Source organism: Anabrus simplex, chromosome 4 (assembly GCF_040414725.1).
Source record: "Anabrus simplex isolate iqAnaSimp1 chromosome 4, ASM4041472v1, whole genome shotgun sequence".
Taxonomy (NCBI): Eukaryota; Metazoa; Arthropoda; class Insecta; order Orthoptera; family Tettigoniidae; genus Anabrus; species Anabrus simplex.
In genome coordinates, this window is record NC_090268.1 from 235804027 (window position 1) to 235876115 (window position 72089).

Here is a 72089-nt window from a genome sequence, read left to right on the forward strand (position 1 = left end):
GGACCTGGTCGATCTGCGCCGTAGTATTAACCTTCCGAGTACTATCTCCCTTATCTTGCGCGATGACGAGCAGTCAGCAGACCTCGTCATCCGCTTTATGAGGGATAGCGGTCTGTTTTATCGTGTGTGATGATGTCCTTTGTCCTAGTGTTGTTTTTGTCAGTTGCGCTTTTATCTCATTGACTCCATTTTAGTTTGTGTTGCGCATTTTAATGTGTTATTTTAACGTCTAACGTACATTATGTGTTAATATCTGTATTACTGGGCGATGCCTTATTCCTTCGATTTCCTGCACTTTCTCTTATTTTAATAGAATATAAGGCATTGCGTATTAGATCCACTGACTGTTTTAATCTCACCCTCATTTTTCTTCATTACCATTCCGTTTTAACTCTAGTCAGTGGATACCTTTTAAAATTTTAACTTCATATCTCATGTCCTTCATTTCGTTCCATTAGGGGCCGATGACCTTCGATGTTAGGCCCCTTAAAACAACAAGCATCATCATCATCATCATGTTGCTGACTGCCCAATTCGAGCTTTCAGAGGAACACTAATGGACATTCACCGCACATCGGATAAACCAGTTGATTGGGTCAAAATACTAGACCTAGAGTTGTAGTATTGCACGGACTTGTGACTACGCACATTTATCTTGAAACTATATGATGAACCCGCGTGACTTAGGCCCAAAGTCAATCATGATTTGATTTATGAATGGAAATAGTACATTTATTGAAATACAGAAGTGTAGTTGAAAATATTTCATCTGTGTAGTGTTGAAATATGAGCTAAGGAACACGACAGACTGGAGCCTGGCGGATTAGCTCGACACAACAACACTTAGCTGCTTTACAGCAGGGGAGCCCATTAGTTGGCGACCAGAAAAATACAAGTCCACAAATAAGTCTTGGTCAGAAGGAGAAGGGGGTAGTTTGACACAAAGGAAGCTTGCAACATGAGTAGTGCGCTGGGATATTTTTGGCGGACGGAAACTTCCGCGACGTCATGAATTCCAGGAAAGGTTGAATGGAAAAGTACAGTGGTTGCGAGGACATTCGATAGCCTAGGTTATCGCAGGTGGAAATTTAAATCACGTGACCACTTGCAGGCCAATCACGAAAATTTAGATGGAGACTCAGGGATACCATCTTAAGGAATGATGGATGAGATTTTCTCGTAACTTCAAAAGTAGTAATAAATTATTGTGAGTACACGGAGCAATGTAATGAATTTATTAGATGTCACGCATGGAAAAATAATCAATAATTATTGGCGAACTAAATAAATTGAAGGCTGGATTTCTTGGAAACCAGACAGCTTGAATGTCATTGGCTGGACGAAAACCACGTTGTAAGGGACGCTCCCAAAGGCGCGAAATGTGAGGAGCTAAATCCACCCGTATCTCCTAAATCTATGATCGCCAGGAGTTCATATTTAATCCAGCAAATAAGCTAGAGGAGTGGATTAATTTGATATAAATTTTAACGTCCAATTCGGAGTGCAAGCGCCGATATTAAAAATCCACCCCTCCCTCATGGGTATGACGTCAATGAATCCGCGAGGTATAGCTTCGTCCATATATACGGGCGCAAGGGATACTCGCCACCACACTTGAAATGAATCTCTGGAGCTGAACCGTCGTTCGCAGCTGACTTCAAATCCGTCGGGCGTACAGTAACTCAACATTTAATGGCGCGAGCATCCGCCAGTACTTATAAAATGTGATCGCGCTCAAGCAACATGAACTGGAAGTAGTTAACTTAGGACAGTGTTTGCCAGTTATAAATATCATAGTGAAGTCAATTATTTGCATTGTAAGAGTGAGTAATATAAATTGCACCGCAATAAGTACGTAAATAACATACTGTGTGACGAACAGTACTTTGAGGGAATAATAGCCTGTACTTAGGAGGATCGAACCGCTATCATGAACACTTCAAGAGGGCCGTATGAAACAGGCGTATCGCGTCGGACGACATAAATCGCGACGGGCGTAAAATTCGACACACCGTCGTACGTGTCCATGTCCATGTGTGCGGTAATTGGACGAAGCTTAAAACAGTATAAATATTAAATTTTTGGGTCTAGGGTATTAATTTGTTTTATAAAAGTAAAGTTTTCAGTGTTAACATGGTCAATGGTGAAGTATTGTGATAATTAAGGTATTAGTGTAAAATTGGTAATGTGCCAGGAAATCATTTGTGGAACTACGCCATCAAGAATGGAGGAGTAATACGGTGGATAGGGGCCGAAAGGAGCCTCTCATCTGCCAAGCTGCAATGGATTACCAATAACTAAGATGAGTACTAAAATGTAGATAATATTTGGGAAATGTTAGCGTGATTGTAAAAATGGGAATAATTTGATTAGACTTGGTTACCTTCTGTAACAAGATGAGTCGCTTAACGACCCCATCCTAAATGTGTAGCACGGACAGTATTAAATAATAACAATGTAAATAATCGGGTCTTTTTATGTATTCAGTTTGTTGTAGATGTAAATTTTGTAGATATAGGGTAGTACGTTAAGTCATGCATGCATTCATATTTTCTTTGTAGTCAAGAATGATTTTTTTACATTTGATTTTGTTATCATAGTCAAATAGACCCGATATATGCTTTTCTGTTTGTCATTTTAACGAGTTATGTAATGACATTGAAGGAAAGTCCAGCCTTGTCATACCAGTTGTGTTTTGTTGTTGATTAGTGTGTTCATATTTTCAAAGTGAAGTTGTTAAATTTGTGAGAAGCGATATTAATAATAATAATAATTCATGAGGTATTGGAATTTTAGTGAGCAGTGCGTAATAATAAAATTTAAGTGGTCAGGTGTTGAGTTTATCGGGAATCATTTAATGACGGGATGTCGTTTTTAATTCGGAATTAAAGTGTGTGGTAATTTAACTTGATAAATTAATAATATTGAAATGTAGATAGGTGCTAATAATCCGTACATGTTAATGAACGTGTGGTTTAAATTACGGTCCAATATTTTTTTACAAATAAATGTCGTGTCTTAAATTTGGAATTCATTAGCCGGAACACGTAGGACTAATATTACGAAACCATGATTGTCAAATTTTGGTAAATATAATTTCAGAATGTTACGATTATTTGTGGAGAACGAACTAAGGCGTAGATCAAAATGAGATAGAAAAATGTTAAAGAACCTGCAGTCAGATAATAAAAGGTCGTACGATGTCAGAAGTGGAATAAATAAGTCAGTTGATAATTCTGTGAGAAATAAATGAATCAAGGAATATTGAGATAGAAAGGGATATAAATTCCGTACGAGAGACACTTAGGATATTGAAATGAGTGTAAAATGTACGGGCAGTGTCACAGAGAAATACTGAGTTACGTAGCGGGTAGAATTCGAACCCGTGACAGCATGTACGAAATAAATAGACTGCGTAGCTATTCGTTGAGATACAACGGATCTAAGGATAATGAGAGTTCAGAGTCCACATAAATGATCGTCTATTGTAATCATTGTAATGACGAGTGATGACAATCATGATGGCGTGATGATAATAATAAATATTGCAGATAAAGGATTGGACCGCCTTGATTACATGAGCGTTGATAAAGATGTTAAACGGGAATCTAAATGATAATATGCAACCGATAATAATAGTAACAATGTAAGGACGATGTTAAATCATCGCGGTCAGATTAATAATAATTGTCATAATAATAATAGTAAAGACGTCTTTTGGTTGATCATTGAATAATTGTAATCGCGACCGATATCCTAATGCATTTTTGGCGGAAGTGACCGGTTCAGTAATAATGATAAAATCTTGAGTGATATTAATAATAATAATAATAATAATAATAATAATAATAATAATAATAATAATAATAATAATAATAATAATAATATCTTGAGTCACCTATTCAATAATAATAATAATAATAATAATAATCACAAGAGGGATATTATAATAATAATAATAATAATAATAATAATAATAATAATAATAATAACAGTAATAACCATTTGTGTTTGCGTCCCGCATAATAATGACGATATTAATCAAACGTGACAGTGTCAGGAACCGTTGAATAATAATAATAATAATAATAATAATAATAATAATAATAATAATAATAATAATTGTACCGGGCGGTACACCTCTACACCGTTTATTTAAAAGTTGCGCCAGTTGAAACTCCTCTTCTGGAGGAAGGTTGAACTTTATCTATTCTATTAATTCTCTACTTTCTCGGAAGATGTCACCACGTGGAAAATTTTGAGTTTTTGAACTGTGTCACTTTTGATGTGTTTTTGTTTCGCTTGAAGTAAGAAGTGTGAACTTTCTCTTCTAGAGGACACTACTGAAGAATTACAATAGTGCAACCTAGTGCGAAATCAAAGAACTATTTTGTTGGAGAAATTTTTATTTCAAGAGTTTGTTCTTTGTTAAATTTTTTTCTGTCATGGTTTAAGTTGGCTGCATACCCCTCTTTCTCCCCTTATTTTGGATCTAGCCAATCCCGAATTTCTTTAATTAATTTTCCACCAATAATGTGTTTCTTCTTCCTCTATGTAGGGGTTTCTTTTCCCTAGCCAATAAAAATTTTGTGGGAGGGTGTTTTCTTTCCCCTAACGCCTAGAATCTTCCGCGAGAGGATATAAACTGCTGATTTTAGGGTCTCGGGGCCACTTCTGTTCCATCTTTCAGTGTATTAAGTACATAGCAGGAGGCGGGAAGCGCCTCTTTCTTCTTCAGCCGTTCAACACCAGGTAATGGCCTATTAATATCTTCTTTTCTTGCTAGGTCGGCAGTTTAACTCTCGCGGCGGGTTTGAAGCGTTTTCCATCATGTAACCTTTTCCTAAAATGTAACTACTCTTTTCTTCTATTCTCTTGTAAAGCTACATTATGGGATAGAGAGTGCTAACCCTCTCGAGTTCCCACTCACATCGTCTTGAGGTGAACTTATTTTTCTCAACCAATTCTCCCGTAATGTAATGTAAATTGCCTTTAAGTCACCTCTGTAGTATGGGATTAGCCCTTGTATTAACGGCCTAGTGCCAAGTAGGTCTTAAGCAAAGTGTATTAGGAGCGCAAGTTCGCCTCCTCTCAAGTTGTATTTTAGAGGTCATGTATTAATCTTTTCTCACCTAATAGACCTCAGTAGGTTGGGTATTTTACCCCTGTGTATATGTCCTTTGAGGACAACTTGAAAGTTGAGTTTGGTGTGGCCTGGGTGAGGCTTAACTTTAAGAGCGAGTGGCTCTTTTCTAAAACTGAGAGTTGTATGCCTCGAGGAGGCTTTGCTGTGTAATTTGGAGCAAGGGCTCCAGGGTTTGAGTGGGGTCTTCTGCCCCTTTTGTTGAAATTGGTATATCGTAAAGTTGAGCTAGTTGCTCAAGAATTGTGTTTTCAGGGCTCGAAGCCCAAATTCTTTAATCCCTGTAATTGTACATTTCAAGTTGTATTTCGGCTACTAAGTACCTGTTCTATTTGTTGTTACCTAATTTTGAAAAGAAAATATAACCTTGTTAAATTTTAAAATTTAATTTCTCTTTAGTAGCTTGAGACCTATTCACCACCCAGCACCTTCTTTCATGCTTAACTACCACAAAAACACGGTAACAAGTGGTAGCAGAGCGTGGTTGAATGGGTCTCAATTTAGCCCCTTTTGACGGCTAAACATTGCTTTAATTCGAACTCTAACAATTTTCTCAGTTGCTGGAATTTTTTGAGTTTTTCAAAATTGTTCTGTCATCATGCCCGGCCCTCGCGATGTTCTCCTCCTTAACTACTTGCGCAAAGAGGAGTTGATATACGAGTTAACTATCAGAAACGTTCAATCTGGAGGCACGGTTGCAATCGACACCAACAAGCTTAGAGAGTCCCTTGATTTGCCCATTTCCATCCCCAATTTGGGAGAGAAAGAAATTGATGACTCTCTTTCCACGATCGTCGAGAATATTACTGGGCTAGCATCTGTAGTCAGCTTTTTTGATGAAAACGATCCGTCTCCTAATCAAATTAAGCGTGTGCAAGGCAGGCTGTATCACTTTGCAAATAGAGTTAATGATCTGTTGTCTCTAAAGGTGAATGACGTTCAGAGGAAGGACGCTAATACGCTCCTTGAAACTATTTCTGAATTGTCTAATAAGGTCACTCAATTGCTAACCGGCGAAGTTCCTCCCAAAACTGATCAACCCGCCACAGTGAACGTAGGTAGTGATGAAGAGCCTCCTCAGGGAGAAGTCAATAGGATAACCGTTGCTGCTCAAACTATCTCTGCCCCATCGAACAACGAATCTGAACGCCGTGCGTCATTGGGTAACATCCGCTCGGAACTAACTTCTTTGCCATTGAAACCTTTAACGACTATGTCACCTGGGTTCAGTAGCTTGCCTCATCCATTGGCAATGTTGCTTAGAGGTATCTCTAAGTTTTCCGTCAACACCACCAGTGATGTAATTTCATTTTTAAGATTTCTAGTGGAATTTCAGGATCATGCTCTGGTTTTTTCTCTTTCGCCATGTCAAATTTTGCAAATTATCTATCCTTATGCTATTGGGGTTCTCTCAGATAAAATAGTAAGAGCCATAGCTGAACAGTCATCTATCGAAGATTTCCATGCACATCTGCTTGCAAATTTTATTCCTGCCCGCGCGAGGTCATCTCTTATTCAGAAATACTATTATCGGGTACAGCGCTTGGATGAAAACCTGGCAGACTTCATCCAAGATATTAAGTTTTATACTAGGGTGTTTGCTCTCCACTTCCCTGAGGATCAGATCGTGCAAGCTATTATCGAAGGGATTTCACCACCCTACAGGTCATATTTGTGTTTCGCGGCGTGCCCGCAAACCTTCTCTGAACTGGAAGCATTAGCCGTCTCTGCGGAAGGAGTTAGGTATGCCGATTCCTTGCGTGTGGCAAAAGAACCCCCGCCTTCCTTTAGTAATACTCGGCTTCCACCTCGCCGATCAGTCACCCCTCGTAAATGTTATGCTTGCGGGTCGCCTGACCATCTGCGCAATAAGTGTCCTCTGATCAAGTCTAGTAGGGCAAATAATGGAGCTGGTTCATCACAAGGCTGTTTTAAGTGTGGGGCCTTCTCACATATCGCCAAAAATTGCCCAAACTCAAATAGCACCCCCTCCTGCTCAACTTCTGGTGCCAATTCCACCTATGCCAATAATAAAAAGTGACTAGTGGCATCGGTTGAGTCGACTAATCCATCTTCCCGAGACTCAGCCCCTAGTAAACAGGTTGTAAATGCAGAGAACGACCAGCCTTCAAATTCATCTTTTGAATGCCCTAAAGAGTGTCTTAGGATTGCGGCGGATACCCCCGCACCTGTTCCTTTTCTTAAGATTGAGTTAAATAACGAGCCTATAACAGCTCTCTTAGATTCAGGCAGTGTTTGTTCCATTATTTCGGCTGATTGGTATTCTAAATTGAAATCTGTTTGTAAACTCCCTGACTATGACTCATCTCCTGTTAAATATGTTTCGGCTAATTCATCTCCATTAGAAATTCTAGGTTCCTTACATGTCAAAATTCGGGTTTTTAAGTTTACATGGAAAATTAAATTGTTTGTGGCCAAGCAATTGTCTTGCCCCATTATATTGGGAGCTGACTTTATTTCTCACACTGGTCTTGTGCTCGATCTCCAGAGTAGGTCGTGCACATTCAAATTTGCGTCCAATTGTAGAATTCCCTTGTTAAAGTGTAATTCTGTATCCTGTTCATCTATTTCGCCTACCCAGGATGAGATGTTGTTAGACCTTAGACATCTACCTGAGGAGCAGGCTGATAGTATTCGCAAACTGTGTCAGTCGTTCCCCGAGGTGTTCTCTGATACTCTTGGTGTTACTGACCTTATTGAATACAAAATTGAGGTCACGGATTCGATTCCTGTCCGTTTTCCACCGTATAGGCTATCTCCACCTAAAATGAAGGCTCTGAAAGAAATCATCGATCAAATGTTGAAGGATGGTATTATTAGGCCCTCTAAGTCAGCGTATTCTTCGCCTATTTTTCTAGTCCCGAAACCCCAAGGAGGCTTTAGGCCTGTCATTGATTACAGGGCTCTCAATCGGAAGGTGGTGTTGCAATCTGTGCCCCTTCCCGACCTTCATTCTTGCTTTTCATGGTTTCGTAAGGCCAAGTTCTTCACTATCTTGGACTTGAATCAGGCCTATAATCAAATTCCCCTTGCCGAAGAGTCTAAACACCTTACAGCGTTTGCCACGGACTGGAATTTATATGAATACAACCGCGTGCCTTTCGGGCTCCCCACGGGGGCAGCTGTGCTCACTAGGCTACTAGATAGGGTCTTTTCCGACATCAAATTTGAGTACTTATATCACTACTTGGATGATGTCGTCGTATTTTCCGAAACCTTTGAAGAACATCTAGATCATTTGCGAGAAGTTCTCAATCGCCTTCGTAAGGCTGGGTTAACTGTTAAGTTGTCCAAGGTTGCCTTTGCTAAGCCCTCTATGTCATTCCTAGGGCATATTGTGTCACCTGATGGTGTAGCAGTCGATCATTCTAGAACACAGGCCATCCGTGATTTTAAACCTCCCAAGGACATTAAAGGTATCGCCAGATTCATTGGTATGGTGAATTTCTTCAGAAAGTTCATTCCTAACTTTGCTAATAGAGCGGCGCCCTTAAACCTTCTTCGTAGGAAAGGCATCAAATTCGAGTGGGGACCTTCTCAACAAGCCGCTTTTGAAGACCTTAAATTAGCTCTTTGTAATGCCCCTGTTCTTGCTATGCCTGATTTCTCGAAGAAATTCATCGTCCAAACCGACGCGTCGTCGTCAGCGGTAGCTGCAGTCCTTCTTCAAGAGACTGAACTAGGGAGGCGCCCCATCGCCTATGCATCTAGGACTTTGTCGGCTCAAGAAGCCAAGTATTCCATCTATGAGCTCGAAGGTTTGGCAGTTTTATTTGCCTTAGAAAAGTTCCGTCTCTATCTGGAACATGTCAAATTCGACCTGGAGACAGATAACCAAGCCTTAAGCTGGGTCTTAGGTAGGCCGCGTCGTACTGGTCGTATAGCCCGTTGGGCTATCCGTATTTCTGCCTTCCAATTCGATGTCAGGCATATCAGAGGTACTGAAAATGTGGTTGCTGATGGACTCAGCCGTATGTTTTCAAACGACGTTGAGAACCATGAACCGGTCGACCGTTCATCACCTCCCGAGTCCACACTATTTGATGTTAATGCCATTTTAACTGATGCCCCCATGCTCTTTAGGGATATCGAGAAATACCAACGTGAAGATCCGACGCTGGCTCCGATAATGGAAACCCTTTCTTCTGGGGAGCATGTCGTCCCTTATGTTCTGAGGAATGGTGTTTTATGTTGCCCTTCGAGGCATGACAAGATGATGAAAGTTGTCGTTCCAGCTGTTCTCGTGCCTATGATCTTCAAATACTATCATGAGACCCCATTGGGGGGGCATCTTGGAATCTTTAAAACCCGTGAAAAGATTCGTGAAAGGTTCATCTGGAAAGGTATGGACGGTGAAATTCGGGAACTTGTAAAAGCTTGTAAATCTTGTTTGATCAGTAAACCCACCATGTCCACTAAAGTAGGCCTTTTGTCTTCTCATCAAGCGTCGCGCCCCATGGAACGCCTGTATATTGATTATGTGGGACCCTTCCCCCAGTCAAAGGGTAATGCCAACAAGTTCATCTTTGTGTGTGTAGATGGTTTTACAAGATTTTCCTGGTTATTTCCGACTAAGCTGGCTACCGCTCAGTCAACCATTACTTGCTTAAATTCTATTTTCGCTTCTTTTGGTCCGTGCCAATACATTGTATCTGATAATGCTAAGGCTTTTACATCTAATTTATTTCGTAAATTCTGTTTTGACTTGTCCATCTCTCATGTAACTACTTCCGCTTATTACCCTCAACCATCTCTGGCTGAACGGGTTAACCGTAATCTCAGGTCCGCACTTATTGCCTATCATCATGAAGATTATTCTAGGTGGGACACGTCCCTGCATTGGTTAGCTTTTGCTTTGAATTCGGCGGTTCATGAATCTCACAAATTTACTCCAGCTTCTTTGATGTTTAAGTTCGTTCCCAACACGCCGCTCTCTAACCTCTGGTCTCTGAATGACATTCTGCCCGAGACAATAGATCCGGACAACATTAAAGATCTTTGGAAGAAGGCTAAAGCTAATCTTAAAGTGTCTCATGAAAAGGTTAGGGAAAGGTATGATCGTGGACGGAGACCCACCCCTTTGAAGGTAGGTGACCAGGTTATGGTCAAAAATTTTGTTCCCGCGGGCAAGCTTGCCCCCAGATTTCATGGGCCTTGTATCATTCTCGATTTTCTTACGCCGGTTACTTTATTGTTAAGTAATCCAGCCACCGAGAGGATATTTAGAGTTCACCTGTCCCAGGTGAAACCGGTGTAATTTCTGTGTTAACTTGCTTCATAGTATTTTGAAAGGATATGAAGGTTATATTTTTTTTTGAGTTTCACTTTTAAGGCATTCTGCCCCTTCTGTAATATTTTGGTTTTAGATGTAAGCCTTATGTAAAACCTGCCCCGACCCGTTAAACTGCCATCCTGTTCTTGCCACGGCCATTACCACGCTCCCGTCTCCTGCTCCACCTTACACTGTGGCTTCATAATAGTAAATGCCATGGATATCTACACGCCGCTGGCCCCTCAACCTCTCCACAAGCCTGTACCCTCAAAGGAAATGATTGTCCAACACTATTCTGCCGCCTAGCTTTAATGTTTCAGCGCCCCCGCAGCCGCGCAGCGCCGTGCAGCGACTGGGGAGGGGGATGGGCCCCCTCCTCTCCAGCGAGGACGACATGTGCACGGCGAGCCGGAACTCTCCCCCCGGCCAAGGCTGATGTGCGGCGCACGTCCTGCTACATGCCCGCAGCCTGTATCTGTTCACCGCGGGCGCGGCGTACTTCAACACCTCTGCTCCCCTCATAGTGCGGGCGAGCGGTATCTCAGGGTACTTGAGGGGTCCGAGCGGCCTCCGTTGGACGCAAGCTGCAACGGCCGGTCCGGCCATTCGACTCAATCTACATCAACTACATGGACAGTCACCATAAGCAATAACTACACTTGGGAATTCAACTACAATATTTGGTGGACATTGCAAAATTTTTCTTCACCTTTAAGTATTAAAAGTTTATCTTCAGAAATTCAAATTCTACAAACATAAAGACTTTCATTCACCTGCAACAACAACATTTTGAAACTGAATTAAGAAATCTTGTAAATGCTTCTGCTATCTATCTTCGTATCAACATCATTTCTTGGACTTTGTTTCAAACTGATTTCATGTGTCACCCCTGGAGGAACTTTTGGGGGGGGAGGTCTGTACCGGGCGGTACACCTCTACACCGTTTATTTAAAAGTTGCGCCAGTTGAAACTCCTCTTCTGGAGGAAGGTTGAACTTTATCTATTCTATTAATTCTCTACTTTCTCGGAAGATGTCACCACGTGGAAAATTTTGAGTTTTTGAACTGTGTCACTTTTGATGTGTTTTTGTTTCGCTTGAAGTAAGAAGTGTGAACTTTCTCTTCTAGAGGACACTACTGAAGAATTACAATAGTGCAACCTAGTGCGAAATCAAAGAACTATTTTGTTGGAGAAATTTTTATTTCAAGAGTTTGTTCTTTGTTAAATTTTTTTCTGTCATGGTTTAAGTTGGCTGCATACCCCTCTTTCTCCCCTTATTTTGGATCTAGCCAATCCCGAATTTCTTTAATTAATTTTCCACCAATAATGTGTTTCTTCTTCCTCTATGTAGGGGTTTCTTTTCCCTAGCCAATAAAAATTTTGTGGGAGGGTGTTTTCTTTCCCCTAACGCCTAGAATCTTCCGCGAGAGGATATAAACTGCTGATTTTAGGGTCTCGGGGCCACTTCTGTTCCATCTTTCAGTGTATTAAGTACATAGCAGGAGGCGGGAAGCGCCTCTTTCTTCTTCAGCCGTTCAACACCAGGTAATGGCCTATTAATATCTTCTTTTCTTGCTAGGTCGGCAGTTTAACTCTCGCGGCGGGTTTGAAGCGTTTTCCATCATGTAACCTTTTCCTAAAATGTAACTACTCTTTTCTTCTATTCTCTTGTAAAGCTACATTATGGGATAGAGAGTGCTAACCCTCTCGAGTTCCCACTCACATCGTCTTGAGGTGAACTTATTTTTCTCAACCAATTCTCCCGTAATGTAATGTAAATTGCCTTTAAGTCACCTCTGTAGTATGGGATTAGCCCTTGTATTAACGGCCTAGTGCCAAGTAGGTCTTAAGCAAAGTGTATTAGGAGCGCAAGTTCGCCTCCTCTCAAGTTGTATTTTAGAGGTCATGTATTAATCTTTTCTCACCTAATAGACCTCAGTAGGTTGGGTATTTTACCCCTGTGTATATGTCCTTTGAGGACAACTTGAAAGTTGAGTTTGGTGTGGCCTGGGTGAGGCTTAACTTTAAGAGCGAGTGGCTCTTTTCTAAAACTGAGAGTTGTATGCCTCGAGGAGGCTTTGCTGTGTAATTTGGAGCAAGGGCTCCAGGGTTTGAGTGGGGTCTTCTGCCCCTTTTGTTGAAATTGGTATATCGTAAAGTTGAGCTAGTTGCTCAAGAATTGTGTTTTCAGGGCTCGAAGCCCAAATTCTTTAATCCCTGTAATTGTACATTTCAAGTTGTATTTCGGCTACTAAGTACCTGTTCTATTTGTTGTTACCTAATTTTGAAAAGAAAATATAACCTTGTTAAATTTTAAAATTTAATTTCTCTTTAGTAGCTTGAGACCTATTCACCACCCAGCACCTTCTTTCATGCTTAACTACCACAAAAACACGGTAACAATAATAATAATAATAATAATAATAATAATAATAATAATAATTTCAAGGATGGCAATTTCGTGGATAAATAAATATTCTGACGATAGTGGATTAAATAAGTGGTGACAACATCCCTCTATTCGTGTATTTTGAATAATAAGAATAATACATATTATAGTCATTTGTTACCTCGTTATCGTACGGTTTCCGCACGGGACGAGTTACAGTAATACTTTGTGTGTTTGTTTACTTCGCTGGCGATGCGAGGGGAGGTCATCGGCACGGTATTTCCCACCGCTTCTCGTTATCTCATCTGTGGCAGTAGTCTACTGAGGCTACTTTGTAACATTTCAGATCATGTGTAAATAAAATATAAATGCTAATTCAGTGGTATGGCATCAGCTGGACATCGTAAGATAGGAACTGTCCGTGTAATCCATTTTTCGTAATTCACGAGAAACATTACCCAGTCCGAGTACCGGTCTCGGAAAAATGTATATAGCCGGGGTACGTCATCTTAGTTAAATCGAGAAGCCGACCGTAACATGGGTTATGCTCGTGCTCCCGATAGAAGGAAGCTATATCCTTGAACAACGGTTCGATTCAAATGGAATCGATCCGTAAGTTATACTCTACTTGTAATTTCTTTCAGAAGCAACCCAGCAACATATTGATACCACTTGCGGTATAGCAAGTGATTTGTTTATGTAACATGTGTGGAAATTTAAATATCATTGCCAAATGTATCAAAGTTTCGTACATCGGATGGCGTAATAAACTGCTCCTTCTGGCAATTATTTCAAAGGAAACCATTCTCATAATCTTTTTATTGTAGTTAGATGATACCCTTTTTAAAGTTAACTGCAACTTCCTAGTCCTATCATGGAGTCCTTAAATTCAAGTTTACAATCGAGCTTTCCCCATTTTAATTTTAATTGCTCCGTTCATTCCCGTGTTCTATTATGCCTCTATATTTATATATTCGTGGACTTAAAATAATGAACCGACACCCCTGAGATAAATGCTAGTCTGGGACTCGGGAGGTGGACGGGTGCAATATATATACATAGATTCATCATACGATAAGTAAATTACCCTTAATATAACATTTGCCATGAAGTCATTACTTTCACTACCAACTGACACTAAACGCGAAAGAAAGCGTACCAAAATAACATAAAATCTGGAATCCGTATACCCGTGATCAGAATCAATCACCATCCATGGGATTTCAGGTGTGAGAACTGAATATATCAAACTGGGCCATGTAATGTGAGCTCGAGAGGCATATCCAACTGACTGCTCAACCCATCATCCTAACTAAAAACCCTCGTGGACCGGTCGAAACTAGCTAGAGACTACCAGGAACTGAATTCAGGCCTATTAAACTAAAGAATAGCAGTAAAAAGGCATGGACCCAACACAGAACGATTAGGAGGATAAAATAATGTTTATTGACATAACTTGGTACATAGAAGAAAATGAGAGCACACACAAAACAATTAGGGGAATACAAAGGGAAAAAGGATACTCACATTCATAATCTTTTAGGGTATTTTGAACACAGTCGAGTCATTTGAATCATAAAACCCAATCTTATGAATTTCCGTATACGCGTCACAGGAGCGTAGCGAAAGGTGATTACAATAATATTCAGTTCTTTCTTTTCTTGACAGAAATAACTAAGATTTGATGACGAGCATTTCTTTCGTCAGAACAAAACGTTAATGATAAGTGAAAGAAACAACGTTTCACGTCAAAAGAATACTACCATAGCATCGGAATGGACAACACTAGAAATCAGTTCATTCCTGATACTGTAAAGGCTTTTGGGCTTATGCCGTATGATGACGCAGAGTACAGTTCTCTGCGAAACGTAAAGAATTTCACCTTATTTTCTTGACACGGCATAAGACCAAAAGCATATACAGTATCATGTCTATAAGTACGAGCTGTGAAAGCATCAATGGCAACAATTCACTCCTATTTGAAAAAAAATATAGCAACAATCTTCAAGGAGACTGAACCACCCCAGAAAAAAGTCCGAAAAGTAAACCTGGCAGAAAATGAATGAACAAGGAACACAAAGAGATTAAGGGAGTTGCCATAGTTACGAAGGTAAATAAACATGTCTTAAATTAAATAGAAAGAAAAATTCCGAAAATGGACAAATAAACAGGCAGATACAGCCGAGAACAGGTGTAAGATAAATTAACAAGTAATAGAAATAAAGCAACATCCGTAAGACACGAAAAATAACATGGATCCAGCAATCATATGATATCAATACACACACACAGACCAAAACAAGCAAGGAAGAATAAATTATACATTATTAAGACACGTTACGACGAGACTCGTAACAGCATGACAAAAGTAATCATAGGCTCGTGAGCTTGATCCGAATGCATAGATCAGAATCTTGGATTGCAGAAATATAGGCAAGGCTCACCCAGTCGTCAACATAACCAAATCTCAGCACACACGCTGTGTGTGACGAACATGAAATGCACAGCATTAGCGTTAAACCATATAGACAGAATATAAGGTCGAGCCAGACGTCGAAACCGAAGAGTATGTTAAAAGGTCTCTAACAGAATAATAAACTACGCATGAAGTTACATCATTAAAGATGAAATACAAGGGGCATAACATAATCTTCCCATAAACCCATAAATTCGAATTAGTGAGGCTACAAAACAATCCACTTCAACATGTCACTTAGACATCAAAATGAGCAATATCCCACAGAACCACGTCTTACGTGAAATCCGAACCAATGGCACAATTCACAAAAATCCACTTCAGAGCCTCACAATTATTATGTGCGCATTCGGGCTAAACACGGACCGAAACTCGTGTACAAACAATCTCTGATAGAAGGGGTTACTATAACTACACTCTGTCCCAACATCGCATACACACACATAACATCCACAGGGGTTAAGCAACGCCCTTGATGCGTTCCACACATCGGAACAAAAATACATATGAGTTTGAATTCAAATGGTTCTACCACGTAAACTTCGCCAAAACATTTCTACAGACCCACACGCTGTTTGAATCCTCGTAAAAAGATCTACTTTGACACAAAGAAAATTGACTCGGCCACACTTAGCCGCAAACTAATACTAACATAAAGGAACATTATAATTACAATATCTACATTTCGCTAATTTTTCGATGTCATTTTTCTTCCGACTTTCATATCGCTGGCTTCACACTTCTGCCAAATGAACACTGTGCTCGAAATTTTAGTCACAGTTACATCAAAATATACGAGCTTCGTGGAAACAGATGATAAACCACAGCATTTTACACTCACAAAAATCTACACAGAATTTAAGTAACTAGACGTCGCACAAATATATCTTTGAAATTTATGACACATATGTTATTATTATTATTATTATTATTATTATTATTATTATTATTATTATTATTATTATTATTATTATTATTATTACGGGGTTCGCGTGGTTCACAGAGGGATAAGAAGTCCGACTCCATGGCAAAATGGTTAGCGTGCTGGTCTTTGGTCACAGAGTTCCCGAGTTCGATTCCCGGCAGGGTCTGGAATTTTAACCATCATTGTTTAATTTTGTTGGCACGGGGGCTGCGTGTATGTGTGTCTTCATCATCATTTCATCCTCATCGCGACGCGCAGGTCGCCTACGGACGTCAAATCAAAAGACCTGCACCTGGTGAGCCGAACATTTCCTCGGACATTCCCGGCACTAAAAGCCACACGCCATTTTTCAGAGGGGTGGGAAGCCCCTGGGTGGAATGGCTGGACAAGAAATTAACTAGAGCAGGAATTAAGACAACAAATTTGGGAATATTATTTCTTCCATTTTCTTTTTTCTAGTTTAACATTTGATAGATATAAATCTGAATGAATAACAAGCGAATAGAACAGATTATTAATGAGCTCGTCAGCTCCAACAATGAAGCGGACTTAGAAGTTCGAAAGTCAGGTACAAAACTTGAGATAATTATCAATTTGTTGATTTACTTAGATTTCGTCGCCCGAGACCATCTGTGTCGGTGCCACGTAAATCCGCTAGCAAAAAAGAGATTTACATAGAAAGAGCATTATTTCTCTTGACAGGTACAAATACTTTGTAAGAGCAGGATTTGCTTCAAGAAGGTACATTAATTAGGAGTCTGAACTCTGAAGAACTATAGTCTAGCCTCGCGGAGACAATGTTTCCTTTGATACATTGAAATTGCACTAGATCACACCGAGTGACCTTACTGTTAAAATGTTCAGCAGTTTATCCACACTAGTATTGAACACTGTTCCAGAAAGGGAACCTAAATCGAAGAAACAGATGCCCTGAGAATAATACAGGAAACACAGAGACGTAATTACCCATACTACTTCCCTTGAAAGTAAAAAGAAAATATTCATAACCGGTCGTAAACAAATATGCAAAGAGGCGAAGCACCTGCACTCCTTCTAGAAATTATTAAAACCCTAAGTGGGCTTACGACCCGAAGATACAGAGGCTAATCCTATGCTACGCTGGGGTGACTAAAGGGGAAACATTAATTCCAAAACAAAACTGCGAAATTTATAGGTTGAAAGTTTTAGTCACCCAATGCAAGGTTGAATGGGAATGACAGAGGTTCATTACTCTTTGTTCACTTACATTACATATTTCCCGGTAGGGAGTAGAACTATAGTCTTCAGACTTGCCGCAAATTCTACATTTAAAACCACTCGTATATAAAATTATATTAAATGAAAAGAGGATGAGACCTTTACCTCAAACTATCCGCAGAAGTATCGCATGTCTAGATAAATTCTGCCATTACCATGAGTCGCTGGATCTCCCTCACGCAGGCCTCTCCTCCGCCCCTTGGCCCACGTTAAGTCGTACTCCTCAGCATTAGAGCAATTCAGACAATACGGCCCTAAAGTGCCCTGCTTTTATAGTACCATAAGGGGAAGCTTCCAGAACTCTTTACTGACTGTCTGGATTCCTGAACACACCCCCAGTTTTAATTGGCTAGAGAACATATTTTCAATAATCTGACAGGTTGATTACAATCGAGCAGGAACCAGCTGAAGTGTTGACAACTTCGGTACAAAGAAACAATCCTCAGAACCATGTTTACAAACTTCAAAGTGTAGCGTTATTACAGTAACAAAATATTCCTCGGGACCAGACTCTACTCGGGAGGCAGTACATGTTAAATTACGTATCTGTATGGCACGGCTAACCTTAAATGCTAATATGCATTGGACATTGTCAACGTTTCCTTCTGCTTATTTTAAATGAGCCTAATTTAGCATATTGTAATCAAGTTTATTGTGAAAAATTCCTTCGTTGTCCACGGCTGAGTGGACTCTGACGCCATCTGTCTGTGAACTCGATTACTAGTTATGTGTACGGAGTCTATCACCAGAACGCACAACTATTGCCAGACACTAACACTAGGGCGGTCTACTTAGCAATGCGACTGTCTGTCGTTGAGACTGATCGAGGATAGACGCTGGAAGCCATGTTTCCGCTTTCATCTTGTAAGATGAGAATCAACCCGACAGAAGTCGGATAGAAACGAATTCAACATCCCACTTAGGTATTATTCTTGTATTTAATTATTTGTTTTTAAAATTTTGTAGAATGTGAAATTTTTGAAGTATTAAATTTTGTTTGGTGACGGTGATTAAAAACGCATATGTCAGCATGGGTAAAATGTTATCGTCTCTTCACTCCTGTAAGTACCTTATTTTAATATTTTGGTGGGGTCTTATTATTCTTTTATTATGTGCCATTTTGATTATTACTGTGGAAATTATGGTGAGAATTTTGGTTCGTGTTCTACTTATATTCGCCGATTGTGCGCCATGTTGGCGATATTTAAATGTGATGTGCATTCTTTGACTGGTAACTGTGAAATTCTTTTGCTTTTCCAAATTTTATTTTCCCTTTGTGATTAATATTTATTCTGCTCGTTTATCGTGATTCCTTGTATTATTTCGTTTAGTGCGTGTGTTATTGCTATTTAATTTTCTTGTGTTTGTTGATATGATTATCCTTGCCCCGTGTTCTTGCGGGTCTTCATTTTGTCATTCCGTTATAGTTTATTCATATTAATTGCGTTTGTTTTGATTCCGTAACGATCGTGTGTTGACCTATAGGCTGTGTAATAATTTTTGTCACCTTTTTTCTCCTTAGTTAATATCCTATTATTATTACTTATTTATTTTAGTTCAATAAATTTTATTTCACCCTTTTATGTTAATATCTTTCATTTCTTTAAACTTCATATTAAGTACAAATATTGGTGTTCCCATATTTATAAGTAAATTTTAAGGTATGTATCTACGTATTATTCATTTATCACTGGGGCGTACTAAAATTTTTAACCAGGTTTTATTTCAAGCTTATATTTTTAAAATGTAATATTCTAAAGAAGAAATTCAATTAATAATATATTATTTCGTGGGGGTTTTATGCCTTGCTTAGTGGAATATCTCATACGTTTAATACCGGGCGAGTTGGCCGTGCGGATAGGAGCGCGCAGCTGTGAGCTAGCATCCGGGAGATAGTGGGTTAGAACCCCACTGTCGGCAGCCCTGAAGATGGTTTTCCGTTGTTTACCATTTTCACACCAGGCAAATGCTGGGGCTGTACCTTAATTAAGGCCACGGCAGCTTCCTTCCCATTCCTAAGCCTTTCCTCTACCATCGTCGCCATAAGACTTATCTGTGTCGGTGCGACGTAAAGCAAAATAGCAAAAAAAAAAGCATACGCTTAATATCCTTATCTTAATTTTTCGCATTATTGCATGATCTTGTCTCCGTTTTGCCCAATTACGTAAGTGTGCCATTGTTGTTCTTATCTTGGGCATTCATCCTTTGTTGTAGTGTGGCATCGCTAATGATGTTTTTGTTTTGATCATGGCGTGAGATCGTGTTAGACTCTTCCTGTGTGTGGACGCCTTGGGTTACCGAACCTGCCTTGATTTCTATTTTATTGTACATGGGATTTAATTGAGTTGATATACTCATCCATGTAATTTTATTCGTGATTTATGTTGAATTACCTGTGTTATTTTTAATTTAAAACCTATTATGTGTTAATATATTTTGTGTTGAAAAGGTCATTACGCTTTAATTTCATGTGACGAGGCCTTAACATATCTCCGCTGTGTAATACATCTACTGAGGATTGTCATAAACCTCTCTCGTTAATTTCAGCTTAGCTAATTGTTGTGTGTGTTCTCCGCGCCTACAAGCTCCGCAGCTTGCCGCATCACCGATGTTTCCAGAGACTACGAGGTGACTGCACTGCGCCTGGCATGCTCGTCTGTGACGTCAGCCAGCGCTATATAAGGAGCAACGTTCCTCGCATCTCCAGGACTACCCCAGTGTACAATGACCAGACCACACCGCAAGTCAGACACGGAGGCATCCTCTTTAAAATATGTTTGAACAGGTGGACTGATTTCTGGCCGTGAGGTCTCACCTCTGGACATTGCTTCACTTTCCCTGTTCCCCGTAGCCACGTAGAGCCACGAGTCAAGCATTCTGCTACTCCCTCAAGTCCTCCCAGTGCTCCGACGTCAATCTACAATTCTGCCAATTAAGAATATTAATGCAAGTTCCTTGCAAGTCTAAGCCTAATACTAGCTTCCTGTTAATACGAACTCTCGCTATGAGTTACATTCGTTATTACTCAGCAGATAGTTTTCGACTATCCAAGGACATTATCATTGGAACAGACTATCTCATCAAGATAGGATTGAATGTGTATATAGGACTCTCACTCTGTATAAATGTATATACGCCACAGACCTTCAGTCTACCTTTCAATATCAGCATTAACTGCGTGCAATTAATCAAGCTTCGAGAAAAGTTTAGTTATATTTCTTGTAAATACTGTATAAAACTATTGAAGCAATAAATTTATGTTGTGTTACTGTATACCAAGATCCTTGTATACAACACTTATCGTCCTCAATTTAATTTTATTAAATTTAATGTTAAAATATTATGGATAGAAAAGGTAAAAGTTCATGGTGCACCATACGTAAGTTTTGTTTATAAAAGATTTATTTTAAAACCTTGTATTTATGATAGAATCATTATTTTATTTATTTATTTACAGAAAGTGACAGTTACCTCATGTTTTCAATTTATTTATTTATTTACAAAGAAATATTTAAAAATTTTCTTTGTGTAATCCGTCCCAATTTCAATTATAATTTTATTTTGAAAGAGTACTGATGTTCTCCTTTGTTGCGCTGCCCAGTATTTCCCGGGGATCTAAGCCTCTTTTTTTAAAGGGTGGGTTTTCAGTGCAGATTTCTTTGCCTCCACTTGTGGCTGGGTAGGTTAATTATTTTGATTTGTGCTTCCCTACTTTGTTGTTTACGTAGCCCTATGGCGTTTGTTGAACGTAACGTCATTCCTTCTCATCTCGGGGTTGCGTTGCAGAAGTAAACATTAATCTATCCAGGAATTACAAATCAATGGTCTAGCCATCTAACGGTGGACGACAACATCTCTGGAAGTTTACCAGCTCAAGTCCGTTGGCATAGATGGCCTTAGAGAAGACGTGCAGTTTAACTAGACGGGGAAAGTGTTCCCCTGGTACAATTATTATTATTATTATTATTATTATTATTATTATTATTATTATTATTATTATTGTTACGGACTTTTCCGTGGTAGGTAGAGGTGAAAGAAGGTGCGGGTGTGAATGGGTTTCAAGCTACGAAATTATAGTGCAATGTAAAATTAATTTAAAAGTTAACAAGGTTATATTTTCTTTTCGAAAACAAAGAAATAACAAGCATGGCAGGTACAAAGTAGCAATTCAAAAGGGGTTAGTTACAATATTTACAGAATTTGGGCTTCGCGCCCTGACTTCACAATGCTTGGGCAATCAGCTCAGTTTTACCTCAAACACAAGTTTTAACAGAGGGGGAGAAAACCCCATTCATACCTAGGAGCCCTTGCTCCAAATTACACTGAAAAACCTCCATGAGGCATACAACCCAGAATTTTCAAACGAGCCACTTGCTCTCAAAATTTAAGCCTCTCCCAGGCCACACCAAACTCCACCTTCAAGTTGTCCTCAACGGACATAAACACAGGGGTAAAATACCCAATCTACTGAGGTCTATTAAAAGAAAAGCAGGTTAATTAAATGACCTCTAAAATAACAATTTGAGAGGAGGCGAACTTGCACTCCTAATACACTTTGATTAAGACCTACTTGGCACTAGGCCGTTAATACAAGGGCTAATCCCATGCTAAAGAGGTGACTTAAGAAAAGAACAATTTGTTTTACATTAACGAAAAATAGGTCGAGAAAATAAGTTCACCTCAAGACAATGTGAGTGGGAGCTCGAGAGGGTTAGCACTCTCTATCCCAATATGTCGTTTTACAAGAGAATAGATGAAAAGGGAAGTTACATTTTAGGAAAAGGTTACATGGTTGAACGCTTAGAACCCGCCCCGAAAGTTAAACTGCTGAGCTAGCAAAGAAAGAAGTTATTAATCGGCCATTACCTTGTGTTGAACGGCTGGAGAAGAAAGAGGCGCTTCCCGCCCCCTGCTATGTACTTAACACACTGAAAGATGGAACAGAAGTGGCCTAGAGACCCAAAAATCAGCAGTTTAAATACTCTCGCGGAAGTTTCTAGGCGTTAGGGGAAAGAAAACACCCTCCCACAAACTCTTTATTGGATAGGACCCCGCAACAGATTCAAGTTGGGGGAAGATACATCTGATTGGATAGAAATTAATTTAAGAAATTCGGGATTGGTTAGGTTCAACACAAGGGGAAGAAAGGGGTAAATATTGCCAACTTAAACAATGATAGAAAGAAATTTAACAAAGAACAAACTCTTGAAATAAAATTTTCTCCAAAAAAATAGTTCTTTGACTCCGCACTAGGTTGCACTATTGTAGATCTTCAGTAGTGTCCTCTAGAAGAGAAAGTTCACACTTCTTACTTCAAGCGAAACAAAAACACATCAAAAATGACACAGTTCAAAAACTCAAAATTTTCCACGTGGTGACATCTTCTGAGAAGGTAAAGAAGTAACAGCGTAGATAAAGTTCAGACTTCCTCCAGCAGAGGAGTTTCAACAGGCGCACATTTTAAATTAGCGGAGTGGAGGTGTACCGCCCGGTACAGACCTCCCCCCCCAAAAGTTCCTCCAGGGATGACACATGAAATCAGTTTGAAACAAGGTCCAAGTTATGCTGTGGGTATGAAGATTGATTGCCAAAAAAAATTTATAAGATTTTCTTAATTTGGGTTGATTTGGTTTCAAAATTTGTTGTTGCAGATGAAGTAAAGTCTTTATATTTGTAGAAGTTGAATTTCTGAAGATAACTTTTTATACTTGAAAGTGAAGAGAAAAAAAAAATTTTCAAAGTCCACCAAATATTGCAGTTGAATTCCCAAGTGTAGTCATTACTTATAGTATCTATTCATGTAGTAGATGGAGATGAAGTGGGATGGCCAGACCGGCCGTTGCTGCTTGCGTCCAAAGGAGGTCGCTCGGACCCCTCAAGTACCCTGAGATACCGCTCGCCCGCACTATGAGGGGAGCAGAGGTGTTGAAGCACGCCGCGCCCGCGGTGAACATATACAGGCTGCGGGCAAGTAGCAGGTCGTGCGCCGCACATCAGCCTTGGCCGGGAGGAGAGCTCCGGCTCGCCGTGCACACGTCTTCCTCGCTGGGGCCGAGGGGGCCCGTCCTCAGCTCCAGTTGCTGCACGGCGCCGCGCGGCTGCGGGGGCACTGAAACATTAAAGCTTGGCGGCAGAATTGTGTTGGACCATCATCTTTTTTGAGGGTACAGGCTTGTGGAGAGGTTGAGGGGCCAGCGGCGTGCAAATATCCATGGCATAAGTCAAGCCACTGTGTGTATTGACGCAGGAGACGGGAGCGTGGTAATGGCCGAGGTAAGGACAGGAAGGCAGTTTAACAATCGGGGAGGTTTACAAGAAATGCTTACATATAAAATAAAATAGAAGGAGCAGAATGCCTTAAGAGTGGAACTCAAAAAAAAATATAACCTTCATATTCCTATCAAATTATATGAAGCAAGTTGACACAAAATTTACACTGGTTTCACCTGTGACAGGTGAACCCTAAATATCCTCTCGGTGGCTGGATTGCTTACTAACAAGGTAACCGGCGTAAGAAAATCGAGAATGATGCATGGCCCATGAAATCTGGGGGCAAGCTTGCCCGCGGGAACAAAATTTTTGACCATCACCTGGTCACCTACCTTCAAAGTGGTGGGTCTCCGTCCACGATCATACCTTTCCCTAACCTTTTCATGAGACACTTTAAGATTAGCTTTAGCCTTCTTCCAAAGATCTTTAATGTTATCCGGATCTATTGTCTCGGGTAGAATGTCATTCAGAGACCAGAGGTTAGAGAGCGGCGAGTTGGGAACAAACTTGAACATCAAAGAAGCTGGAGTAAACTTGTGAGATTCATGAACCGCCGAATTCAAAGCAAAAGCTATCCAATGCAGGGACGTGTCCCACCTGGAATGATCTTCATGATGATAGGCAATAAGTGCGGACCTGAGATTACGGTTAACCCGTTCAGCCAGAGATGGTTGAGGGTAATAAGCAGTAGTAGTTACATGAGAGATTGATAAGTCAAAACAGAATTTACGAAATAAATTAGACGTAAAAGCCTTAGCATTATCAGATACAATATATTGACACGGACCAAAAGAAGCAAAAATAGAATTTAAGCAGGTAATGGTAGACTGAGCGGTAGCCAGCTTAGTCGGAAATAACCAAGAAAATCTGGTAAAACCATCTACGCACACAAAGATGAACTTGTTAGCATTACCCTTTGACTGGGGGAAGGGTCCTACATAATCGATATACAGACGTTCCATGGGGCGCGACGCTTGATGCGAAGACAAAAGGCCTACCTTGGTGGACATGGTGGGTTTACTGAGCAAACAAGATTTACAAGCTTTTACAAGTTCCCGGATTTCACCGTCCATACCTTTCCAGATGAACATTTCACGAATCTTCTCACGAGTTTTAAAGATTCCAAGATGCCCTCCTAATGGGGTCTCATGATAATACTTGAAGATCATAGGTACAAGAACAGCTGGAACAACAACTTTCATCATCCTATCATGCCTCGATGGGAAACATAGAACACCATTCCTCAGAACATAAGGGACAACATGTTCCCCAGAAGAAAGGGTTCCCATTATCGGAGCCAGCGTCGGATCTTCACGTTGGTATTTCTCAATATCCCTAAAAAGCATGGGAGCATCTGTTAAGATGGCATTAACACCAGATAGTATGGACTCGGGAGGTGATGAACTGTCGACCGGTTCGTGGGTCTCGACGTCGTTATGAAACATACGGCTGAGTCCATCAGCAACAACATTTTCGGTACCTCTGATATGTCTAACATCAAACTGGAAGGCGGAAATACGAATAGCCCAGCGGGCTATACGACCAGTACGACGCGGCCTACCTAAGACCCAGCTTAATGCTTGATTATCTGTCTCCAGGTCGAATTTGACGTGTTCCAGATAGAGACGGAACTTTTCTAAGGCGAATAAGACTGCCAAACCTTCGAGCTCATAGATGGAATACTTGGCTTCTTGAGCCGACAATGTCCTAGACGCATAGGCGATGGGTCGCCTCCCTAGTTCAGTCTCTTGAAGAAGGACTGCAGCTACCGCTGACGACGACGCGTCGGTTTGGACGATGAATTTCTTCGAGAAATCAGGCATAGCAAGTACAGGGGCATTACAAAGCGCTAATTTAAGATCTTCAAAAGCGGCTTGTTGAGAAGGTCCCCACTCGAATTTGATGCCTTTCCTACGAAGAAGGTTTAAGGGCGCCGCTCTATTAGCAAAGTTAGGAATGAACTTCCTGAAGAAATTCACCATACCAATGAACCTGGCGATACCTTTAATGTCCTTGGGAGGTTTAAAATCACGGATGGCCTGTGTTCTAGAATGATCGACTGCTACACCATCGGGTGACACAATATGCCCTAGGAATGACATAGAGGGCTTAGCAAAGGCAACCTTGGACAACTTAACAGTTAACCCAGCCTTACGAAGGCGATCGAGAACTTCTCGCAAATGATCTAGATGTTCTTCAAAAGTCTCTGAAAATACGACGACATCATCTAAATAGTGATATAAGTACTCGAATTTGATGTCGGAGAAGACCCTGTCTAGTAGCCTAGTGAGCACAGCTGCCCCCGTGGGGAGCCCGAAAGGCACGCGGTTGTATTCGTATAAATTCCAGTCCGTGGCAAACGCTGTAAGGTGTTTAGACTCTTCGGCAAGGGGAATTTGATTATAGGCCTGATTCAAGTCCAAGATAGTGAAGAACTTGGCCTTACGAAACCATGAAAAGCAAGAATGAAGGTCAGGAAGGGGCACAGATTGCAACACCACCTTCCGATTGAGAGCCCTGTAATCAATGACAGGCCTGAAGCCTCCTTGGGGTTTCGGGACTAGAAAAATAGGCGATGAATACGCCGACTTAGAGGGCCTAATAATACCATCCTTCAACATCTGATCGATAATTTCTTTCAGAGCCTTCATTTTAGGTGGAGATGGCCTATAAGGTGGAAAACGGACAGGAATCGAATCCGTGACCTCAATTTTGTATTCAATAAGGTCAGTAACACCAAGAGTATCAGAGAACACCTCGGGAAACGACTAACACAGTTTGCGAATACTATCAGCCTGCTCCTCAGGTAGATGTCTAAGGTCTAACAACATCTCATCCTGGGTAGGCGAAATAGAAGAACATGACACAGAATTACACTTTAATAGTGGTATTTTACAACTAGAAGCAAATTTGAATGTGCACGACCTAGACTGGAGATCGAGCACAAGACCAGTGTGAGAAATAAAGTCAGCTCCCAATATAATGGGGCAAGACAGGTGCTTAGCCACAAACAATTTAATTTTCCAAGTAAACTTAAAAATACGAATTTTGACCAGTACGGAACCTAGAATTTCTAATGGAGATGAATTAGCCGAAACATATTGAATAGAAGATGAAACATAGTCAGGAAGTTTACAAACCGATTTCAATTTAGAATACCATTCAGCCGAAATAATCGAACAAACACTGCCTGAATCTAAGAGAGCTGTTATAGGCTCGTTATTTAACTCAATCTTAAGAAAAGGAACAGGTGCGGGGGTATCCGCCGCAATCCTAAGGCACTCTTTGGGGCATTCAAAAGATGTATTCGAAGACTTATCGTTCCCTGAATTCTCGACCTTTTTGCCAGGGGCTGAGCCTTGGGAAGCAGAATTAGTTGACTCAGCCGCAGCCACTAGTCACTTTTGATTGTTGTTGGAAGTTACACCAGAAGTTGAGCAGGAGGGGGTGCTATTCGAATTGGGACAATTCTTTGCGATATGTGAGAAAGCCCCACATTTAAAACAGCCTTGTGATGAACCAGCTCCATTATTTGCCCTACTAGTTTTGATCAGAGGACACTTATTGCGCAGATGGTCAGTCGACCCGCAAGCATAACATTTACGGGGGGTGACTGATCGGCGAGGTGGAGGCCGAGTATTACTAATGGAAGGCGGGGGTTCTTTCGCGACATGCAAAGAATCGGCGTATCTAACTCCTTCCGCTGAGACGGCCAATGCTTCAAGTTCCGAGAAAGTTTGCGGGCACGCCGCGAAACACAAATATGACCTATAGGGAGGTGAAATTCCCTCTACAATAGCCTGTACAATCTGATCTTCAGGAAAATGAAGGGCAAACACCCTAGTATAAAACTTAATGTCCTGTATGAAATCAGCCAAGTTTTCATCCAAGCGCTGTACACGATAATAGTACTTCTGAATAAGGGAGGACCTGGCCCTAGCAGGGATGAAGTTAGCTAGCAAATGGGCATGGAAATCCTCAATAGATGATTGCTCGGCAATGGCTCTTACGATTTTATCAGAGAGAATACCAATAGCATACGGATAGATAATTTGCAAGATTTGACATGGAGAAAGAGAAAAAACAAGGGCATGATCCTGGAATTCCACTAGAAATCTTAAAAATGAAATTACGTCACTGGTGGTATTAACGGAAAACTTAGATATACCTCTGAGCAACATTGCCAATGGATGAGGCAAGCTACTAAACCCGGGTGACATAGTAGGTAAAGGTTTCAATGGCAAGGAAGTTAATTCAGAACGGATGTTACTCAGCGATGCACGGCGTTCAGACTCGTTGTCCAATGGGGCAGGGATAGTTTGAGCAGCAACGGTTATTCTATTAACTTCTCCCTTGGGAGGCGCTTCCTCACTACCTGCATTTACTATGGTGGGTTGATCAGATTTGGGAGGAACTTCCCCAGTTAACAATTGAGTGACCTTACTAGATAATTCGGAAATATTTTCCAGGAGCGTACTAGCTTCCTTCCTCTGAACATCATTCAGTTTTAGAGACAACAGATCGTTAACCCTATTCGAAAAATGATATAGCCTGCCTTGCACACGCTTAATTTGATTAGGAGACGGATCATTTTCATCAAAAAAACTAACTACAGAAGCTAGCCCAGTAATATTCTCCGTGATCGTGGGAAGAGAGTCGTCAATTTCTTTCTCTCCCAAATTGGGGATGGAAATGGGCAAATCAAGGGACTCTCTAAGCTTGTTAGTGTCTATTGCAACCGTGCCTCCAGATTGCACATTTCTGATAGTTAATTCATAGATCAACTCCTCCTTACGCAAATAGTTAAGAAGGAGAACATCGCGAGGGCCGGGCATGATGACAGACCAATTTTGAAAAACTCAAAAAATTCCAGCAACTGGGAAAATAGTTAGAGTTCGGAACAAACAATATTTAGCCGTCAAAAGGGGCTAAATTGAGACCCATTCAACCACGCTCTGCTACCACTTGTTACGGACTTTTCCGTGGTAGGTAGAGGTGAAAGAAGGTGCGGGTGTGAATGGGTTTCAAGCTACGAAATTATAGTGCAATGTAAAATTAATTTAAAAGTTAACAAGGTTATATTTTCTTTTCGAAAACAAAGAAATAACAAGCATGGCAGGTACAAAGTAGCAATTCAAAAGGGGTTAGTTACAATATTTACAGAATTTGGGCTTCGCGCCCTGACTTCACAATGCTTGGGCAATCAGCTCAGTTTTACCTCAAACACAAGTTTTAACAGAGGGGGAGAAAACCCCATTCATACCTAGGAGCCCTTGCTCCAAATTACACTGAAAAACCTCCATGAGGCATACAACCCAGAATTTTCAAACGAGCCACTTGCTCTCAAAATTTAAGCCTCTCCCAGGCCACACCAAACTCCACCTTCAAGTTGTCCTCAACGGACATAAACACAGGGGTAAAATACCCAATCTACTGAGGTCTATTAAAAGAAAAGCAGGTTAATTAAATGACCTCTAAAATAACAATTTGAGAGGAGGCGAACTTGCACTCCTAATACACTTTGATTAAGGCCTACTTGGCACTAGGCCGTTAATACAAGGGCTAATCCCATGCTAAAGAGGTGACTTAAGAAAAGAACAATTTGTTTTACATTAACGAAAAATAGGTCGAGAAAATAAGTTCACCTCAAGACAATGTGAGTGGGAGCTCGAGAGGGTTAGCACTCTCTATCCCAATATGTCGTTTTACAAGAGAATAGATGAAAAGGGAAGTTACATTTTAGGAAAAGGTTACATGGTTGAACGCTTAGAACCCGCCCCGAAAGTTAAACTGCTGAGCTAGCAAAGAAAGAAGTTATTAATCGGCCATTACCTTGTGTTGAACGGCTGGAGAAGAAAGAGGCGCTTCCCGCCCCCTGCTATGTACTTAACACACTGAAAGATGGAACAGAAGTGGCCTAGAGACCCAAAAATCAGCAGTTTAAATACTCTCGCGGAAGTTTCTAGGCGTTAGGGGAAAGAAAACACCCTCCCACAAACTCTTTATTGGATAGGACCCCGCAACAGATTCAAGTTGGGGGAAGATACATCTGATTGGATAGAAATTAATTTAAGAAATTCGGGATTGGTTAGGTTCAACACAAGGGGAAGAAAGGGGTAAATATTGCCAACTTAAACAATGATAGAAAGAAATTTAACAAAGAACAAACTCTTGAAATTAAATTTTCTCCAAAAAAATAGTTCTTTGACTCCGAACTAGGTTGCACTATTGTAGATCTTCAGTAGTGTCCTCTAGAAGAGAAAGTTCACACTTCTTACTTCAAGCGAAACAAAAACGCATCAAAAATGACACAGTTCAAAAACTCAAAATTTTCCACGTGGTGACATCTTCTGAGAAGGTAAAGAAGTAACAGCGTAGATAAAGTTCAAACTTCCTCCAGCAGAGGAGTTTCAACAGGCGCACATTTTAAATTAGCGGAGTGGAGGTGTACCGCCCGGTACAATTATTATTACACGGAAAAATCTCTCCCAGGGGCAGATTCCCTACTGTTATTTTCCTAGCCTTTTCTTAAATGATGGCAAAGAAATTGGAAATTTATTGAACATCTCCCTTGGTAAGTTATTCCAATCCCTAACTCCCCTTCCTATAAACGAATATTTGCCCCAATTTGTCCTCTTGAATTCCAACTTTATCTTCATATTGTGATCTTTCTTACTTTTAAAGACACCATCCAAACTTATTCATCTACTGATGTCCTCCCACGCCATCTCTCCACTGACAGCTCGGAACATACCACTTAGCAGCTCGTCTCCTTTATCCCAAGTCTTCCCAGCCCAAACTTTGCAAAATCTTTGTAACGCTACCCTTTTGTCGGAAATCACTCAGAACAAATCGGGCTGCTTTTCTTTGGATTTTTATCAGTTCCTGAATCAAGTAATCCTGGTAAGGGTCCCATACACTGGAACCATACTCTAGTTGGGTCTCACCAGAGACAAATAAGCTCTCTCCTTTACATCCTTACTACAACCCCTAAATACTCTCATAACCATGTGCAGAGATCTGTACCCTTTATTTACAATCATATTTATGTGATTACCCCAATGAAGATCTTTCCTTATATTAATACCCAGGTATTTACAATCATGCCCAAAGGGAACTTTCACCCCATCAACGCAGTAATTAAATTTGAGAGGACTTTTCCTATTTGTCAAACTCACAACCTGACTTTTATCCCCGTTTATCATCATACCATTGCCTACCGTCCATCTCACAACACTATCGAGGTCACCCTGCAGCCGCTCACAATCTTGTAACTTATTTATTATTCTGTACAGAATAACATCATCTGCGAAAAGCCTTATCTCTGATTCCACTTCTGTACATATATCATTGATATATATATAACAAAACATAAAGGTCCAATAATACTGCCTTGAGGAATTCTCCTCTTAATTTTTTACAGGAACAGATAAAGCTTCACCTACTCTAATTATCTGAGTTCTATTTTCTAGAAACAGAGCCACCCATTCAGTCACTCTTTTGTCAAGTCCAATAGCACTCATTTTTGCCAGTAGTCTCCCATAACACAACCCAGCATTTTCAAACTTTCCTATTGCGGCAAGATGTGTGATAGGTGATCTTAACTAAGTTTAGGTCGCTGAACACGAATCCTTTGTCCGTTTCAACGTATCACGTCACGTTTTCTCGCAATAGGTATATTAATATAAGAGATAGATATGAAAATTGCATATAAAAAGTACTGACAAATGTTGATAATTTTGGAAATATTTCTAATTTTTGTATTATTATATATATTTTGAAATAGTTGAATATTGTCTTGAATTATTATATACAATGAATAATTATTGAGTATAAAATTACATTGAAGTATTTAGCATTTATTGTAATATAATACTGATTTACACAAAGCACATAAACAAGCAACTCTGAGGCAATGAAAGCAATTTATTTTGACAATTAAACGTGATTTACAAGCAAACAATGTCACTTTTATGCAGTATCTTTATGAATTCATAAATGTGAACAAAATAAACTTTAACAGTCCTAGATGTCCCCTTGGAATGAACGCCTGGCTGCCCTGCGTATGACTGCATCAAGTTTGTCTTCTCTTTTCAAACACCAACCGTAGTCGGCCATCCTTGGTTCATCCCACCTCCCCTGGTATCTTAATTCTGCCTCCTTGATGACCTGGTGAAACCTCTCTCCCATCTCTTAACTAACAGCCCCAAGATTTTCCGGAAAGTGATCAAGATGAGAATGAAGAAAGTGCAGCTTCAGACTCATTCTACACCCCAACTCTTTCGTATCATCCAACATCGTTTTCACTATTGTTTTGTGTTGTTCATCCTTTACATTTCATAGGAACTTCATTATGACGTCTCTTATTGAATTCCATGCAGCAAGTTCCATGACATTCATCGTCTGTTCGAAGTTTCTGCCTTTCAGAAGCTTTCTAATTTGTGGTCCATTAAAAATGCCTTCCTTTACTTTTGCATCAGACAAATGTGGAAATTAGCTTGCAGTGTACTTGAAACAGGGGCTACTTTTGTCCAAAGCCTTAACGAACTAGTTCAGGATTTCCAGTTTGATGTGTCGTAGTGGCAAAATAAGTTTTTGTGGCTCAACTAAGGCATCATTTGTAACATTTTTCACACCAGGTGTCAAAACTTGTTTCTTGGACCAATAAGTTGTAGACCAGTGTTTGTTCCTAGCTCTGCTGTCCCATTCACATAAATAACAAGGGAATTTAGTGTAGCGTGCTTGTTGTCCTAATAGAATACCACATATCCTCAAGTCACTACACACATTCCACCGGTGCTCATGATATTTGATTTTATCTAAAACAGTTTGCATTGTGATCGAATTTTCTTTTAGTGAAACGGAATGTGCCACAGGAATCGAAGCTAGAATGTTTCTCTTATGAAGTAGTACAGCCTTTAAGCAAACCACGACCACTCTAACAACAGCCGATTCGCTGTTATCACAAAGCAGCACTGTGCCGCAATGACACATTTTCAGGCAGTAAATGGCAAATAATACGAAAACTAGATGTGATACAATAGCACCAATGACATTTCTGAAATCAGGAGACCTTATTTAGTTGATATCACGTACCAGATGCTTTGCCGCAAAAATCATGCTGGGTAGTGTAATCTACCCTATCAAATGCCTTAGACAGGTCAATCGCGATACAGTTCAAATGACATCCTGAATCCAGGATATCTGCTATATCTTGCTGGAATCCTACAAGTTGGGCTCCAGTGGAATAACATTTCTTAAACCAAAACTGCCTTCTATCAAACCAGTTATTAATTTTGCAAATATGTCTTATATAATCGGAAAGAATGCTTTCCCAAAGCTTACGTACAATGCATGTCAAACTGACTGGCCTGTAATTTTCAGCTTTATGTCTATCACTCTTTCCTTTATATACAGGGGCTACTATAGCAACTCTCCATTCATTTGGTAAAGTTCCTTCATGCAAACAATAATCAAATAAGTACTTCAGATATGGCAATATGTCCCAACCCATTGTCTTTAGTATATCCCCCGAAACCTTATCAATTCCAGCTGCTTTTCTAGTTTTCAACTTTTGTATCTTACTGTAAATGTCATTGCTGTCATAGGTAAATTTTAATACTTCTTTAGTATTAGTCACTTCCACTATCTGGACATTATCCTTATAAGCAACAATCTTTACATACTGCTGACTGAATACTTCTGCCTTTTGAAGATCCTCGCATACACACTCCCCTTGATCATTAATGATTCCTGGAATGTTTTTCTTGGAACCTGTTTCTACCTTGAAGTACCTATACATACTCTTCCATTTTTCACTAAAATTAGTATGGCCACCAATTATGCTTGTCACCATGTTATCCTTAGCTGACTTCTTTGCTAGATTCAATTTCCTAGTAAGTTCCTTCAATTTCTTTTACTTCCACAGCCATTTCTAACTCTTTTTCTAAGTTCCTTCAATTTCTCCTTACTTCCACAGCCATTTCTAACTCTATTGATGAGGCATTATATATTAAATATCGGTGGAATTCTAAGTTTTCCTACTTTGATAGTTATAAAATCATCTACAATGTCTGTATTTTTAATTCCGATGTTAATTTATATTCTATCGATAAAATAGACAAATAGTTCGATTAATCTCTCATAAAGTGGATCTTGTGCAGTATATTGCATAAATAAGTCTGTAACGATCTGGTCCAACATTCTTCAAAATGAGTACTAATGTATTCATCTATCTCATGTATTACGAGCCACAACACTCTCTATCATCTCCTGAGAAATAGATTGATAACAGCGCAAGGCAATATTGGTAGAATCAAATCAGCTGATCCGGCAGTAATCTGAATGTAGAAGAGATGAACGCATGCAGTCATAGAGTTACAGCATAGCGACCAAGAGACGTGATATGCAATATTACACTAAATACGTAAGTAGAGACATGTTATGAAATATTACGCTAAATACGTGAATACTTTTAACACGCATTTTTTTAGGCTTTTAAATGTAATCAGTCTATTCAACTTATAGGGCACTCGAAATCCCGGCCTCCCCCGATACATGTTCTCCTCGCCTTCCACTTTTGGGCGGTCCTGATCATATGATCGTCTCAGCCAGTGTGCAGGCATTCTGATTCGACGCTATTTAGGCTAGGTACATGCGTGTCAATTTCGATGTTCTATTTTACTCTACCAGATCCATGGCTGAGTTAAATGAATTTTGTCGGGTAAACACCAAGTGTGTCACCAGAGATATTTTACAGAGGTGACGAATGGATTCTTCTTTTGTTACCTCTGTCGGGCTTTAACCGGCAGGTTTGGGATCCAGAGGCAGACACACTAGAGGAGCTACGGCGTCAATCATAGAAATAAAATTAAATTCACATCTGCAATTACTTGTTACCAGGCGGATAACAGGCGAACAATAAGTTGATTGTTCTTCTATTGTTGGTATTGTATTCTATTCGGAAAATATGTGTTTCTATGAAAACACTTCTGAACTTGATAAAGTCCGCTTTGCTATCTAAGTCGACGGAAAACGTTATACAAAAGCAATTTTATTCTCATATCGTAACCTTTATGATAATATGAGTACCTCTTACCACACATTTCGTGGTGGCCACTGGGAGTGGGACGATAGAACAAATGGGCTGATATTTACACGGTAAGATTTATTGTGAATTTTTTCAGAAACATACACATTTGACGTACAAAGAGGAGATAAATTAGATATCCTTAGAAAGCCGCAGTTTTTCGCGAATTATTATTCCCTAGAATACGAACTACAATGTGCTGTATGTTAGACTTCATTGTCTTTCGGTTCTTTTTACTGAATGAAAGGAAGCTCAAATGCTGAAAGAAATCGACATTTCCTGAAAACCCTGTTCTGCTTCCTCAGACTAGAAGCAGGATGTAATTTATTGTCTAATTAAATAATTGGCTTTAATTTACTTTCCCAGAAAAGTTGTTCTCGTTCGTCACCAGATAGTTCACTGTGTGGCAGTGTAAGCTCTACGGACAAGTAATACAGTACATTATTATCGTTGTCGGCCGCTAATCATTTTCGAGAATACGTTTTTCTCCTGTGATTCTTCTTAAAGGCTCTATGGAGATGTGGCTGATGACTGATCAAGCTAATTTTTGCATGGAACATGTGGCCACACAGGTCACATCTACAGGTGGGTGGAGGACGCGGTTGGATCTGACGTAGTTTCCGCTTTTCATGGGTTTAAATTTCTTGTTTGCGACGTGCCTGGTCAACAAGTGAGACACCTTCTGCAGTAGCTTTGCGCCAAAGAGCATAGTTGTTGCCCAAGTGTTAGCATTTATGTTGGTGCTATTCATGTCTTCTTAAGCTAGTCTTTTTAATGTTTCAAAGGAGCATCTTGAGGCCTTTTGCCGTGACCAATCTCACCGTACAGAAGTTGTTTAGGCAGAATGCTATCATTCGTACGCTAGGTGTGACCAACCCATCTAAGACGATGAGTGATGATGAAGGCTTCTATGCTGTTCATATGCACCTTGTCAAGAACTGCCACATTGCTTATGTAGTCATCCTATTTGATGTTCATGATGGATCTAAGTTTCTGCTGATGGAAGCGTTCCAGTTTCTTTATGTCACGACGGTAAAGTTCCCAGGTATCACATCCATCGAATAATGTTATGACTATAGCTCGGTACACCATTAGTTTGGTATATATTTTGAGATCCTTATTCAGGAAAACTCGGTGGGAGAGGCGACCGTACGCTGCATGGGCAGAGCGTATTCTATTTTCCATATCCTTTTCTGAGTTACAGCGGGTAGTTAGAATACTACCAAGGTAGGTGTATGGTCTACCTGTTCACGAGGTGTTCCTGCTATGGTGATATTTAGTTCAGGGACGGTATCACCTGGTGCCGGCTGTGCATGTACTTTAATATTATGGGTGTTGATGATCAGACCAAATCGTTCATAAGCTTCGTTAAAACAGTTGATGGATATTTGAAGCTCCTCAAGTGTTGTATTGTCATCAGTAGAGCTCGGATTTCCATGCACTATCAAATCTCCAAATATGGATGCATTCATGCACTATAATATGGGAAAGCGTGCACAATAAGCTGGAAAATATGCACTATCATAACTCAGTTATTTTTGAAACATTGTGCAGCAACCAATTTCTTCAAATTGTCTAGATTTAAGATCACTCGTCTATCTGTCAGCACACTCATAAGCACAGAAAGTTATCTCTATACGTCACAAGAAGTGACAGGTGCATAGTTAATTAAAGAAATTTGGGACAAAGTGAGATCAAATTGTATGTCTTTGTATTTTCGCCACAATATGTCTTTTACAAGCTTGCAGCTACTTCTCCGTACGATGACTGCAGATGATATTTTCAATAAATGCTAAGGATTGCCTGCTGCGATAACAAAGACGTGTAACGAGTGAGGGTTGTGGGTAGGAAATTCCAGGATAACAACGGAAGAGAGTTCAGTGCAAAACCAAGGTTTGGAAGCTGCTATCTCAGTAACGCGGCGTCACAGAAGTGTGATAAACGTTTTGTTTTGTCGTCTAAAATAGACGGGAAAAAGAGCTGCCATTTAGGAATGCACTATTTACAGTTCTGTACAGAAACTGAAGTAATAGATGGTAGTAATGATCATGAAGATGTTTTTGTCGTAGTTAAAAATAAATGTGAAAGAAAGGAAGGTATTAAAATTAGGCAGTACCATTTGGCTGATAAAAAGGCACGAGAGAGTTTCAAAAAGTAACTATGATCCGTGGAAAACGGTAAATATTTTTTTTAATATCATCTGGTTTTACCAGCACCAATTCCAGAACATTCTTCCCTCTAGTTGGTTCCATCACTTTCTGAATCAGCTGCCCTTCCTATATTAACTTATTTGCCATTTGTTCGTCATGCTTCCTGTCGTTCCCAATTGGCATTCGGTAAATTGAGATCACCCGCTATTATCATGTTCCTTTCCATATCGTTTCCCACATAGCTGATTATCTTATCAAATAATTCTGAATCAGCCTCAGCGCTACCCTTTCCCGGTCTGTACACTCCAAAGACATCAAGTTACCTATTTATTTTTAGCGATGAGCGTTACACCTAGAAATTCGTGTTTGTCATCTTTAACTTTTTCGTAGCTTACGAGTTCTTCTTTCACCAGAATGAATACTCCCCCTCCTACCATTCCTATCTTATCTCTACGATACTCACCCCAGTTCCGTGAGAATATTTCTGCATCCATTATATCATTTCTCAGCCATGATTCAACTATTACAATATCTGGCAAGTATATGTCTATTAAATTACTCAATTCTATTTCCTTCTTTACAATACTTCTACAGTTGAGAACTAACATTTTTATGTCATCCGTACTTGACTTCCAGTTCCCTGTAAACTAATCACCTCTCCCTAAGTCACCCCTTTTCCCTAAATGTACCTCCCTATAACCCTTATAAACAAATTTCCTAACTTATATGTACTACTGCGGTTTAAGTGAAGACCATCTGAGCGCATATCTCTATCTCCTATCCTCCCATTAAGATCTAGTAATCTCACTCCCAGTTTCCCACATACCCACTCCATAGTCTCATTTAAATTCCCATTCGCCTTCCAGTCAGTATCCCTCCTACACTGTATTCCATTGATAAAAATCTCCGCTTCCTTAAACTACACCCGTGCCGCATTTACCAGATCCCACACATCCCCAAATATGTGGGTACTTATACCTGCTTATCTTACGTTGTTAGTAGCAACGTAAAACACTACAACCTTCTTTTTTCCTCCTCCTCTACTTTCCTCAACATCTGCCTCGACCTAATTCCTGGATAACACTCTACCCTGGTTCCCTTTCCTCCACACACTTTCCCCACATCTTTAACAATGGAATCCCCCATGACCAGAGCCTCAACCCTACCCACCTCATTTGATCCCCTCCCCTCCTGGGCTTTCCCTATCTGCTACTCCACATTTCCTTTTCCTACCTTTTCTCTTTCTCCTACTTCCACACTTCTCAGCAACAGTTTCCTGTTCCTCATCTTCCCTTGGTTATTCTACCTGCAGTGACTCGTACCGATTTCTGACAGACACCTGTCCTGAATTCTGATCCTGAATGGAACTCTTAGCCTGCAATCTCCTTCCCCTTAAAACATTAGACAGCGTGTCTTCTACAATTTCCCCCTTTCCTTCCCATCTCTCTTTTACACCTACTGTACCCTGTACATTTTTTTAGGGAGGCTTACTTTCCTTCCTGTCCTCTGAGAAAATCCTAATTATCTCGCTCAAACTCGCCAACTCCTCCTTCATACTCCTTAATGCCTAGCCACATCCACAGTTCCTGCACTTGCACTTATTAGCCATTCTTTACGGAATAATGAAAATAATAGGAAAAATAAAATAACTTATTCTGTGCTGAATAAAAATGAAAGGAAAGAATTAGTGCCTAGGATAGTTCACAAAGATCACACGACAATAAGGTAACTAATTAGGCTACTACTACAATACTACTTAGTTGCGATTTTTTTCCTACAACATCCTTACAGAATGAAAATTGCTGTTAATGACTGAAAACCGAAAGTAATACACAATAATTACACAATTCTAAACTGCAGTTCAGTCTACCCTAATTACTACAACAGAATTCTAGTAAGAGAGTTACTATAGATACCACAGATACTATACTATACAAATATTTCATAGTAATAGAATAAACACACTAATTTGTAATAATATACTATAATACACTACAATAACACTGTACAACAATGACAATTTTTCGGGCCGAAAAATAGCCTATTCTTACGTATTTCCACCCGGTGAATTAAAAATTACCATGAAAATGACGGATTACCTCTTGCTTCGGAAATACAGTGACATACTTTTTAGGGTCTACATTTTCAGTTTCGGAGGAAATTTGTTTTGGAATTTGGCGCACCTGTCAACTGACAAAACACAGCGTTCTAAAGCTGTCTGTAGGTTATTAACATAATTACTGTTTCTGTGACTGTGAGTTTCTGTTTTAATTAGTGCAGAATTTCTGGTTTTGGAGTGCTTTTAACGTGTAAAATTTGTTAAATCATCATGCCACGGAAATTTGTAAATTCCGTGAATAATCTTTGTTACATTTGTGGCGAAATAACATTTTCGTCACAAAAACGCAATCTGACGCCTCTTGTGAAGACTGCCTATCATTATTATTTTGGTATCAAGGTAGGGGACCAGGGTAAGTCACGGGCTTCACATATATGTTGCAACTCGTGTTCAGTTATACTACGAGAATGGATGAAAAATAAAAACGATCTATGGGTTTTTCTGTACCTATGGTTTAGTGGGAGCCTACAAACCATACAGATGACTGCTGTTTCTAGTTGACTCCACCAATTAAGTCAGGATTGTCAATGGAGGAAATCTTCGATCTGCTATTCGACCTATTCCACATTCAGATAATTCACCAGTTCCTACTCCACCTCAAAATTATGAAATGGAAATAGAAAATGAAGGCAGTGTAGAAGTAGAAGAACCCAACAAGCCTTAATCATCTCATGACCCTGATTTTGAGAAAAAAGTGATAAACCGCACAGACTGAGTCAAGCGGAATTGAGTGATCTCATTCGAGATCTTCACTTAACACAGGATAAGGCAGAACTTATATGGTCAAGACTACAGCAATGAAATATTCTCAAACGTGATGTCAGAGGGAACTGCTTCCTTTTTTTTCAGAAGAAAAACAATCTTGCTCTTTGCTGCGACGTTAATGGTTTGATTATAAGTTTGAATTTGAACCATGATCCAACTGAATGGGGGCTATTCTAAGATACCTCCAAGCTTAGTTTGAAAGCTGTATTACTTCACAACGGCAATCACCTTCCATCTATTCCTGTTGGTCATGCAGTTCACATGAACGAGACTTATGCAAACATGACAACCCTCCTCGGCGCAATCAAATACACTGAACACAAGTGAAAAATCTGTGGCGATCTAAGAGTCATAGCTGTACTCTTAGGAATGAAACTGGGGTACACTAAATACTGCTGCTTTTTATGTATGTGGGACAGTAGGGATAGAAAATCACATTATATAAAGCAGACTGGCCTGCAAGAAATCTTAACTCAAGCGAGAAAAATGTTGTTTCTGAGCCTCTTGTGGACCCAAAATATGTTCTTCTTCCAACCCTAGATATAAAGCTCGGTTTGATGAAAAATTTTGTCAAAGGTATGAAGCAAGAAGGACAGGCCTTTAAGTACTTAAGAGACAAAATTCCTACATTAAGTGATGCAAAAGTTAGGAAGGTATTTTTGTTGGGCCACAAATTCGTCAACTTATAAAGGATCCTGCGTTTGAACGAGTTTTGGAGGGGAAAGAAAAGGAAGCTTGGAAAGCCTTCAAAGGAATTATTCATGGATTTCTAGGCAACATAAGAGGTGATAACTACACTCAGTTGGTGACAGTGCTTCTGCAAAAATAGCATCAACACGGATGCAACATGACTTTTAAAATCCTTTTTTCTCCACTCCTACCTAGACTCTTTCCCTCCTAGTCGTGTAGCTGTCAGTGATGAACACGGAGAGAAGGGTCCATCAGGATATTTCTGTAATGGAACAAAGATGAAGCAATGCTTGCGGATTACTGCTGGTTTCTGTGTAGGGATGCTCCGGAACTAGCTTATAAGAAGTAAGCAAAAAGACAACTATCTCACGAAGCCACCACATGCTTCTCTTCAGACTCAACCACCTGCTAGGTATCCTTCCATCAGTTTACAACTCTTAGAATGTTACCGTCATTTTAAAAGTTTCAAATAGACTTTCAATGTTGTTGACGTATGTAATTAAAATGTATCGTTTTCACTCGATCCGTTAAAATAAAATACTTCCAGGTATTGAATATCACAGAAACTAGAGCTAATACAAAATTTTCTTTGTGATATTCATTTCCCTCAACCCTAAATTAGTAAGAATTGACTTACGAAGCGAAGATAACATTCAACATTTTTTGTTGTACAGTGTAATTTTAAAGTATGTTCAGACGTTTCTTAATTACATTAGGTTATTACTAACCACAGATAGAAATGAAAATTGTAATTAGGCCTTGATGGTCGAGTTGAAGATGCGAATAAGTTGTTGGCCGTTTCGGAACCCGAACTGACGTAAGTGAATAGTACTATGAATAGTTATTTCTTCTTGGAGTCGTCTATAGATAATCCGTTGTAGGATTTTACCAAGTCCATTGATTAGACGGATGGGTCGGTAGTTCAAGAGGCTGTGTTTGTCCTCTTCAGTCTGTGGAATAGAAGTGATATTAGCTATTTTATATTTCTCAGGGAAATGGCCGAGGCGAAGTGCTGCATTGTATATAGTTAGAAGCCTGTGAAGAGCTTTAAGTGAGAGGTGTTTTAGTATCATATTACTAATACCATCAGACCCAGGGGCTTTGCAATTCGGCAGTCGCATGATCAGGGTCTTGAGCTCCTGGTGGGGGAGTTTGATGAGTTTCTTCTTCCTCTGTGCTTCTTTAACTGCCTGAATTGGAGCGCTGCTCATTGAGCCGAATTTTGCCCGCCTTTGTCTCAGGTTGAATGCACAGACCTGTGTCTTATTACATTAGGATTCAATTGGTTCATGGCGTGTTGGCCTAGTGCATTTGTCAGATCATTTTTCTGCAACTTCAAAATGGTCGGATTGGAGGTCTAGGGATAAGTCGTCAACATACAGTAGATAAAACTCTCGATACTTGAGGCTGTGGTTGGTCACTGGTACACACATTGAAAACTTGTGGTTCTAACAAACTTCATTGAGGAAGGCAATTGTTTTGGGTTCTCTAGCGGCTACGCTGTCGCTGAAAGTCTACAAAATGTTGTCGATTCTGCAGAAGAGAAGCGAGCATTTCCTTTATTCCAATACCATTAATGAGGTTATAAAGTTCGCACAGCGAGTTTCTGTGGTTCACAGTATCGTATCGTTTGGGGTTGTGAGATCGATAAAAGCTTCCCCAGTGATCTTTATTTCAAGGCCATCTTCTTTGTGCTGAATAGGTAAAACCTGCTTCCTTGGATTGAAGAAGTGGTTCAATAACTACAATTAGGCGATTCACGATCATTTATTCTAATACTTCGTACAGATGGCAAATTTGTCTGTAGCTTTTGAGCTCGGAAGTTTCTTAACCACGGATATAGTAATGAGATACGATAACTTTCGACTTACAACACATTCCAGTCACTCGGTGTGCGTCAACACAGTGCTCATGCACAGTGTCTGCTGTCCGGCACTTCGACAATTCATGTGTGCCATTACTCATTTCCAGTACTGTTCAGTGATCATGAGGGACTGTTCCGAATTTTAGAGGCCTGTCCTGGTGTCCTGAGAAAATAAAAAGTCCCGAATTTTATTCTGGTTAATTTATTCAAACTTGATACATTATGTAATAATAAAATTTGTGAATTTCTTTTTGTCACCTTGAACTAACAGGTATGTAGAAGAAGCGTTTGCGATCGTTGATAATTGTTGGGGATCAGAGATATTGTCAGTGATAACCGAATGTGTTTAGGACATGTTGATCATCCAACTGAATCATTCGGAATCTTGTTTATGATTGATGGTGATTGATGATTGTTGTTTAAAGGGCCTAACATCTAGGTCATCGGCCCGAATCTTGTTTAGAGGTGTATGAGAAAATAGAGAAATACGAGTGCCTATAGAAAAGCTGTTGTCGCCGGAGAAAAGCGATTGGTACCCGCTTTGCCGCCATCGACATTTAAGGCTATTTAAGACCATTTTCACATGTAGGACTGTACCGTGTCGTCCGCAATCGCCGAACAGTATAAACCATTCGATTCGAATTGAACAGCAGTTGGGTATTTTCACATGTAGGACTGTGTACCTACTGTGTTGGTACTGTGCTGTCATGGATTCCCAGGCAGAGCGATTACGGCCCACACAGTCATCGCCTGATCTCATCACAGAATCACATGTGAAAATTAGAAACGGTCGCTATAGCGTCGCCAAGCTGGATTTCGTCGTATTTCGATGATAATCGGAACCATTCGGTCGCACGTGTGAGATACATTGTGTAATAGATTACAGCAGTAGTAGTAGTAGTGGCGTGGTTTTCTCGCTTAAGATGGACGAACAAGTGATAGTTTCAGTTCAGTAACATGAATGACTTTATAACTTTCAAAATTTGGAAGGATATTTCAGTGCAACTCAACATCACTGGTAGTTTCCAAAAGCATTATTCTTCCACGAAGTTATTATTGTGCAGGGGGATATCGCTTAGGCCGAACTGAAGTGATTAATTCCGTGTTGTTTTCAGCTGATTAATGTAAAAAGTAAATGGACTTCGCTGCGATCTTATTATAGAAGAACCTTGAACAGGAGAAAAACTGCGAGTGGTCAAGCTGCCAAAAAATTAAAAGATGATGTTTGAAATACAAATGGAATTTCTTAAACCGTTTCTACAGGAGCGAGAGTAACATGAATGTTAGCCTTAAATTACGAGTTATTATTATTATTATTATTATTATTATTATTATTATTATTATTATTATTATTATTATTATTATTATTATTATTATTATTATTATTATTATTATTATTATTATTATTATTATTATATTTTAGATCTCACATCTGTACGAAGAACGGGAGGAAAATGAAGGCACATACGAGACTGATGATTCTGATAATTCAACACAAGGATCTACTCCATCCCCAGCGGTACCAGCTGTGTCATTAAGGCGTAAAAGAACAGCATCAAAGGTGCCATCTGCACGTACACCTGATTTAGGCACAACGTTAAATACGTTTATTTCATCCAGGACCACAACTCAGCAGATCTTGGAGACAGCCTAAAAGAAACTGATGACGTTCTTCGACGACATACCGGAAACAATGCTGAAATTTAATGAACTTGAACAAGCAGAAATTAAGGAGGACATTTTCAACATCGTTAAAAACAGGGAATTAGAAATTCTTCGAAGGGAACAAATGCAGGGAAACAAGGATATAGTGGGATGTATTTTCGCTAATATGAATAATACAAATATGATCCATTACGTTTACGCACATAGGAATCTCCCTTCCCACCCACTCTCAGTTTGTATTATTCTGGCACATGTACTCCATCCAGCAAATTGACACGAGATATTGTGATGAAAGGAAGGTGTGACTAATAAGTTGTAACACAAAGACGTGCATGTGCCTTGCTTCATTGCTTTACTCTTTGTACTGTCAACACCATACTAGGAAAGTAGTCATCCGAGTGAAAGATAATGAAGAAAAAGAAAGAGAGAAAGAAAGATGAATAGAAAAGTATGGTGTGGTGGCTAATGGGTATCTATAAGAATAAGGGTCAAAGAAAGGAAGGGAATTTCGGCACATAGTGGAAGAGGCACATCTGTTGAGTATTTGTAGAGATACATACCAATAGCGTAGCCAGGATCAACGGATGGGTGCGAAGGTTGTTTAAGGTTACAAAATGATGATAGAATATAATGAAAGTGCTTGCGCGTGTGTCGTGCGCGCATGCGCGAAAGTCATAAAGAAATTGATCAAGTAAATTATGTCGATATTCAGATATTAGTACCGTTACATAACAAAATACAGAACAAGAACAATATGATCAAGGTAAATAGTTTTACGGCGCATGGTATGTTTAGATTCTTTCTTTCTTAATCTGTTTACCCTCCAGGGTCGGTTCTTCTCTCGGACTCAGCGAGGGATCCCACCTCTACTGCTTCAAGGGCTGTGTCGTGAGCGTAGGACTTTTGGTCGAGGGATATACCTGGAGAGGAGGACCAGTACCCATCCCAGGCGGCATCCCCTGCTATGCCTTGTGGAGGGATGGGAAGAGTGGAAGTGACGGGCAAGGAAGTGGGAAGGAAGCGGCCGTGGCCTTAAGTTAGGTACCATCCCGGCATTTGCCTGGAGGTCAAGTGGGGAAACTACGGAAAATCACTTCGGGGATGGCTAAGGTGGGAATCGAACCCACCTCTACTCAGTTGACCACCCGAGGCTAAGTGGACCCCGTTCCAGCCCTCGTACCACTTTTCAAATTTCGTGGCAGAGCCGTGAATCGAGTCCGGCCCTCTAGGGCGGCATACATAAAGACAGGAAGAGGAGGGTAGATGTTATATCAAACCTCGAGGCTGGGACAAACCACAAAAAACATTTTTGTCACACTGGTATTGGTGGAAACACATAAAAGTACGTAGACGAGGTGTGAACAGTGTGTTAATAATTTATGTGAAAGTGGGCACGGAATTTGTTTTCTGATATCAGACAGGAAACTTAGACATACGCAAATAAATCGCTGACATACCCCCTACTTCTAATGGGATGCTCGTCAAACTCAACGGAGAACCCGCCGCTCAGAGACTCACTCAAAAAATAGGTTACTTTTTAAACTCCTCTCCACCCCAACCCTTAAACCAACACCCCCACCCGTCACAGTTGAGTCAGTTGCGTGATCCGTGCGGTGGACCAGGCCATCTCCGATGACGATATTCTCAGTGAGCTTCATGCGGAAGGAATTACGATTCAGAAGCCCTTTCGCATCTTTAATTCCTCCGGGATCATCTTCATGGCCCACTGTCGAGGATATAGATTGCGTCATCGCCAGTGGAGTTTCTATTTTTCGGCGTCATCATAGGATGGAATCCTCTAGACCCCTCCCTCCTTAGTCCATCCGTTGTGAGAGGTGTCTACTTCACAATCAGCACCCCACGGCCCGAAGCACCACCGAACCATCAGCCTGCGCTCACTGCTCCCAATCTCATCACATCTCCAAATGCCCTCATCTTCAACTTCCCCCCAAATGCCATACGTGCGGGGACACTCACCCCACATATTCCCACAAATGTAAGGCCCGCTCGTCCCCTCCCACCAACCGACCAGATCTTGTAGCCTCCATCCGCACGATTGACTTCTCCACTGGCTCCAAATGCTCGCTCTTTCCACCACCAACATTAGAAGACCTACTTTGCTTCATTACCACCTACTTCCTCAATATCCACCCCTTTCATCAATCTCTCATCCTCAAACAACTCCATGCAGCTGCCAATCAAACTTTAAAACTTGCATTACCAAATCTCCCACACAAATCTGAACACACACTTCACCTTCACCCCACTCGAGATATTGATTTAGTTCTACACAGTCCCCGACCCCTTTTACTACCCCGCCTACTCAACCTCGCCCGTACTCTAGGATGACGACCTCTATAACTGGACGGGTCACCCTTCCATAATTTCTATATCTACCTAGTGTGGAGTCACCCAAGATAACTCAAATACTGTGGCAAAATCTGTATCTTGGGTTAATCACTCCTATCCACAGAGAATAATTTAATATTACTGTCGGTTTCATAACAATGTTGTGGTGTTCAATTTTGTATGTAGGAATGTACATTCAGTCCACCTTCCCACTCCTCCCTTCGATACTTAATTATGTCCTGGTCACCTTAGACGAAGGATCTCCTGTCTGCTAATCATGTTAACCTTGTAACTTGTATATGATACAATATCACTATGAAAAAATCAGGAAGTTAGAAACATGAAAACAATAATTTTCTCTTTTTTAATACTATTGTAGACCAACTGATGCAATAAAGAAATTCGCCCATAGGCCTAAAAACTACTTCCTCCTTACCTCAAATCCTTACCCCTGTTCTCAATCCTTCACTTCCTCTTCAACCTGCCCGCATTTCTAGGAGAGAGAAAGGGCGTAACCCTCTCGGTGGCCCGCCCATCCCTTCAGGGTGGGGAATCAAAACATGTAGAGGCCTAAATAGATAGAGGAAAGACTGAAGTTCACTTTCGGGTGAATAGACGACTGCTTGTTTCTCTCATTATGTCTCCGTCCTCGGGCTTCGAGCGGAACAGAAGAATGCTGAGCGGAAGAACCGGTAAATTCTCACTGGGCCAACGATTAGCAATCCTTTTGGTAGACCAGTGAAGGGTCACATTTCCAGAGAGAGAGGTTAGCCTCCATGGAGTCTGGATTAGGTACGGGTAGCATAGCTAGATTAGTCATGACGTCATGATGACGTCAGATGTCATTGATCCACGTCGATTCAGCACAATTCAAAGAATGTAATTCAACAAAATACAAGTCACTGTGCCTCAACCGGCCTAACGCTACTGCTGTCTGTCTTGGCTAATTCTCATACCCCCTCCTCCGACTCCGACGGTATTAGTTTTGCGACAGCCGAACCTTCATTCACTAACGGGTCGAAACACTTTCACCTTCGATTAATATTAATTAACCTCGATGATCTTTCTCTTTAAAACACAATCACCATCATCATCCTACAGTGACATTGACTAACATTTCTGACGTCAAATGTGATCTTCTTTGTTTAAGGGAGCACCGGTCAATAGAACCTTCTTTCCGACATTCTTTGCCTGGCAAGGAACGCAAGATCTCATCTACTCGAGCATCTCGTGGGACGGATGTTATGTTCCGAGAGATGTTTAATCCTTCTGACCATCTGAAATTTCGACGAACGTTCCAGCGACGAAGCAAATTTAACGAAACTACCGTGGTGACTCTTCAGGATGTAAAGAACGTAGTCTTATTTCAAGCAGTGACGGAACTTCCAAAATGTTTTATAAAGTTCTTCCATACTCTGGAGATGGACCGCTTCCTCCGAGCGCTCATTGTGTATTTTCATCTATATTTGCAGGTGAGATTTATCTGTAGATCTTCGTATTATAAACTCATATTTATGCAAGTTGCAACTCCCTGAAGGAGTCATAAGTACAGGATCAAATTTATTATACGAATTAATAATGTTTATATACAACACTGATTAAGTTTTAGACTAACAAATATGAAAGTCAGTGTTTTGTTAAACCTCCACGAGCTGCATTGGAAGGTGATCATACGTCGTGGTATTGAATCGAAGATGCCTAGGATGCCTTCCTGGGAAATATTTGAGTCTACACTTCATTAATTCCGGCAGCTGGAGGACTTTGACAGACTGCTTTTTGATCGACCCTCTCATACATGTTGAAGAGGTAATATACCTGTCGAACGGGCAAGCCATGGGAGAAGCTGTATCTACATTTCTCGAATAAAGGTCCTGGCAGTATGGGCTCGGATATTTTCTTGCTGGAAGATAGCGCCAGGATACGCTCAGTAAAAGGCATGACTCCTGCCTCTACAACTTCCGTGATATACCAGTTGTTGGTAGATTACCGTCAGTGCGGTAAACTATACTCAACGGCACCCCACACCGTTACGCATGGCGTTCAGCCAGAATGGCGATACATAATGCATGCCGCTCAGCATATTATCATCTAATATGTATGGGGTATCATTTTAATCCATATTAAAGCCGGACTCATCCGAAAGGACGCGTAGAAAATCTGCACACCGATGTGTGCGTTCATGAACATATTGTGGCCTGAGACATTGATGGTCCTGGGAAAAGGGAATCAGCCAGGTCTCTCCGTGGTACACGTCGAACAGTGGAAGCAGACAATGCTGCTGCCGTTGTGCTGTATGATCCGTCACTTCCACCCCATGTTATCGTGATCATTTGTGGTATACTGTCGGTTTTTTGATGCGTCTGTTTCTACTTCCACAATCGCTGCACTGTTGTGGTATTATGTCTCATACGAGGAGCAATTTCCCGGTACGAATATGCACCTTTATGCAGGCCGATCATTAGTTCCCCTTCAAACTCTGTTCTTTGTTCTTACTGAATAGTTTTATCACGACGAGGCATAGTGACGTTTGATGATGTTGATGCCTGTTGTTTAAAGGGGTATACTATCTAGGTTAACGGTTGGAAAAAGGTTGACTCTGATACCTAATTGCTTGGGTTCTCATGTTTAGAGGCGTCAAACCTCTTCCTTTTCCTCTGTTTAGTGGAGGATAGTTTTCTAGTTATACTTCCTCTTAAAACAACAACCACCATCAGCACCGCTCCTGAACAATCTTGTATTTACACGCCTACCGTTACAACATTTCACAGGGCACTGCTGGGCTCAGGAATGCTAACTTACTCTGCAGTTCTGATCATTTGCTTGTCACACATATTGTTGTGCATTTCACATGCGTTTTAACTTTCCTTCAGGGTGTTGCAATTTTCATAAATAATGTACCATGCCAGTAGAATGAATAGAATTTCAAAATAAATTATGTGATTGGTATGGGTAATTTGTAATTTAACTTTAATATAGGATGTTCCCAAACATGTGGGAAGTACAGTAGTTGGGGGAGGCGGTGGATAGTACTCCCGAAAAGAACACACAAAGTCCATATGAACATAATATGCCCTATGGTCGACCGTTTACGTGTTGCAGATGTTCCAGCATATTCCACGTCGAGTAGTTGTCGCCATGTTGGTTTACCAGCAGGGATACTGCATTTTAATACAAGAAGTACTGAAACTGTGCACCATGCGCGTGACACGCCGCCTCATTGAGTGTCGGACACGGTCGAACCTTGTCCCACACGCTGATGAAGTACCGAAACGTCCATAACGGCATGTGTGACTCCAAACTTAATACTAAATACGAACTGTCCCCTTATTACTGCTAATAACTAAAACAGGCGTAGCTCGTAAACGATCGACTGTAGCGCATATTCATCGGGACATTTTGTGTTGTTTTGGGGCGTATCAATACCCAGAGGCGACCACGGGGCCCTCAGCTGAGTCCTGGCATTTCTTCCACTTACTTGTGCTAGGCTCCTCACTTTCATCTGTCCTATCCGACCTCCCTTGGTTAACTCTTGTTCTTTTCCGACCCCGACGCTATTAGGTTTGCGAGGGCTAGGGAGTCTTTCATTTTCACGCCCTTCGTGGCCCTTGCCTTTCTTTGGCCGATACCTTCATTTTTCGAAGTGTTGGCTCCTTCCATATTTTCCCTCTGATTAGTGTTAAATAGAGGATGGTTGCCTAGTTGTACTTCCTCTTAAAACAATAATCACCACCACCATCACATCAATACCCAGATGTTTGTGAACACCCTGTACGCGAAGCAGGGACACGAGGGTTTAAAACAGAAGATGGTTTGTTGTCATTAGGTTCGGTCCAAACGGACGGAAACTCTGCGCAGTGGCCGCAGTGATTGTCTTAGGCTCACGGGTACACATGTACCAGTATGGCAAGTATGCGGCTGCAGCACGTCTCTGAATGCTGATCGGATCGCCACAGTGTAACGGACAGCGGGCGGTGACCATAAGATTGTTATTTTTTACTAGTATTTTTCACGTGGTCCGCCTCTGTGGTGTAGTGGTTAGTGTGATTAGCTCCCATACGCGGAGGCCCGGGTTCGATTCCCGGCTCTGCCACGAAATTTGAAAAGTGGTACGACGGCTGGAACGGGGTCCACTCAGTGTCGGGACGTCAACTAAGTACAGGAGCGTTCGATTCCCTCCTCAGACATCCTCGAAGTGGTTTTCTGTCGTTTTCCACTCGTCCTCCAGGCAATTGCCAATTGCAAATTGGTACCTAACAGAAGGTCACGGCCGCTTCCTTCCCTCTTCGTTAACTATCCCTTCCGATCTTCCCATCCCCCATATCAGGTGAGGCCGCCTGGGGAAGGTACTGGTCCTCCGCCCCAACCAAAGTCTCACGCTCCAGGACACTGCCCATGAGGCGGTAGAGGTGGGATCGCTCACTCCCTTCGAGGGAAAAACCAACCCTGGAGGGTAAACGGATTAAGAAGAAGAAGAAGAAGAAGAAGAAATGTTTCACGTGGCAATAATACTGATGGGTTTTTCAGCGAAACTGGGATGAGAAGTTAACAGTTGTGGCCTTAATTAAGATACAGCCCTCGCATTTTAGTGGGTAAATAAAAATCATCTTGAAGGTAATAGTAAACATTTACAAACCACCATCTCAACCTTGGTGTAATGAAGCCATCAAGAATGTAAATCATCCGGCAGCCATCATGGGAGATTTAAACAGTAGGAGTACTTCCTGGGGGTATGGAGGTACTAATTCAGATGGTCTTGGTGTGTTAGAATGGTCTGAAACAGAATATTTTTTCCTTGTCTACGATGCAAAAGAGAGAGGCTCCTTTCACTCAGGAAGATGGAAGAAGGACACCAACCCAGACCTCTGTTTTGTTTCAAGGGACGAGCACGGAAGACCTTTACAGTGCAGCAGGAAAGTACTGAACAATTTTCCCCGAAGTCAGCATAGACCAATTCTTCTAAAAATTGGCAATGAATTTTTGAAGTCGAAACCTCGCTGGAATTTTGAAAGAGCAAACTGGGAAGCGTTTACTAATGAGTTGGATCACAATATTCAATGGATTCCATCCAAACTGGACAACTATAAGCGATTTGTTAGTTTAACATGCTCCATAGCAAAGAAACACATTCCCAGAGGATTTAGAAAAGAATATATCCCCGGATGGAATAGAAGAATACCAAATCAGCAACAGAACAGAAGTCGCTGATGAACTATTGCTCTGCCTAGATTCTGCCAGAAAAGACAAATGAACTCAATGACAACAAGCATGAATTTCCAACACTCAAGCAGAAAAGCATGGACTCTTCTTAGAAAACTTGGTAGTTGTACTCCCAAATATATTAATAAGAGCTCAGAGGTATCTCCAGTAGATGTAGCTAAACGAATCATTAAACTATTCAAAATACCAGAAAATGTCAATAAAGATGAATAAAAATACTCAAGAAAGAGCTAAAAACTAGGCTATACTCGACTGAATCAACCCCCCAGTTCTCAGGGGAATTCACAACTGCAGAAATCTCAACAGCTCTAAAAGAAATAAAACCAGGCAAAGCAGCAGGAGTGGATGGGATATATCCAGAATTCCTGAAACATTGTGGACCTAGAACTCTACACTGGTTACTTATGTTCTTTAATGACGTCTTAAGAAGTGGTAGGCTTCCATCCTTGCTTAAGAGAAATAAAATAGTTGCCATTCTAAAGCCCGGAAAAAGTGGAGATAGTCCTGAAGATTACAGGCCAATAGCACTCTTAAGTATTTGCTACAAGTTAATGGAGAGAATGATTTACAACAGAATCTCAACCACAGCCTTCCAACACATACCAACTTGACAAGCAGGATTCCGACCTAACCGAAGCTGCTGTGACCAGGTCTTGGCACTCACCAGTCACATTGAGAACGGATTTCAAGACAAGAAGAAGACCATCGCTGTTTTTGTAGACTTGACATCAGCTTGACACAGTATGGCGACAAGGGATGATTTTGAAATTCTTGAAGATCATTCCCTGTAAGAACCGTGCAACACTGCTGAACAACATGCTATGCAATAGAGCGTTCGAAATACATTTAAACGGCAATAAGAGTAAGCCCTATATACTAAACGATGGTTTACCCCAAGGATCAGTTCTTGCTCCTCTACTGTTCAGCATCTATACTGCAGATCTTCCAGAAACTACATCCAGGAAATTCATATATGCAGATGACATAGCTCTGGCTGCCCAGTCGAATGGCTTCAAAACAGCAGAAACTATACTCACAAAGGATCGCCTTAACCTGAACAAATATTTCAGTACATGGCGACTCAAAGCTAACTTGAAGAAAACTGAAGTATGCTGCTTCCACCTAGACAATCAAAAAGCCAACTATGTACCTCAAGTCAAATTCAAAGGCCAAAAACTTAAGTAAAACACATATTCAAAGTATCTGGGCGTCACAATGGATCGGACACTTTCATACAAGCAACATCTCTCTAACACTGCAGCCAAGATAAAAACAAGGGACAATATATTACACAAGCTCAGTGGGACAGGATGGGGAGCAAACGCGACGGTACTACGGACATCAGCTCTTGCCTTGATCTATCCAGTTGCAGAATACTGCTGCCCTGTGTGGATTAACAGTGTATATACTTCAAAAGTTGATACACAACTGAATGATACCATGAAGACAATATCAGGCACCATCAAATCGATACCCCTAAAATGGTTACCTGTTTTATCCAACATCCATCCCCCTCACATACGAAGAGAACTGGCTCTTGTAAGAGAATGGCAGAAATGTCGCAGTAATCCTCAACTGCCCTCACATCAGGACTGCAACCCTCAGAAACCGAAGAAATTAAAGCCCAGAAACCCATCATGGAAGTTAGGCGAGAAGCTCCTGGAAACACATTTTGATGCTGATGAGATCTGGCATGATGAATGGACCTCCTCAAATCCTGACCACCTGGGATTAATCCACCTTCCTTGTAGAGCTCCTCCTGGTTTAAATTTACCGAGAAGGGAATGGACATCTCTAAACAGAATCAGGACAAACAAGGAATGTGTACAACTGGGGAAAATCTGAAGACCCATTCTGCGACTGTGATAATGTACCTCAGACCATCCAGCACGTTGTTATGGACTGCCCAAAAAGAAGATTCAATGGATCTGTTCAAGAATTACATAGTGCCTCTACAGAAGCAGTGGACTGGCTGAAAAGTCTGGATATTAAGTTTTGAATGCTGGCCTGTAAATTACATACGTATTTAAGAAATATGTATTTATATGTGTTTATAATGTATCCTTGTTTTGCCATACGAAATAATAATAATAATAATAATAATAATAATAATAATAATAATAATAATAATAATAATAATAATAATAATAATAATAATAATAATCTTGAAGTTTGTCGACGGCACAGTTACGATTCATTAAAATGATAACCACCTCACCCCATCTATCAAACGTAAACTTACAGCTACAAGACGCGTAACTCGCTCGGTATTCACAACAGCTTTGCTGTGGACTAGAGCAGTGCAATGAGCGAGTGTGGGCTCATTCTGCGAGATCATACCGCTCCACTTCTGCTACTCTGCTAGTTTGGTCAGAGAACGATCCTGCTGCTAGAACGAACAGAGCACGAGTATACAGAGACTGGAACCAGACTCATCGCTGCTCAGTCAATGTTAACAGTGAACTGTGTATATGAAACTCGATAACAGGCTCGGTATAGCAGTCCACTCAGTCGGGAATCAAACTGTGAACTTTTTCCTTATTTCTGCTTCACGTGACTGCGTTACGAGTATTATCTGCATGATGGTGGAAACAAGAGGAAGGATGTTCTGAGAATCAATGTATGTGGCAACAGTGTACAGGTGAGTTTCCCAGTTGCTCAGTTCTATCTACACTAGTTATGTTTTTATTTTATTTTTTATCGTGTCTATCGACCATACTGCCAACAATATACATATAAATACATACGTTATATAAACTAAACACATTCACAATTTTGCTCTGAAGACAATGAACCGAACTGCGAAAGGCTGAGAGGAAACAAACTGTAAACTAAAATTAATGATTTAACAAAATATTACGCAAAGAACTGTCACTGTTACGATGCACTTAAAACAAAAGAAAATCACACACACATACTCATGTTCATACAGGAAACAATACTAGAGGGAGGGAGAGAGAGACGGCGCTGTTAATTACTTTGAGAGTTAAAACATCAGCTTGCACCGTATTCTGTCTTAATTTCGGCCTAGCTCAGGTGTAGAAGCGCATGGTGCGTCCGGGTGTGGGCAATGAACACTCTAACGAATAAAATACACCAAAGTTTATGGACAAGTAATAAGAACTCCAGTGGTCGGGTAAAATAGATTTATTAAACTAAAACATGTGATGAAATCATACTAACAAGAAGATTAATCAAATAAACGACCGAACATGGTCGGTGAAAATAAAAAATTTACAAGCATATTACAAAATCAACATTGTAAAACAAAAAGTTACAAACAAAGCGGGTATCGAACCCGAGATATTAAACTGATATCTTTTGTGACATGGAATATTTCTGAATTACATTTTATTAAGTTGTGTTGCTTGCCGCGGTAAGTCCCCAGTTCTTTGCCCGAAGGGTCGATTTCTAACCGTTCATGAGATGCGATAGTAATATCCCATGCACTAGCAACTGGCCTAAGTTACACATATACATTCCGATCACTCGCACACAAATATATAAAACACTTTTTTTGTGCAGGACTGTGCTTGAATATCTCTTCCAAAATAAGCACATATTCTAATAATATAGGTCCGTACCCATGATCATGGATAAAGTCAGAACATTTCTTCCCATTAATAGCCATCGGGCTACGTATCTCCGTTAACAAACAAAAGACATCACGACAACAAAAATTTCACTGGACACAACAATAAAAAATACAACATAAATTATCCACACCTGTAAAAATTAAACATACAGAATATACACAGTGAAGTTGATAGAGGTGTCGGGTCATGAACCCAACATATCCGGGCAGCGGGCATAGCATTGTACCAGTCATACCGGCAATAACTAGCACAAGTTAACAAGCAAAAGTTAATCCAATAAAGAGAAAATTTAAAGTAGTGGAAGCAAAATACTTACCTTCAAGAACACGAACTGGACCATTTAACAGAGGCAACACAGATCGTTACAAGCGGTTTACGCAGTGGTAAATGCTAGAGCACGTGAAAGAAAAACCCAAAAATCTTATTTGAACGAATAGAAAGTTTAATTAATAATTCTTTGTAAGAACCTTACAATTTTTGAAAGAATACCTTTTTCAATCTTCCTTAAAGGTACGGTGCACCGTCTAAATCAAATTTAAGTTTAAAAGTTAGAAATAAAATTAAATAGAATGGATTAAATCAAAATGTTTTCCACAGAGAATAGGGACGCCCTCAAACTTAAAAGATAACATTAACATTAAGAAAGAAACAATTAAAGAGAAAAATTATTTCCTGGCAGAAGGCCCTTAAAATAAACAGTTTTCCAACAGGTTAATTTTCGAAGTATTACAGGTTTTCTTCTCCTTTAATTAATTATCAGATTAAATAATGAGAACCCACGGATTCTCCCGAAGAAACCAGAACACAAGAGGAATCCGGAAAAGAGAAAGACAGGGAAAAGGTACTAGTTCAAATCCCGTAAGAGACACGAAGGTTAAGTCAGACAGGTCACCAACAGGACCCAAAATTCACCACCCTTCACAAAAGATGTCAAGAACCACCAATTTTGGGGAACAACCTTCGCAAATTAATCATCAAACCCCGAAGAAATAGGGGTAAAACACATAAACTCCAGAAACACGGGTTAAATCTACACAAACACAAATATCTTTAATACAGAGCGAAAGCACTCCAAGATTTAATAACAAGGGGAAAAGGCATCAACTCAAACATGAGGCAACTGGCAAATTACAACTTCAATCACCTACTTCACTTCCCTTTTTCTTCTTTTTTTTCTTTAATAATCATCAACATCATACCAACAACACATCACAAAGGGCAACGGTTGCTATAGAAACAAACAAGAGCAAGAACCAAACCAGACCATTTTTAATAAATAGAATAAATATAGCTTTCAGAATGGGGGAATAGGAGAATGCAAATTAAAGAATAAGAAGATTCGGGTTTCCTGAGAAAATCGCGTGGTCTCAATTTTACAGCAAATGACTACCAGTTAGTAAATTTACCTTCACTTCAAATTTAAAAAATTCTTTACATGATGCAAAAATAAAGATTTACAAGGAAGTTGTTTCTCGCAGAATAACGCAGAGATAAATAGGTTTTGATAGAGTTCTTCCCTCAGTACGGAGTCTGAAAAGGTGCAGTAAATACGCCAAACACTTTTCACTTTACCAAATCTCCGAGTCCATTTCTGTCGAAAATCAAACAGAAAAGTTTTTCGTAGAACAGAATAATATTCCCAAACTTAATTAAGATTTTGAAACGAGGTAATCCAACTCATGGCGTCAGATGAGATGTTGATTACTTACAAATCCATAGAGATAAAACTAGGTAGAACAAGCAGCGGACGTCCACTCCAGATAAGAATATAAAATTAATAAGCTCTTCAGGGCGTTAGCCCTGATCCTTCACACACTATCCTGGCATGTTGAGATAAATACACGTTCTTCTGAGAAGCCACCACATCAAGCTTCCAACACTCATGGCGGGCGACAATCAACTCGCCTCACGCCAATGAGCAACGCGAAGCAGAGCCCGGCAGGACAGCAAACGAGCCCCGGGAGACAGACTCGCTTCAGGACCGGTCCAACACCGGACCAGATAACAAGAATAGGAGCAGAATACATCGTATATGGACGATAGAGCACAATTCCGCAGACGTAGTAGATGAAATTAAACTTAGCGACGTAAGTCGTACAGAACATAAAATTAAAAGAGTAGACATAAAATTCTAAAGTGAAACAAATTTCAAAGGTGAGGCACCTAGGCCTAAAATGTAGTAGGGAAAGGCTAAAATCGTGTGCCAACCAGCACAGCATATCTCACATCTAGACACAGCATAGCAGCAGTATACGATATGCCAGGTAAATCAGCTGGTTGGCAACGAAAACAACATAATAACTGTGCTATGTGGTCAGGAAATTCTCAGAATAACGCGATCATTTGTGACAACTATCACTTCCTTTACGCAGTCAGGCTGCAGCTGATTCAAAGGGATTTTTACCTGGCGAGAACAAACATCTCGCCCCTCGCCAATATTCTTAGTGCTACAGAATGGCATGCAATTCTCACCAGCAAAATATAGCTGACAGCCTTCAGTTATCTCGTATAAGACAGGCTGGCTTACTAACTCGTACAAATCATAGCTACAAACATAACACCATGGCTTCCATCGCCTATCTCTTGCAATCTCAGCCCCGTAAATATCCATCGGCAATTCTCTAGCCTAGCACATGAATGATCCTCGGTTCGATGACCGCTACATACATGAATTTGCCTGCCACCACATTTAAAGACCCTATTCTACTTTCGACGTTGTACAATCTCCCGTTGCGTCTTCTCCCCACTGAAATTCATGCATCATGCAAATAAAACATCTAGCATATTCTGTCTCTGGTCTATTTCTTTTTAATATTACGACGCTGATGGCGTACAGTCCATTAGGATTTTTATGAAGTTTCTGCCCAAACAACTCTATATAAAATCAACACACACTGGAATAAAATTCAAATAACTATACCACACACCTATATGTAACCTATTTTCTTCCTTATTCCCATCTAAATATATACAGCACATAGCTCGGGGACTTGGAATGTACACAGCCCTGAACGTATTTATCTTTACTAAAATAAGCAATACAAATGCCGTTATGGCTTACATTTGCAGATTAAATTACTTGTTTAAATCGGCCCTAAAGCAGTGCATACAGATATCGGTTCACATGCTTATAGAACAAAAGGACTTAACTTGGCAGCAACCACTCCATCAGCGACGACTCACATAACTGCTATGTCATGCGTGCGTAGCCCATGACGACGTCACACGTCACAGGGATGAAGGTCCTCCTGTCGACTCCTGGGTACTTCATGGTTGCTGTTTCCTTGATGTCGGTCGTATCTGGAACTGTTGAGTTACGTTAGAACCATCTACTTCATCGCTTAGCGTGCTCGAATTGCACGATTGCAACCTTAGTACTGGCTACAATTTGACAATAGCCTCCGCACTGACATGAGTCTGATCTATGCGGCACTAAATTAACGGAACTGGCGCGGTTGCAATCCGTCCTTGTTAGCGGTTATATTTTAAACGACTCGCACACGTTAATAACACCGTTCGCGTACGCGTTTAAATGTTACTTATAACTTTAAATCGTCATTAACTCTTGTGAGCTAACTCATTTCGATTCTACTTCAGTTTAACAAAACTTTACAAAGAAAAATGTCTTGTTGGCTCGCAAATTACGACACGTCACACGCGGTGTTTCAAAGCAGGAGCAGCACCCTTCCCTTGACAGCGCAGATTTTATAGCCTGTCGAGGACGCCAGCTCCAAGAGAAATCACCAGCACACAAACCCCCTTTCTTTGTAAGAGCTGGCCAGATGTTAACGGCCACTCCCTTTAATACGCATATCTCTCAGTCTAGCACAAGTAAATAGTATTATCGGCTCCTGATACTCTATTATTCTAATCTTAATCATGTGCGGTGTGCGATCTGTGGAATTTAGCATAGTGGTGGATTAATTGATTGAAATTCAGGTGATTCCAGCCCTGGAAAAGAGAAGTTTATCAAACTGTGACAATTGTTCGGTACATCGCCTCGTTCAAATCTCACTCCCTCCAGGTTTGCTGTGCGCTAGGGTACGCCGATATTGGGGTCTACATGGTTTAAATCTTGGCTTACGGCTCAAGTCCGACTAGAGGAATTCGTTTGTACCGGATCGCTACGGGGTTCTCACTGCCTATGGCACACCTCACATAACACTATCCTTCACCATAATAACACGCAGTTAGCTACACATGGCAGATGCCACCCACCCTCATCGGAGGGTCTGCCTTACAAGGCCTGCACCCGGCTAGAAATAGCCACACGAAATTATTAACTGCCTATGGCACGGCCACGCAGGGTTCCTTCCTTCACTCCCCGCGACTATATTGAGCGCTTAAATAAAATTATGCCACAGTGTTATAATAAATAAATTGATGCATATTATGATATTGTTGAAGCTGGGTCTCTTGCATAAACATGTTTATACCGTAGCTTTATATATTCTTTCGTAATCACTTTACCCTCCAGGGTTCGTTTTTCCCTTGGACTCGGCGAGGAATCCAACCTCTACCACCTCAAGGGCAGTGTCCTGGAGCGTGAGACTTTGCAACGGGTGGATACAACTAGGGTGAAGGAGCACTACCTCGACTAGGCTGCCTCACTTGCTATGCTGAACAGAGGCCTTGTGGGAGGATTGGAAGGGATAGAGAAGGAGGAGGGAAGGAATGAAGCCGTCGTGGCTTTAAGTTGGGTATCATCCCGGCATTCGCCTGGAGGAGAAGTGGGAAACCTCGGGAAACGACTTCGAGGATGGCTCAGATGGAAATCGAATCCACCTTTACTCAGTTGACCTCACGAGGCTGAGTGGACCCAGTTACAGCCCAAGTACCACTTTTCAAATTTCGTGGCAGAGCCAGAAATCGAAGCCAGGCCTCCGGGAGAGGCAAGCTTTAGATTCTAAAGTATTTGGTAGCTAGGAGGACTGTGATCTTAGCTGTCTGAGAGCGATCAGCGTCTGGAGGAAACGTTGCTGCGGTGTATTGTAGCATTAACAGGCTAATTAGTGGTCCGATGTAGTCACACGCACAATAAGACGATATAGATGGCTGTTGAAGCTATTCCTATCCCATCGTCACCGTAAGACATATCTGTGTCGGTCGACGTAAAGCAACTCGTAAAAGCGAAACAAAACAACGTTGTGATTTGAATGTTAGTAAACACACCAGCAGTACAATGGAAGAGTTCATGGCCTTACCGTTTCTTCTCGTGAAGCGCTTCACAGGAAGCTGAAAAATATTGGAACTAATGAGGTTGTTAGAGCCTGCTGCTGTTTTTGTTTTGATTCTTAATCCGGTGCGGCCAAGCGATTTGATATCATTTATATCTGATTTAAAAGCTGGGTGATGTTGTTACGACAGTTTACCAATAGCCATCGGATGAATGCGGCCTAACTCACTTCAGAATTTCCCGCTAAGAGGTAACTTGGGCCTATCTCACTGCAGCTATAGAGATTTTTTCGACTACGATACTTAAAAGAAGGTTCGCTGTTACTAAGTTCTGTATCGTGAAGAGCAGGAGTAGTTGTTGTTTTTGCCATTTGGCAGAGACACTGCAGCAACCGTAGAGTTTGCAACGTCCGACATTGTTTCTTCTACTCCTACAGGATCTGAATGAACACGAAACTTCTTACGTTGCTGTACACTATCACCTTCATTTACCGGAACAGAACTGTGTAGATATAAAGTAGAATGTGTACCTGATAAACTGCTGTCAGTAGCTGATGGAACATGTCATACCACTATTAGCAGGCACAGACATATCCATTAGCAGGTGTTGTTGTTGCTGGTGGTGCTGCTGCTTCTGCAGCTGCACCAAATATGTTTGTGGAGAGTTGTAATCCAAAGCAACCAACTGTATATTATCTTTATTGTAGCAAGTTTGTAAAGCCAGGTGAATGGGCTGCCCCGTATCAGGAGTAAAAGCTGTTTGGTCCAAATAAATGTAGTCCAGTGAATGTATATATCCTCAATATTTAAACGCTCAGAATTATATATTTAGTCCTAATTCTTTCTTAATCTGTTTACCCTCCATCATCATCATCACACCCCTTTGTGGGCCTTGGCCTTCTTGAAGAAGTTTTCCCCATTCTTTCCTGTTAATTGCAGAGCTCCTCCAATTCTTGATTCTAATTATCTTTACATTCTCTCTCACCCCTTCTTCCCACCTTAACTTTGGTCTGCCAACTTTCCTGATTCCTTCTGGCACTGCATTAAATATCTTCTTTATCATTCTGTCATTAGCACGCAACACATGTCCTGCCCACTCCAACCTTCTGATCCTTATGCAGTTAACAATGTTTGGTTCGTTATATAAATTATACAATTCATGATTATATCTCCTTCTCCAGACACCATTTTCTCCCACTGGCCCAAAAATTTGTCTCAAAATCCTTCTTTCAAATATACCGAGCTGTCTTTCATCAGATTTTGAGCGTGTCCAGGTCTCAGCGCCATACGTTAATACAGGCTTTATCAGGACTTTAGTTTTCCTGAACAGCAGCTTAGACTGAGATGTTTTCTGAGGTCAAGATAGCACTTGTTAGCAGACAGTATACGTTTTTGGATTTCAGAACTAACATTGTTCTTGGAATTAATTTCTGATCCAAGGTAGGTAAAGCTACGCACATCAAACTTATACGAGCCAGTTTCTATGAACGTAGACCCACTAGGGTAGTCGTTCTTGGTTACGGGCATGTACTTAGTTTTTCCTTCATTATTCTGTAAATTCATTTTTCTTGCTGCTTTTTCGAGGCTTATGAAAGCTTCTTTCAATGCTCTTGGTGTTTTTGTGATTAAATCAATATCATCTGCATATGCTAACATTTGAACTGATTTATATAAGATGGTTCCCCTTGATACTCGCATCTCCAACAACTTTCTCCAAAGCTATATTGAACAAAAGGCATGATAATGAATCTCCTTGCCTAAATCTATTCTTGTTCGTTACAGCACTTGATAACATATTCTGGATCTTAATTTGATTCCGAGTATGGTAGCTTTCACAAGGGCGACCAATTTCTTAGGGATCTCAAACTCTTCCATTGCTACATATTGTTTACCCTCCAGGGTTGGTTTTTCCCTCGGACTAGCAAGGTAACCCACATCTACCACCTCAAGGGCAGTGTTCTGGAGCGTGGGACTTTGGATCGGGGATACAACCGCGGAGGAGGACCAGTACCTCGCCGAGGCGGCCTTACCTGCTATGCTGAATAGGGGACTTCTGGGAGGGGGGCGGAGGTTGGAAGGAATACACAAGGAAGCGGCCGTGGCCTTAAGTTAGGTACCATCCCGGTATTTGCCTGGAGGAGAAGTGGGAAACCACGGAAAACCACTTCGAGGATGGCTCAGGTGGTAATTGAACCCACATCTACTCAGTTGACCTCTTGAGGCTGAGTGGACCCCTTTCCAGCCCTCGGACCAAATTTCGTGGCAGAGCCGGGAATCGAATCCGGGCCTCCGGGGGTGGCAGCTAATCACACTAACCACTACACCAGACAGACGGACATATTATGTTACTAGCAAGATACCCGAGCTTCGCTACCGTATTATACTGAAATTTATAATTGAATGCTTATTGTTTTAGATATATAATCCGCCGAAATTCGCGATCCGACTCGTTTTCTGCGAGAATCCGCCAAAATTCGCGATCTGACTCGTTTTCTAATAGATTACGGCAAGTTTCCTCCCATTTTAAATCTTTCTTTCCAGCAATCGATTTCGTACTTCCCGGGTTAGGTCCAGGTATTCCACCTGGTCAGTTGGGTCCCTAAATCTTTGCCATCTTTTCCTATAAGCATTTTTAATGTGGATCAAATCCTTCAGGAGATGCGGCGTGGTGTCTTCTTGGGTGCCTTGGCGGTACTGAACCCGCTGCCGGACTGCATTGTTAGTCATTACCCGTCCAGGACCAGTTCCCAGCGCGGTCCGCACATTTGATGACGGTCCAGAACATTATTATTATTATTATTATTATTATTATTATTATTATTATTATTATTATTATTATTATTATTAGATGTTCTGGACCCCACAGCAAGATGGAAGACCGCTACTTGGCGGTAAATTACATCTGCTGCCGTTGTCATTGTTGACAATGTGACCAGCCCCCTTGTCGAGCGTAGGCAAGTGTGCGGGATTTCTGGCGATACGAATGACAGACTTCCGTGCATTATTGACCTTATTATAGAGGTGAACAATTTGGCGGTCAATCTCATTCCTATCGTTTATTTCAAATGTGTTCAAATTTTTATTTATATGCCACGAGAATGTACTGTAATCTAAGAACGTTCTCCGAAGGAAAAGATGGCTGTTGAAAATGAACCCAGGAAATATTAAAGATGATCGGTTTATGATCAGAATAAGTACATCGAAAATCTACAGCCTGTTTCCAGTCATTCGACAGGGTCAGGAATGGAATGAATTAATAAAGCCCCATCTAGCGGCGACAGTAGGAATTGTGCGGCTGCCGAAGCACTCCTCTGGGGCAATGATGGATGAATGACAAATGAAATGAAATATTGGACAGTGTTGCTGGAATGAATGATGACAGGGAAAACCGGAGTATCCTGTGAAAAACCTGTCCCACCTCCGTTTTGTCCAGCACGAATGTCACATGGAGTGACCGGGATTTGAACCACGGAACCCAGCTGTGAGAGGTCGGCGCGCTGCCGCCTGAGCAACGGAGGTTCCTTATAAGTGCATTATGAACAGTAAAATCAATTGGTCTCACCTCCTTTTACACCCCACCGTCGTTAAGTTTATTTACCCCCCCCAAAAAAAGAAATTAACAAAAGGTGTGTTTATTTTTAAAGGAGATTCCAAACACAAATGTTCACGTCTATTACCTTCAGTTTTGAGATATAAGTATCCCCATAAAAAAAATCACTTTCTTTCACTTCCTTTCACACTACCCCCCCCCCCACTCCCAAGTGAATTATCCGGCAATAAAAGTACTTGTTTCTTTAATAGTAAAGGATCTTCTAAATACCAATTTACACGACTCTAACTTCTTCAGTTTTTGATTTGTGTCTCCTCATGAAAGGAATTCAACTCCTTTTCACTCCCGCCCCCCCCCCCAAGATGGGTTCCCCCAAAACGCGTTCTTCTTTGTTTTTTAAAGGAGATCCAAATACCAATTTTCACGTCTGTAAAAACTTTTGTTTTTATTAGATGTATGTATTCTCATACAATTAAGTCAATAAATTTTTTAATTCTTTCACACAACCCCCCTTCATTGGATTTTCCGAGAACACGTGTTTCTTTAAATGTAAAGCATATTCCAAATATTAAATTTCACGTCTGTAACATCTTCATTTTTGATATATCAGTAGCCTAATTAAAAGAATTCAACACCAGTCACTTTCACCCCCCCCCCCCCCCTCCTCCACCCAAGTGGTATTTCCGAAAACTAAAAATATACGTTACTTTATTTTTAATAGAGATTAAAAAATACCATTTTTACTTCTGTAACATGCTGAGTTTTTTGAGCACTTTTTAGTTCCCCTTAGGTGGAGTTACCAAAAACAAATCACCTATGTTTCTTTACATTTACAGGAGATTCCAAATACCCACTTTTTACGTCTGTAACATTTTACGTTTCTCAGATATTCTGTAGATATAGTCTTTCAAAAAATTCACCCCAATTTGTCACTCCTGTTTAACCGCCATTAATTGGATTTTCCAAAAAAAAAAAAATACGCGTTCCTTTATTTTTAAAGGAGATTCTAAATACCAATTTTTACATCTGTAAACTTTTAAAGTTTTAAGATGTAGACACACTAATTTTAAAAATTCACCCCCCTTTTCACCCCAATTATTTCGATTTTCCAAAAACGAAAAAATACCTTTTACTTTATTTTTAAAGTAGATCCCAAATACCGATTTTCACGTCTGTAATATCTTCAGGTTCTGAAATATAAGTAGCCTCATTAAAGGCATTCAACCCTTTTTTCACCCCTTTTCCACCCTTGCTATTGGGATCTTCTGAAAACAAAAAAATACATGTTTCTTTATTTTTAAAGGAGATCATAAACACCAATTTTTACATCTATAATCTTTAAAAGTTTTGTGATATAGATACACTCATTTTAAAAATTCACCCCCCTTTCACCCCCCATTAAGTGGATTTCCCAAAAACAAAAAATATGCGTTTCTTAATTTTTAAAGGAGATCCCAAACACCAATTTTCGGGTCTGTAATACCTTCAGTTTCTGAGATATAAGTATCCTAATTAAAGGCATTCAACCCATTTTTCACATCTTCTCACCCCTCCTATTGGGATTTTCCGAAAATAAAAAATACATGTTTCTTTATTTTTAATAAAGATTCTAAATACCAATTTTTACATGTGCAAACTTTAAAAGTTTTGAGATACAGAAGCAACATTTTAAAAATTCAGCCCCCTTTTCACCCTCCCATTAATTGGATTTTCCAAAAACAAAAAAATACGTGTATCTTTATTTTTAAAAGAGATCAAAATTACCAATTTTCAGGTCTGTAATATCTTCAGTTTCTGAGATATAAGTACCGGAATCCTGATTAAAGGCGTTCAACCCATTTTTCACCCTTTCGATTGGGATTTTCTGAAAACAAAAATTACGTGTTTCTTATTTTTAAAGGAGATTCTAAGTACCAATTTTTACATCTGTAAAATTTTAAAGTTTTTTAGATATAGATACACTCATTTTAAAATTTCACCCCACCTTTCCACCCCTTTAGCGACGGAATATCCAAAAACCCTCTCTTAGCGAGCACCTACATATTAATATGAATATATCCTCAAAATTTCATTTCCTTATGTCCAGTAATTTTGGCTCGGCGATGATGAATCAGTCAGTCAGTCAGTCAGTCAGTCAGTCAGTCAGTCAGTCAGTCAGTCAGTCAGTCAGTCAGTCAGTCAGTCAGTCAGTCAGTCAGTCAGGACAATTTATTTTATAGATATTATATTATATTATATTATATTATATTATATTATATTATATTATATTATATTATATTATATTATATTATATTATATTATATTTCTTGTCTGCTGGGGAAAATGTTCAAAATAACGTAATTTCACGCTGTGAGCCCTAGAAGGGATTTAAGCAAATAACTAATGTCCCCCGCGGTGTAGGAGGCAACGCGACCGCCTGTCACCCGGCGACCCAGGGTTCGATTTCCGACAGGGTCAGGGGTTTTTAATTGCAATGATTAATATCCCTGGCCCGGGGACTGGGTGTTTGTGACGTCCTTAATCTTCCTTCCCTCACACACAACATTCCACACTACCGCCATTCCAATTACACGCAGGTTCATACAATATGGTGCCAGTAGGGACAAAAGATCCACATGGGTCGACGCCCCGAACAAATAGCATGTTTTTTAAACGTGCAATTTGATCTAAGTACGGAAGGCCCTAGTATAAATCAGAATCTGCTTACCCTCCAGGGTTGGCTTTTCCCTCGGACTCAGCGAGGGATCCCACCTCTACCGCCTCAAGTGCAGTGTCCTGGAGCTTCCGACTCTGGGTCGGGGGATACAACTGGGGAGGATGACCAGTACCTCGCCCAGGCGCCCTCACCTGCTATGATGAACAGGGTTGGGAAGATTGGAAGGGATAGACAAGAAAGAGGGAAGGAAGCGGCCGTGGCCTTAAGTTAGGTACCATCCCGGCATTCGCCTGGAGGAGAAGTGGGAAACCACGGAAAACCACTTCCAGGATGGCTGAGGTGGGAATCGAACCCACCTCTACTCAGCTGACCACCCGAGGTTGAGTGGACCTCGTTCCAGCCCTCGTACCACTTTTCAAATTTCGTGGCAGAGCCGGGAATTGAACCCGGACCTCCGGGCGTGGCAGCTAATCACACTAACCACTACACCACAGAGGCGGACAGGGGAGAATAGTACAAGTCTTTTTTTTTTACTTATACTCGTTTTCCCTGGCAGCCTAAACTACCGTGTGATTCAGCCAATGTAGTTTTATGCAACCCTACTAACGTGCGACATGGTTATAAGATGGCTATTCCCCTGCAGGCGTACTGTATGGTACTAATGCCCAGTGAACATATTTCGCACACGATTCTGAACCCTACCGACAGGTTATATAGTATGCTCGTAAACCATGATGTACCGAGCGAGTTGGCCGTGAGGTTAGGGGCGCACAGCTGTGAGCTTGCATCCGGGAGGTAGTGGGTTCGCACCCCACTGTCGGCAGCCCTGAAGATGGTTTTCCGTGGTTTCCCATTTTTACACCAGCCAAATGCTGGGGATGGACCTTAATTAAGGCCACGGCCGCTTCCTTTCCATTCCTAGGCCTTTCCTATCCCATCGTCGCCATAAGACCTATCCGTGCCGGTGGGAAGTAAAGCAAAATAGCAACAAAAGAACCATGACGTCTTGAGATCATGTAGCTACTTACTTTAGCCATGTAACAATGTTAATGTGTCGCACCTCGTGATCGGATGTTACGAAGAGGGGGACCAGTGCATAAAACTAGGTAACAGTGCAATAATTAATGTCTTAAACACCGAATCTGATGGCGTATGTACGCTACTCTCGTCGTACTACCAGCGTGCTCACGGCAGTGTAGCGTAGCGGGTGTGGTTAGGCATTAGCGTAGCAAACGACGGTTCGAATCCTGCATTGTTCAAATGTTTTTGAAGCGGTATGATATACGTGAACACAGGTCCACGTTTGCTACATTCAAACAGTAGATGGACGTTGTTATTTTATCTTGTGCCCTGCGCATGCTCCGCTGGTTAGGGCCTGAATGCAATCTCTGCTGTCATTCGTAAAGTTTTTCACAGAGGAATACGTTGACATGCTCCTCGTTTGTGGGGAAACAAGACAACACGCATGAGAGGCGCCACGTCTTTACCAGTGGCGGTTCGTGTATGAAGGGCTTTTGGGTGCTACCCCGCCGCCTTTTCAAAAACATTTAACGTTACTTCACTCTGTAAATCATTACATAAAGAGATGGAGAAATGTAGCGAAGTCTAACTTATGAGGTGTGATAATCAGTTATACCATCTTATCTTTATTATTTCGGCTGTAAACATTTTGCTTTTCTATTTTCAAGAAAATGGCCAGGGCTTTCAGAGCGTGGCTACTGTCCAGCAAGCATGATGTTTTCTCTTTAGTCGTGAGGCCGCTCAGACTGTGGCAGCAGAGCCCGGAGTAGGTCCCCACACTTTGCTAGTGTGCAGGGTGCGGGAGGAGCCTGGGAGGACGGTGTGGGCTTGTCAGAGGTAAGAAGAGTGTAGGCGGGTGTAAGCGCTGAACGGGGAGCCCTCAGCAACATTGCCAACCAAAAATGTACCTAGACTTTTTTTCCCCACGTCTTATAGTAATTTTTGTTAGAGATTAATTCCAAAACATTTTACAATACAATGGATTCCATTATACTGATTATTTAAACAATTCAGTTCTATAAAGAAGCTAAAATAAAGATTCAAAATATAACCGTAATGTGACGGCATTATTTGTAGGGTAGTCAATTTGCTAAATACGTTGTCATGCTTTGAAATTTGTGCAAGGAGATAGAAATTCGGGAGTGCACATTTTATTTATTTTCATGAATGTAGTTATTATCAATTGTGATTGTGATCAGTGAAACAGTGCAGTGCCATAATAGTTGGGATTGCATTAGCTGTTAGCCTGTTAATTAATGTGTATGCATGAATGCCGTTGTAGTGTAGTTAATGAATTAATGTTGTAGTGCAAGCAGATTTCTATTTAGCCAGTGTCATCAGATTATTATTATTATTATTATTATTATTATTATTATTATTATTATTATTATTATTATTATTATTATTAATCTAAAAGTATCGTGGTGCTGGTCAGTGATAACTCGACCGATTGGGGAGAGAAAAGAGATGGCGGCACAGCCCTGCCAGAGTAAAATGTCACGAATCGCCACTGGTCTGTACCAGGGGCGGTATCCCGACAGGCGATACCCGACTGCTAACGACATTCTGCCGCGTTGAAATACGCCTAACGACAGCAGGCGTGATTTCCAAGCAGCCACCAGCACGCGATAGGCCCGTTACATCGGGTGAAACAGAAGAGACCGTTCAGAAGGCAGCTCGTAATAATCCAGATATACGTACAAGGGCAAATGCGCAACAGGTGAACACCGGCCAGCCGTCCGACAGGCGAATACCGCATAAATTTCACCCAAGAGCTCTATGGGCGGGATTTCGAAGCTTTAATGGAGTTCTGTCAGTAGCTATTAGGCAGGCTGGACAATGATGCAGCATTCGTATCGCATATCTTGTTCTCGAACAAATCGTGCTTCCACAATAATGGGAACGTCAATCGCCAGAACATGCGCCGTTGGAGTCCGGATGGGTGCGACAGGTGACCCATCAAGTACGATGGGGAGTGAATGCGTGGTGTGGAATCTTGGGGGATCACCTGATTGGACCTTATTTGTTTGAAGGCCATTGGACGGGCCAACGCTACCTGCACTTTCTGCGTCAGGAACTCTCACTGCTGCTGAAGAATGTGCCCTTGCACGATCGTTTGACGATGTGTTTGCAGCACGATGGATCTCCGCCACATTTGACTTTACCCGTTCGTAACCATGTGAATGCCCGGTTGTACTTTTCCTTAAAACATGCGCCAATAATAATGTATGTAGAGTCTGTAACAGTTTTGTTCGTACGGTGAGCACAAGTTGGCTATTTTCAGAAATATATATATGTGTTTATACTTTCCTGTTCTGAGCCCGATAAATTATGGCGTCTATTTTAAATACACGATAAAATCTATGCACCGGAAGAGCGTGACTCAAATGAGGATGATGGTACAAATATTTGTAAGCTAGTGTGACTGTTGGTAGAACTTCAAAAAGGTAGAAAATGGACAGTATTGCACAGGAAATTGGCTATGTAAATGTTGAACCGGAAAAGATGTTTACACCAAATGTTGTGAAAGGTATTCATTCTCGAAAAGCGAGAGCGGGACGAAAAGAAAAGGAGAGCAGAGGACAAAAATATATAATGGCCAAGGGGAGCGAAGTTCAAGCTAAAGTTCAAAAACTTCTCAAAATGCGCGGTTTGAAATGCAAAAAAAAAAAAAAAAAAAAAAAAAAAAAAAAAAAAAAAAAAAAAATTAGACTAAATGATTGATGAACAGGACATGGTCGAGACACAAATATTTAATGAATATCGGGCTCTTGGAAATCGAGACAAATGAGTAAGCGATATGGTCAGCCTCACTGCCTCGAAAGCACCTGCAATATCTAGGGAAAAGACCCAGGATCCAGACAAAGAGAAATGCCGTATGATTACTCATTTGTTTCATTTACGAGTAAGAGGATAACGATAACGATTTCCTGCTTGCAGAGGATGTTTCATGTATACCCTTGATGAGTCCCAGATCTTCATTACACGTGCACTTGGGCTAATATGTCTGGAACAGAGAACAGAGGAAAACACCACATGAAAACAAACACCCTCCTGAGATACTAAAAGAACTAAGAGATCACCTTACATCATTTCCTCATTATAAATCACACTACTTACATACAGAAAGTTGTAGAGTGTATCTACCATCATATCTGAATTTGCAAACTATGCACAAACTTTACTGTGATGGAAAGTGTCCAGAGGAACATACGAGAGAGAGTTCCGTAAGATGAACCTTGCATTTAAAGAGCCTATAGGGGTTACGTCTCACAAATGTGATGTTTTCAGAGACGCAGCCAAGAGGGGTTTACCGGGTGGTTAGACCCCCCCGCCGCCAATGGGAGTTTTACAAAAGAAAATAAACGAAAACTGACAATAAACAAGTGAAAGTCGACTCAAAGTGTTGGCTCTTTTGGACACTCAAAAGATCATAATTGTAAAACCAACCGATCTATTGAATCTACTTTTTAAGGAGCCTCGAAAGTTGTATTTTAGACTGTAATCTGAACATACGATTCACCGTAAAACTGTTGACCTCGATCATACTGTTCTCGTTCTGTATATAAAGTAATACTTTGAAGTGTACTGCAATCTGAATATCAACATAGTTCACTTGATTCAGTGTCCTTATAAATACACTCATGCATGCGCACACCACACACTGGATCCTGGCCACGCTAATGACTGTAGTACCATGCTCGCATATCCACCGTCAAGTAACTAAAACAAACATTAAATAATTATGTAAATACTGTAACTCTTTGAATGACATTAATAATACAGATCGCATGAGATACAGATTTTAATTACTTCACAGATAATAAAGCACAGCCCAAGTGTACAGCAGTGCCCATACATTAGCACGTGATTGCTTACAACCAATCAGTAAAGAGAATCAAATCCTGAAATTCTGCTCTATTCATAAATGTGGGGTCAAGGGCGGGCTAGTGATTGGGAACACATCGAAGGCAGAGGTCGGCAAATCCCAGAAGGGAGCCTTTACCCCAGCTGTCCAAAATACACGGAAGACTCTATGTCGGTTTGTTTAAAAATAGGTTGTTGACCCTCTGCGATGCGGGTCGTCTACCTCACAGGCGCTATCCCCCCCGTTTCAATTCAACCCATGACTGCGGCTGGGGTAGGCAAGTGTGGCTGGCATTATGATTAAAACTCCCCAACTCGATTGTGATTGGCATTAGGAAAAGGGACCTGTCTTATAATGAAAACTCCCAAGCTGGATTTTGAAAGGCAGTAGGCAAGTAACCCTGCCGTTACAGTAGAAACTCCCGAACTCAATTGTGAATGGCAGTAGAAAACTCAACGCACAACTTACATCGGAAACAACGTATGGGAACCTCCGCGCGGTTTTTTCGCATAACGCTAGGAGACATGCAATTTAGTAAAAAGCTTACTCACTGCATGTACAGT